General features: G+C 39.2%; 2 protein-coding genes across 3 annotated transcripts; both read right to left on the bottom strand.

The window, feature by feature from the left end:
• Positions 1-32,923: 32,923 nt before the first annotated feature.
• On the bottom strand, positions 32,924-35,233 carry LOC146576447 (uncharacterized). 2 transcript variants are annotated; one of them, XM_085272676.1, is made up of 3 exons: positions 34,366-35,233; positions 33,893-34,200; positions 32,924-33,787 (listed from the first exon to the last, which is right to left on the bottom strand). In XM_085272676.1, the coding sequence occupies exons 1-3, from the start codon at positions 34,693-34,695 to the stop codon at positions 33,532-33,534; spliced, it is 894 nt and encodes a 297-aa protein (XP_085128802.1). In that variant the 5' UTR covers positions 34,696-35,233; the 3' UTR covers positions 32,924-33,531. The 2 variants fall into 2 exon arrangements, with proteins under 2 accessions (XP_085128802.1, XP_085128801.1); XM_085272675.1 differs by having other exon boundaries at positions 32,924-34,200.
• A 27,526-nt stretch (positions 35,234-62,759) lies between these two features.
• On the bottom strand, positions 62,760-64,217 carry LOC146576446 (uncharacterized). The gene is made up of 3 exons (XM_085272674.1): positions 64,017-64,217; positions 63,590-63,872; positions 62,760-63,462 (listed from the first exon to the last, which is right to left on the bottom strand). The coding sequence occupies exons 1-3, from the start codon at positions 64,106-64,108 to the stop codon at positions 63,046-63,048; spliced, it is 792 nt and encodes a 263-aa protein (XP_085128800.1). The 5' UTR covers positions 64,109-64,217; the 3' UTR covers positions 62,760-63,045.
• Between the last annotated feature and the right edge of the window lie 1,250 nt (positions 64,218-65,467).

The following is a 65,467-nucleotide window of genomic DNA, read 5'->3' as shown; positions in this document are numbered from 1 at the left end:
AGACGTTTCGAAAACTTCTCCAATTGTGACAAGACTCGCCTGCCCCTGCGGGATGAGCAATCCTTTTGTTTCCCATTTTATTGTTCTGATTTTGTTTCAGAATTGCTCTATCATCCATTTTCCTCAGCTCGCTGGTAAATGAATGAACCTCTCTTGCTATGTCCTTTGGTTGGGAGAAATGAAAGAGGAAAGAAAGAGCAAGAGTTCAGGAAAAAGAAAGAAAAACCTCCCTCTGGTGTTTTGGGCTTGTTGCTGTGCGCCTCTTTTCCTGGGGGCATCATAGTAGTTTTACTAGGTTTGGCTTAGGTTGCTGAGTTGAGTTGGAATGGAATAAGATTAAACTGGAAAAGAAGAGTATGGGGAAAGGGCAGCTGAGTGACTTTTTTTTTTTTTTTTTTTTTTTAGCTTCTGTGCACATGAGTTTAAGAAGACTGATGCTTAGTTTCAAGTTCATACTAATTCTATTCCCTGTACTTTATGCTCCCTCACAGTGTAGACACTGTTATTGTAGAGACTGATTTTGCACACTTTAACAAAATATCAGTGCTCCTCAGCATTTTTACTGTCAAACTATGTTGAATGTGACTCAAACGCCAACTTTGCAAAGCAACTGAGAATTAAACATCAAAATACTGTCTACAAAACTTCAGTTACTTTTTTGTTTTTGTTTTTGCACGACTTCTTTTTGAGGTGTTTCACCACCACCCACAGTGTTTTATGTCTTCTTCAGTTGGAGCTCTTCCATTCGCTTTGTGTGGGAGAATATTCTGTATCGACTGCACTCAAATCTACTGTATTTAGTAGGCATGATGTCTCTTTTGAATATTCTTTATTTTGTTATTTCTGTGGTAGGGATTCAGTGTCATTATGCAGTATGGATTTTTGGGGCACAACCTTATGCATCATTGCCTGTGTTATACTTTATTGCACACCTGGAGTCTGAGTCATTTGTTCAATCTTCCTACACAGTTAAAGCAATATGTATCAGATGTTATCATTACGAACTTCATCGTTTTAAAGATATTTAGTGTGTGAAAGTCTCAGATCACTCCTAATGTCTTTATATTTTGCTTCCAAGGAGCCAGGTGTTCCTTTTTTTTCTTAATGGTCTTGAGCAGTGGATCTCCAGTCTTTCTTAGGATCTTCAAAGCTCATCAGAATTGTACATACTGCATTCTTGCCTTATATTACTTTATTTCCATTCACGTTTGCACATATTTCAATAAACTCCTATTTCCCATTTTCAAAACAAAATTTGATTGGGTGACTCAATCAAATTTTGTGCTTGTATTTTTTTTCTATATTTCTGTTGTTTGCCAAGAACTAGTACAGCACAAGATAGATGATGTTAATTTGTCTGAACTGGAGGTTTGTAAGGTATAATTCTGAACTCTGGAGAAAACAAGGGAAGATACATCGCCTGCCCTCCATCACCACAATAGAGTTATTATAACTACATATTTATGACTCTTAAAAGGTAATCATGTTAATCATGTTAACATTAAGAGACATATTGAGTTATGTCTGCGTCTTAATCACTTAGCATAACATGAGCAATCAAATGGCTTGTTTTATTCACCCAGTCACACATGTGAAGACATTTCACCTTCACAGATCCTTTGTGGGGAAAACCCCACTAAGGTTTAAATATCTGGGACTCTTCACCGATGTCTTCATGAACAAAAACCCCACAAAACATTCCATTGCCTTCTCTTCTGGCAAATCGGCTTTTTAGTTTATGGTTATTCCAGTGATGAGCTTTGGTTTTGCGTTCTGTACTTTTTTTACTTTGTTTGTTACTTTTCCCCCATCTGTTCCTCCAGTGTTGCCTTCATCTGTTCTCACTTTTGTCTTATTATCTAAAATGTGTCTTTTGGGACGCTTCCTATTTTACTTTGAAGGTTAGTTTTCTTTCATGCCCCCTGTTGGCTTTGCTTCCTGTCTCTATCTCCCCTGACTCCCTGATTGTTCTCACCTGTGTTAATTGTGTTCAGCTGTTGTCATTCCCCACATGTCTCCTGTTGTTTAAGCAGCCCTTTGTGTATAAGTAGTAGAAGTCTTCGTGTTGTGCATTGTCAACGTTTCTGTTGAGCTCCTCAATTTTCTGCTTTCTATGATTCCTCCTGTTTTTTCCTTTTTTTGGTGATACCTATTTTTTGGACTTGTTTGTCAACCTTCTTAGTCTGAATAAAATAATTTCATCTTACTTTTTCAGTCTGTTGCCTGCATCCTGCTTTTTAGTCCTCTCTCCTCTGTTTCCTCACAATAGTGCTATAGATTTGGGAAAATAGCATTAAGTAGCCGTTCCTGTATGTTGAAAGAAATATTTCTATTCGAAACAAATGTGAGTTTTCTTCTTAAATGAATATAGGTGTCTTTTTGTCATATTTATTACCAAGCTTATTGTTAAATTTGACCTCAAGCCTCTATCTCAGAAATATAAAAGGTGTTTCACCCTTAATGTGACTTTTTTTTGCTCTTCCACTGCATAAATCTGTAACAACTCTTGTTGGGGAGGCTGTGTAACTGCCAAACTACAATATCTCATGTGCTGTGATGGAAAATTATCCTGGGTAATTTCCTTGATAAAGTCTTAAACTAAAACTAATGGAACCTAATAGTGAAAAATCACCATTGTCAAAGCAGCCAAAATGATATCTCTCATCAACATAATAACCACACAGGTCACTTTGTCCTTGTCTCTTTTTTGCCATCCTTTTGCCTCCCAAATAAACAGAGGCTCTCAGACGCACAGCAGCAAAACATGCAAGAACCTTTTGTGTTATCAATTGTGATTCATTTATAGGATTTACGTGTGTGTACACACACATATATACATACATGTCTGTCTGTCTGTCTGTCTTAGCAATTTGTAAATGGAGACTTAATATATAGTTTTTTGTTATTTTGTTGCTTTTGTTGTGATTATTCTTTATGATTGTGCTGATTCCTTAGCTTTATATAATGTAATTGTGCTGCAGTTTGGCCAGGACTTCCTTCAAAGTAGATTTCCATCTCATAAATAACCTTGGTTGGATGAAGGTATCCTATCTCTTGCAGAAAATGTTCTCAGTTGGACTGAAAGCATGATGAACAACAAACTCTCTCTGATACAATTTCCTGTTCTTTTATTTGGCTGGTCTGTGCAGTCGGTGTAGAGCTCTGCTCTCACCGCCTTTTCTTGAGTTTTAGTTTATGTACTGCTTTTTAAGAGAGGGATCTGATTAATTATTCATATCAGTGGCCTGCCGTGATACTGTGGCCATTACATGTGTTGCATCAGAATATCTGCATTATATTCATAATCAGTTTATATTTTTTCGGATGAGGTGCTCAGCCATATCTTTGAATATTAAACACAGCCTGTATAAGTTGAAGAAAACACTGTTGCTGCTGGATGAAAATATTTTCCCACCCAATTGTCAAAGCTCTAGAGATGGCAAAATGAGTTTGTCAGTCGATCAACCTCGTTGCATTGCTGACTGGAAAGTTTCCACAGCAAGCTGCAATAAAAAGAATGCACCACAATCTCTTTTAAGTGTATTTTTTAGACTTATTATTAATCAGAAAATACCTAAAAATAAATAAATAAATGAACCTTTTGTGTTATTACCCACAGTTTATTTTCTCAGCACTGTTTTGCCCCTTTAGCATCAATACAAGCTGTTGCTTTTTTGCCAGATGAAATATGAAAACCAACTATTTGCCACCGTCACTTTCTGGTTGGAGATAATAATGGAGGGCTGGCAATGCCATAAATTACAGTGGCCAGAGTTGCACTCTTTCACAACTTTAATCATACAATAGAAGGCAATTTTTTCCTGTGTGCAACATGGGTGTCCAAAGTCTCATGGTGTTTATTTCAAATCAAGAGATTCTAAATGACAAACCTAATCACCATTGCATCACCTGTTAATTAGTCAGCTTATTAGTTATTAGTCATTATAAAACCTCAAGTTGTTTGCCATCTCCATCTTGACATTTTGATTCTTATGTGAGGTGTCCCTAAGGTAAGTGACACACACGTACCTTGCTTGTGACTAGCAAGGTACGTGTACATGTGACTAAAAGAAAATATGACTCATCAGACAGGCCACTTTCTTCCATGGCTTCTTGGTCAAGTTCAGATGCATCAATTGTTGGTGTTTTTGGCACTGGACAGAGGTCAGCGTGGGCACCCTGACTGGTCTGAGGCTATGCAGTCCCATTTTTCGCTTCTAGCACATAACATTTGTTATGTGCTAGAAGCCTGTCCTCTAACAGGTGCCATGATGAAAAGATAATCAATGTTATTTACTCCTTTTTGTCGGTCAAAATGTTATACCTGATCGGTGTATTCTGTGTTGCTTCCTATTGTTTCCAGTGCACACACCCGCCACTCCAGACTATCTTCCACATGTTCTCTACTTTCGCTAAAGATGTAGTCTGCAAACATGATCGATGGCGACCCCTTCCTGACCTTACCTGAGGGAACCATGGTAGAAGACTCAATACAATTCTAGCATGCTAGTCTTTCTTCTGGAGGCATCCCGGATGAAGCATCAATTTTCATCCATTACAGCACATCAGCAACTCAGAGCTTATGAATCAGGCAGTAAAATATATTCAGATACTAACACCACCAGTATTGTTGGACACTGTTGTTTGAGTAAAATCCATACAAAATGCAGCAGCTTAGTTGAAAACCAAGGCAGTATTTTTGGTTGCTTTTCTTTTAAAACATGTTCGTGTTAAATCGACTATGTCATACAAAAAGACAAAAAAAATTGGTGCATTTTGTTGATGTTGAACAATTGGATGTTTTTCTCAACAGGAGATGCAATTTGAATGTGAATTAATGAAAAAAGAATGACTAATGAAGCAAAATTGTAACCTCTGCTGAGAAAGCCCCTGTGTCTGTCTGGCTGGATAAATGATCAGTGCAGGTTTATTGTCAGTTTGCTCCAAAAGACTTGATGGCACACTGCTGGAGACCTCAGCACTGATATTTAAGCTTGTAATATTGCTGAAAAGTCTAATGCATTTGCTCTGCTGGTAAATAAGTCTTATAATAAGTGTGCATACTAATTAATCTTTAAATCTTTGCATGCTTTTAGATGCAGCAATACAATGCATGGAAATTATATATATATATATATATTTTTATATTTTAGTTGTATGAAAATGACAAAATGTTTCTGACCACTAGGCTTCATATCAGCCTCTCAGGATACAGTCATTAACTGACAATCACTACCAATGCAGCAGCTTAACAGTCCTCATGAGATTCGTGGCTCTGCTGCTTGAGCTGTAAGACAGAAGAGTAATCCAAACTCACTCATAAGAACTGGATCATTATGAAGTTAGGTCACTCTGAAAGTCAAGGGAATAGCATGTTTCAATACTGAATTGTAGTGGACTTTCTTTTTAATGAAGAGAGATGACTAAAATAGCTCTGCATTAATTCTTCCTTTTGCAATAAATTGTTCATTGACTGACTAAAATGAAATGCTTGACAATGGTGTTTTTCCATTTTTAAAGCAGGCATGAGAAATTTATCACATAATCCAGATTCAGCATGTCAGCAAAGCAGTAAATGTTTCTGCTGCTAAAAATACGATTCAGGATCATGTGACCATTAACAAAGAGAAAAGACACTGATTGCGGTTGGAAGTGAAACAAGCCCAGAAGTCCTAATATAGTGAGTTAATCATAGCAGCAAGTTGTAGAAAAACATCCATAGTATTGATGGTTCATATAATGGAAGGGTATAATAACTATTAATATTGCCTTTTGACAGGCTTTCTGGTTACTGACCCAGCAGATCCAAACAACATTACAGTAAAATGCTAGTCGTCTTTAAAAATATGACTTTTAATACCAGTGGTTTTTCTTTTTGGCTTGATTTTCTGCGTGTTCAGAGGAACTTGTTTGGTTTTAATTTCACATCTAGTGGCATGGGAGGATGAGGTGCCAAAGAACATGGGCCACAGGCAGTTGAAATGCCTGCCATACTTCCTGCGTCAGAGCAATGTGTAACAGGAAGTCTTGGCCTGAATATCAGCTGGCTAAATTAAAAGCCCCAAGAACGAAGAGGATAAATTGGTATGAAAGTCGATGGTTTTGCAGATTGCCCCCCAAACGTCTGACTCTTTGGGCTCCTAGGTCTGTGTTTGTTAGGCCTGTTGATAATCCAGTTATGGCTAGAGATGATTTTAGATTTAAAAAAAAAAGTTATTATAAGATTTATAACATTTAAAATTAAGTATCATAAGGATGTATTTAAAACATTAATTCATAATAGATAATCTTTTACATAATTTATGTTTCCACAGAGCAAGGACAGTTAAACATTTTAGTTTCACATATTTGTATATTTTCAGGTTTTTTTGTAGACTGATTGTCTGTTTTAGGAACATTTTAGCTCTGATTTTCATCACTTGTGACCAATTGCTGCTGGAATGAAGAAGCTAGAATGCTCTGGAGCCCACAGCCTCAATTTTATGGTACATTGTTGAGAACTCCACTAAAGCCCAATTCAATTCCTCATTCACGATGTGAAAAGAAGAAAAAACTGTTTCCAAAGTGTGGCAGTTCATTCCTGGAAAGGACCAAGTATTGGCTTGCTGTGTGTTGATGAAACACACACAACAACACGATTTGCCTGATTAATCTAAAGCATTATTACTCAAGAGTGAAAGTTTATGTAGCTTGCAGTCATGGTGATAACACAATTCTTCCACTGCTGAGTGTTGAAATGGGACTTCTCAGTCAATAATGCCACAGTTGCTTCACATTTAATTCAGGAAAACACAGCTAATAGCAGCAGACAAAATTGGCAGCTAAATCAGCTTGAGCTCCAGACTTGCTCTTTATAGTTTTAACACCTGAACATTTTCATTTCTGGACTTTTGAAAATCACAACTTGCTATGGAGAAAGTAGCCAAAAGTTATGCATTTTTGCAGCTTCTAATAAATGATGCATCCATCTCCCCTCAGCCTGCTCCCTCTGTTGTGTCAGGATCACCATAAGCAAATGACAATCACATGAACTGACAAGACCCCGGGGGACCACTTTGGTGTTGAAAATGCACCCCGTGAAACTGCAACAGCAGGCAAACATCTTCTGCAGTGGTAATTATATCGTCTCAGCAGAGACTATAAGAGACATGATGAAACAACATAAGGTATTCTATATGGAAATGCTCATTAGATGAGAAGTGGACTTCCTGTTCTTTATAAACCAAGATGATTTCTGAAACTGCCAGAATCATAGTAAGGTCCAGCAGGTCAAAACCAGCCTTCAGTTCTGTAAAGCATACATTTATGGCCTGAGTGTCCTCTCATTGTATGAAATCTGAAATCTAAAATATGTCTGATTTTTTAGAACAATAGAAGCATTGTGAATATTGTTATAGGAAACACAAATGTCAGAAGAGCTGCATGTTTCCAAAGTATTTTGAAACAAACTCATTGCAATAGTAAGTTAAACCAGGACAAAATGTCATGAAATCAAGAGCACAAAAGAGCACCAAAACAATGTAAGTAAGAATTTACCTCAAGAAAACTGTAATTTGTCTAACCAAAGACATCTCTGAATTGCTAAGGAAGAAGCAATCAGACCCGCAACGAACCAGGCCAGCGAATGAGGAAATCGTCATTAACTATGACAGAATGGCAATTAAACCACAAAAGCTTCAGGAGATGACAGAAACCACACAGCATGAGTGAACCTGTGCCAGCAGGACTCCAAAACATAGGGTGACTACTTTGAACAGCTTTTCACTCCAAATGAAACTTTATGACATCATGCTCATCCAAGCATTCTCTGGCAAATTTACTTTAAACTATCAAGGACTTCATCGATTCAGTAAATTCATTATTTTTGTCCCTTCTTCACAGTAACCAGAAAAGTCCTCTTCACACCAGGTTAAAGGGCAAGTCACTTCACCTGCTAGTGTTTTAACCGAAAGTTTTGATGTGCCGACATTTTTGCTTTTGTGCGTGTTGTTGTCGTTGTGTCTTATGACGGATGAATTCATTACACCTTGCAATAGTCTATGGGATGCACCTTTTTCAAGTAAAATGCTAAGCTATTTGCCATTTCTAACATTTTTGATAGATGCATATGACTGCACATATTACACTGCTGTATTCATTTTGTACAACACGCTGCCTGGAGAGTGGCACTATTTAATGCCCTGGAGCGTTTTTAGGCAATTCTTCTTCACATTCCCTGCATAAATAAAGACATAAAACAGAAAACGTGAAAACACAATGTTCATCTTCAATTCAACTTTTTCTCCCCATTTTTTGAGTACATTTACACACATGAACTGTATCACTGTGCTCACCGAACACGGCCCACACGCACATATACATACACACCTGCGCCAGTCCTTTTCTTAAAGGGCAGCTGCCAGCATGAGTCACGGCTCACTGGAACGAAACGACAAACAACAACAGATTGTTTTAACATTGTTGTTTCGAAAAGCCATTACAGTACAGTGCCCTCCATATGAAAGAGTTTTGTTTCATATGGAGGGCATTTCAGCTGCTGTAAGAGGGGTGGCAATCAGTTGTGCGCTGATTAGGGAAAAAAGTGCTCATTACAACTCCAAGTTTGTGATTAAGAACAAGACGGAACCATTTGGTTATGACTGAAGAAAGATAAATACAGAGGGAGATCAAGACAAGGAGTCAATGCCATCGTAAAATAAAGTATGTGGAAAAGTATGTAAGCAGATGGAAAACACCCATGTAAATGGGAGACACATGTTGTTTAAGGTCACTAGTAAACCTTGTGGCTGATTTAGACTTCTGTAGTAAATATTTGTAGAGCCTAAGATCTAAGCTTTGTAAGTGGCTGATGTCATTACCAGCACTCATGCTTTTGCTTGGTGTTTTATGTTTTTTGCTCCACGTTTTTAATGTGGTGCCAGCCACAATAGCCACAAGTAAAGTGATGCACCTTTTTTTTTTTAGAGTTCCCACTCTTTGTTGTGGTGATTTCTTTTTTTTTTGTAAGCAAACAAGTTTGCCCAGTTTTTCCACTTCTTTGTACTTTCCCTCGCATCCATTCTGTTTCAGCAATCTCCTTACAGGTATTAGCTGACAGCTGCGAGTCCTTCTATTGAGGCTATTATTATTTTCCCTTATGTTCAGGCTCTCTTACTGATAAAAATGTAAAAATTGGCACAAAAAAGTAACCAGAAATGCATGGGAGGTATTAAAAGCACAGAACAGGCAAATTGCAGTAGTGGTGAGCAGTGCTGATGTGATGTGTAGTATCACCTCCTGGAAGCTGCACATCAGGGTAGGGGTTTAGGGTAGAGTTTGAGGTTGTGACATACCTACGTATAGATTCAACTCAGAAGTATAAATCCCCTGTTAGTCATACAGGTCTAGAGACCAGTTAATGGGAACCACTGGTTGCTAGTTAAAAATGTGTATTCTGACAAAGAGTGTATTGCACAAATTGGTATCTTCTATGCAAATAATGGGTGACCACAACAACCTGCTAGTGTCCAAATCAAGGAGGTTTTTGGTGCAATATATTAAACCTCTTTATGATTAGTTTCACCTAGTGACTACCACAATCTTCAGAATCTACTTGCCACCCAGTCAGGGAATACGCATATTACATACATAGATTTTTCCCAAATAACCTGTGGTCGTTGGGGGTCATTGACCTATTATTGACTAGCCTTGTTTGACCTATAAGGCAATGAAAAGCGTGGACAATGTTTGTTTTAAGTAATATATTAATGCAACTAAAGAATTTAAAGAAAAAGTACAGTACTCATCGCACTGCAGCAAAAGTTTAGCTTGGTCCAACATTTTTGCTAGAAGACACTCTTTTCTTGATGGAGCCTTATTTTCACAAAATTTCACAGTAATCCCTCCAACAGCTGATGGGACATTTCAGTCTGAAGCACAGCGGTGAACTGAACGACTGATACGCCGCCATCAGGGCTGAAAATGACATAATATCACTGCTGAATATTATGACTATAGAGTCATTTCTCGGGGAGACTGAGTTGGATTGTTGCATTTTGCTCTCAATGACAAAAAAGTTCTATTGTCTTATCGGTTCATTTCCAGTGTTACAGACAAACAACTGCAGCACTAAACATGGAAATAGCTGCTCCTTCTCAACAGGACTATAGGTAGATATTATTGTTATTCGTCGGAGAGAAGAACACCAGCATGTTTCCAGGTCATTCAGTGTGAATTGTGAAAGAAATGGCAGAGCATACTCGCTGATTATTCCTGGCCAATGTTTTGCGTGTTTCCAAGAAGCAGGAAATTTGTCTCTGTGCCAGTGGCGCATCTGAGTTCGATGATATCCTGATTCTGTGTGTTCATCCAAATTGGTGAGTCATGTAGCTGAAAGGTATAACTGATCCAAACTGACTGCCAGGGAAGTTACGCATGCACCATACTGCTGTCCATCTGGTTTTGTATTCTGCTGCTTATTGTTTACATTGTTGCACACAAAGCGATTACAGTTATGAAATAAATAAATAAATAAATAAATAAATAAATAAATAAATAAAATGTCACTATTAATCAATATACTGATAGAAGTAGAAAACAGAGATGCAACTGATGATCTGGTGCCAGATGTGGGTGTGCTGTTGCCAAGCTTACGTCTGCGCACAGCCAAGGCACGGTATGAGTTTGCATTTGAAATTTTAATGTATATTTCTTTTTAAATGCCCTGTCAGTGATGATTTATGTGGATACTTTGATCGCTGTTTTGTTGTGATTCAGCAGCATAAAATCAGGTGACATTGTCCATGACAAAACTGAAATGAGCTTATTCTTTATCATGGAACTGGATGTGCAATCACAGTGACAATGGATGAGTAACTTATCATCGGAGGGTTGTTCTTAAACTGGAGGAGACAAAAACAAATCTACTTTGGCTGAGTAATTTTGTTCATAACTTTAATTGCATTTCTAAACCTTGCGAGAAGGTGGTAATCTGCCCTGAAGGCATTTCTGCTACTGTTTTAGGGAAGACGGTTATTAGTATTTACTGAGAAAATCATTTTTGTATGAAAGTAATAGACAAACAAAAACAAAAAAACAAAATGAAACAGCAATAGTCACTGATATTTTATGGTAGTACGTTTTTGTATGAATTATATGCATTATTCCAGGTTCTTTGGGCTTATTACTTACTTATCTACTGAATATTTACATTCATGTTAATATTTAACAGATGAAATAATAAAGGAAAGATTTTTGTATCATATGTAGCATGAAACATTTAAATGTCATGGACTTTACTCCATTTTTCCTTCATTCACGGTATTCATACGTTTCCCCACCTGATTGCAGAAGTTCTTTGGGCACAGCCCCCGGCATACAACTAATTCAGGCCAACAGTCAGGCACTTTTAAGTATCTTTAGCGCTGACGCTCAGCAAGTGAAACTTGTTTAAAACATCTACATGTGGGTTACATTAGCAGGTGACTGCAGGTCCAGACTGTTGAACTGAAAGCAGTGCGTGTGTCTTTATTGCTTTCATTAACATTTCAATTTCATGCTTAAAAGTGCTCTAATCACAAATGTTTATTAAGCTTCTAGTGGTTTACTAACAATTATTTATGCCCTGACTGACCTTATTGAATTCATTTTCCAAGCTTTTTACCATTTATTTTTATTTTGTTCCTAATTCCATGACCTTTTGGAACCAGTAAACAGTTGTTTTGAACAAAAACACTTCAGAAATCCACTTTCGCTACTTGTCCAGCAAGAAATGTCAGAAAGATAAAGTTTGCAACTAGCTGGTAAACAAAACAGAGCAATTACCTCCTAAAGAGCCGCATATTTCTCTGATGAGTTAATAGAGACCAAAACATGGCCATTGAACTTATATTATTTAGTATTATCACACGTGTAAATGAACCACTGTTTGAACACACTGCTTGCCAGATCTGCTCCATCAGGTGGCACTGTAAATCTTGAGCATCTTAGACTTTGTGACGCTGCTCCTGATTGGATGATAACAGTTAATTGAGGCATTAATCTTGTTCAACTGAATTATTATGTTGGTTCTCTTCAAATTTTGAGGTGTTTGTGAGGTATACTTTCATGCTGCAAGACGTGTCGCAAGACAAAAACACATAGCGAAATTATCAGCCACTGGGGATTGCAGTTTTCCAGCTTGTTCAATAAAGTTATGAAACCTGTAACTCATCTGCAGCGGAATCGTCTTATTATATGACTGTTAACCACATAGTAATTCTCCTGCTCCTTTATATGATATTTGCGAGGGTTTATGACCTGAGGAGGTGGCGATTCTCATATTAGAGAGATAAATTTGAGTGAGCTGCCATGTACAGTCATTACAGTAAGGGTAATAGCCATGTTATCTCTGAATATAAAAACTAGAGTCTGCTGGTCGACTTACTGGCTCCTTTGGTTGTAGCGGACTCTAGAATTTTATGTCTTACACCAAATCCAGCAGTAGTAGAGATTTATGTTTGCAATAAGAAGAAATTTACAAATATGTTTTTGCGCAAAACCTCTGTGCTTTTATTGTTAAACGGTTACTGTATACTTTGTAGTTACTGTATATTCTATGTGAAAATCAAAAAAGATGGGAAAGGACAAACCAAACTTAAACTTTCTTTGAGTTAACACAGAGCAAACTTCAAAAACTGTGAGCTGCATGTGAGCTCTACAGCAGGTTTCTAATACACTACATTGTCTTTTAGAGCTGACATGGCACTCTGCTGCTCAATAAAAAACTTTAAAAGGTTGCTGCTCTTAAGTTGTTTATGATTTTAGGTCTTGCAGCAACCTGCAGATTAATTCTTAAGTGGATTAAAAGGATGCTGTCCTAAAAACCCCATTTGCACATTGGGATCATATAAAGCTACAACTACAAGCCAGCTGACAGCCAACTGCCCAGCGGTTTACAGCCAGTTTCCAGTCACCCCTCCTTCTTCGGGGACATATGTACTTTCTGAGGCGCCCCTTTCAATTACAGAGTGTGACCAAGGTGGCACTTTCTTTATAACAATATCGACTGTTTTGATAGATTTCATACTATTTATTTTGTTTTAATTTAGTGAATAATGTCTAATCATTACAGTCTAATCTGTTTTACATTTCTAAATGAAAATGCAAAATAGATAGATTTTGACCTCTCGCACACTTTTGCACTGCAAATCACCAAAACTATTCCTAGCAAACATTCCTTCATTTATAGATTCATCTTGTATATCAGTGGCTCCAAGCCATAATCATGTGAAATAGAAGGTTTTACATATCAGGACATTATTAAAAAAGATGATCTGGTCCTAAAAGGGTTTTAAAATGATTTCAACTCATCTTCAGAAGAACAACACCACATGACGTATTATACCAGGTCATGATTTCTTTAACAATAACTAAGCCAACATGCAGAAGCACTGTGTGGAAAAACTAAGGACACCCCATGCTTCAATAGCTTGTGGAACCACCTTTGGCAGCAATAACTTAAAGTAATCGTTTTCTGTCTGACAATGATCAGTTTTTTACCCGTGGGTGCAAAACCATCTCATCTGTTCAAAGGACATTATTCAAAAAGTGGTTTGTTCAGATGCAATTTTGCAAACCTAAGTCATGCTGCCATATCATGTTTAGAGAGAAGAGGTTTTCTCCTGGCACCCCTTCCAAATAAGCTATATTTGTTCAGTCTTTTTCTAATTGTACTGTCATGAACTTTAATATTTATCATGCTAACTGAGACCTGTAGAGTTTGAAATGTAGCGCTTAGATTTTTTGCATTGCACGGTTTGATCTTGGGGTGAATTTGCTGGGGATTCCACTCTTGGGAAAATAGAATGTTTTAGACTTGTGAATAATCTTTCTCACGGTAGAAAGATGGGCTTCAAATTGTTTGGACATGGCCTTACAGCGCTTTTCAGATTGACGGGTAGCAACAATAGCCTCTTTAAGATCATTGCTGATGCTTTTCCTCTTCGGCATTGTGCTAACACACACATGAATGTTCCATCTCAGCAAACTGTCAAAACTTGATCACCAGTTAATCAGATTTATTTCATTAGCAGTACCTAGTGCTACTCACCCTCTTGTTTTTCCACACATTGCATCTACATTTTGATGTATTTTTATTAAATAAATATTGGCATAGTGTAACATGTCACATTTTGTTGTTAATCTGAGGTTGCGTTTAATTTTAAGAGCAGTAATGTCCCAGATGATCTTTTAAAATTTTGTCTTGAAACATAAAACGTTAGAATTGACCTTTGACGCTGCAAACATAATATATAGGAAATCTTCTTCATATCACCAGTGTGCTGTGGGTTGTGGCCAGATTCCAAAATGTGTTGGTCAAAAAATAGAGGAACATGTTTGAATACTGCAATAGTGCACTCACTTTTCCATGTTGAACTCAGGGACTGTTGTATCACACCACTTTTTAGTTACTTGACTTGCACATAGACTTCGTGTGCCAAAGACTGTCCAATATACTGTGTAATGCTAAACACTCCACAGACACGAGGCACAAGGCCCATTTCTATGTGTCAGCCCACAAATACTTCGATAATCCTCGAAAAACATACGTGACCAAACATAAGCTAGGCACGCGTAATCCATATACAGCACCTTACACAATAGTTTAATCAATAAAACAGCATAATCCCTTTTGGTGGCATTTTACACATATACTGTGGTTAATCCCTCCTATTATACAGTTGCCAAGATGAATGGGTACAAAAGGACAGATGGTTTTATGTACACACTGGACATGTCTCCAGTTTATTGCAGAACTAACATAGAACAGACAAACAACCATTCACACCTACAGCCAATTTAGAATAACCATTTAACATACTTAGTGAGACTGTGGGAAGAAGACAGAGTACCTTTGTAGAACCTTCTAACCACTGTACCGTTTTGCTGCCTGACATGCTCCGACACGATACTGCTGTATCTTAGCAGAATTCATTTCCAATAAAAAGCGGAGAATATGAAATTTCTTTATTCTTTTTGCCATTCTTTTAATGTTAACAAAATTGTCTTAGCACACACTTAGCATACTCTACTTTTTTAGTGGCAGCTGCAAACACATGTGGTAAATAAATGGCTATTTATAGCTATTTATTTTTGATAACTGTTATAACACTGCACTTAGCAAATTGTGTGAGATACATTAGTGTTTATGTCTACTTAAACAGAGACCACACCCCAACCCTCTCATCCCAGTGTACTGAATGTTTTATCGGAATATTTGATATACAATAAAAAAAAAAAAGCTTATTGCCTGCAGTATATCAGCTTAGACCCTGGAAAATAATTTTTCACCATCCTCTGATAGAGTATAGACCAGGGGTGGGCAACTCCAGGCCTCGAAGGCCGGTGTCCCTGCAGGTTTTAGATGTGTCCTTGAACCAACACAGCTAATTTAAATGGCTAAATTAGCTCCTGCAGTTCTCCAGAGGCCTGGTAACGAACTAATCATGTGATTCTCATGTGTTGACCCAAGGTGAGATCTAAAACCTGCAGGACACCGGCCCTCGGGGCCTGGAATTGCCCACCCCTGGTATAGACCAAAGACTGAATTAATTTATGGAGACAATAATCAGCAGATTAATCTGTAATGACAACGGCTACAATACAGGCCTGCAACTAATTAAATCTTGTAAAGTTTGTACAGAAATAACACAGATGACAATTAATTTACATAACAGCTGTTAATTTATGTCATATAAACAAATAATGAGAAATAAAACTGCTAATACGAGATGTGAAAGTGTTCCTGTAATACCCTGTAGACCTAGAGTCCCTGACTCAGGCCAGCCACTGAGTCAGGGAAGGAAAAAACGTGGTATTATACATTTCCCCAGATCCTCCCATGTAATAAAATAGCAGTACAGAAAGAGATTTAGGTTTCTTTCCAAATAAGGAAGGAGGTTTAGCCATCATAGCTGACTAAACCTCCCCAAGATTCTCAAAAATAAATAAAGGAGAGCAGTGGAGGAAAAGAAGATCTTAAAATATAAAACAAAATGTTCAAATGTACACTCAACAGTCACTTTACTAGGTAAACCTGTTCAGTTGCTTGTATATATAGGAATATCTTATCAGCCAATTACAAGGCAGGAACCCGCTGTAGACATGTATATATCCTTAAAACAACTTGGTGAAGTTAAAGCTGAGCATCAATATGATGAAAGAACGGTGGCATGGTTAGTGTTGCCAGTTGTTCTTGTCTGACTATTTAAGGAGCTAGGGTGTAGGGTTCTAGGGTTTACAGGGAATGGTCTGAAAAAGAGAAAATATCCAGCGAGTGGCAGTTCTGCAGGCAAAAATGCCTCGCTAATGCCAGAGGTGAGAGGAGAATGACCAGACTGAGGCCATTCATTGAGATAATATCACTAAAATATGTACAGCACAGCAGCTGAAGACCAAAAAAAAAAAAAAAAAAAATTAAGGGGAAAACAGGAAACCGAGGCTACAATTTGCAGAAGCTCAACAAAATTAAGCAACAAAAGTTAGGAAAAATGTTGTCGGGTTTAATGGGTCTTGATTTCTATTGTGACATTTGGAAGGTGGGGTCAGAATTTGGTATAAAAAACATGAAAGCATGGGTTCATCCTGCCTTTTACCAACCATTCATGCTTGTAGAGGGAGTATAATGTTGTAGGGATATATTCTTAGCACTCTTCGGCCCCTAAGTACCAAGTGACTCCAGTATTGTTGCTGACCATATCCATCATTTTATGATCATTTTTCTGTTTGCTGCTTCCAGCAGGATAAAAAAGCCGCTTTCTTTAACGTGACAAAAGTTCACTGTACTCAAATGGCCTCCACGGTCACCAGATCTTATACCTTTGGGATGTGTTGCAATGGGAGATTCACATCATCGATATGCAGCTGATAAATCTGCAACAACTGCATGACGCTATCATGTCAGCATGGACCAAAATATGTGAGGCATGTTTTCGACACCTCACTGAATGTATGCCATGAAGAATTAAAAGAAAAAACGGAACTAACCTTGCATTAGTGGCATACACCTAACAAAGTGGGTAGAGGGCGGTTGAATGTTCAGTATGTTAATGCAATTTTGTGAAGTTCTGTTGAATGAAGCCATCTTTATGCTTTCATCATTGGCATCTCACAGCGGAGTCAGCGATGCCAGAAAATTGTTCCATTTGTTGCTTTGTTGCTGTGCCCTGAAATGAATATACACCCCTTCACATTAAATCAGCATTCTTCTGCTGTCATGGTCCTGCAACCATGACTCAGTGACTTTATGTTTATGTACTTTTTGTTATTACTTTCATTATTATTCATGGCTGTTTTGGGATGGTTTGTGTTTGGGATTTTAGACACTGGGTTCTGGGTTTGTGCTCCCTCTGTTGGTCCCTGGTGTTAGTGTTCCCCTGTCTCGTCAGGTTAATCAGGTCCAGCTGTTTCCCCCATCTGTGTGTGATTTCCCAGTGTCTCTTTGTGTATTTATAGCATGTGATTTCCTCTGCTCCTCGTCGCGTCGTCTGTGTTCCTACCTGGTGTAATCCTCTGCGTGTTCTCCCTGCTGTTCTCCCTTCATGTTCAGGTTTGCCACTCCTCTGTGTAGTTTATCCCAGTTTAGTTTCGTCCTTAGTTCTGTTTGCCATCTCCACTTTGTGTTTGTTATTAACAATAAATCACCCTCACATCTGAATAAGTGCTGCATTTTGGGTCCTCCTTCCACTTTCCACACGGCCGCTGCCCCGGACCGTGACAGTACGACGCGACCACAAGATGGACCCAGCAGCGCTTAACCCGTCCAAGGAGCTACGGGAGAATCTAATCAATGCCACACAGGAGCTGATCGACCTGTGGCTGGAAAGCCCGGGTGGCACGTCCCAGCGCGCTATAGAGAGGCGGCTACAGCGTCTGGTGACCGGTCTCCCATGGCTTCTGGGCTCGCTTTGTTCGTGGGAGCGGGAGTTCCTCCTTTTGGACCTCGGACTTCAACCCCCGTCTGCTTTTACTTTCGAGCAGCCCGAGGCGGTGAGCGAGCGACATGTTCTGGCTTCCCCAGTTTCCGGGACTTTGTTTTCTGGGGCTATTCAGAGCGGGATGGGAGACTGTATGGATCGCTTACCCACCTTCGTGGTGACTGATCCTTCCCAAGTGGGCGTGTACAGACCCTCTGCAAGACTAACAGACTGTGTCTCTGCCACCCCTTCTGAGCCAGGACTTTATCGCCATTCTCCGGCTCAGTTCAGTGCTCGGCCACAAGCTCCCCAGTCAGTAGCTCAGCCGTTAGCCTCCCTGGGGGCGCAATTGCCTGTTCTGCCGCCGCTCCAGTTAGCCACTCAGCCACCACCATCACCGCTAGCATCGCTACAACCCACGGTTCCGGTAATAGCTGAATCAAAGTTTTCACACTGTTTTTCCACCGCTGTTTCTAGGCAGGGAGATGAACTGTTACATTACGGACCTGTTCCTCAACAGCTGGCAACATTAGTGACTGTTACTCACTCCGGGGCTTCCCCAGAGGCGGGGTTACTACCCTCAGCTTACTCTGGACCCCTGGTGGCCAAGATGCCAGCTGTGAACTGCACCGGGCTGTCACTGCCTGAGCAGGGTCAGTGCTCTGCGCAGCTGCAGCCCTCCTTATGTGTGCCAGAGGCCCACGTGCCTACTGGTTTTGTTTCACATGTGCCAGAGGCCCGCGTGCCTACTGGTTTTGTTTCATGTGTGCCGGAGGCCCGCGTGCCTACTGGTTTTGTTTCATGTGTGCCGGAGGCCCGCGTGCCTACTGGTCTTGTTTCGTGTGTGCCGGGGGCTGCGGTGCCCACTGGTTCTGCGGCTGTTTTCGCTGGGGGGCCCGAGGAGCCTGTCCAGCCTCCTGTTTCGCCTGCTGGGGGGCCCGAGGAGCCCGTCCAGCCTCCTGCTTCGCCTGCTGGGGGGCCCAAGGAGCCCGTCCAGCCTCCTGCTTCGCCTGCTGGGGGGCCCGAGGAGCCCGTCCAGCCTCATGCCACACTGACTGCCACGTCGGCTGGGGGGCCCGAGGAGCCCGTCCGGCCTCCTGCTTCTTCGGCTGGGGGGCCCGAGGAGCTCGTCCAGCCTCATGCCACACCTGCTGCCACGTCGGCTGGGGGGCCCGAGGATCCCGTCCGGCCACCTGTGGCTGCTTCTCCACCTGCGGCTGCTTCTCCACCTGTGGCTGCAGCGCCGCCTCCTGCAGTACCATCACCTGCAGCGCTACCACCTGCTACTGCCACGCCTCAGCCTGACGCTTCAGCCTCGCCTGATTCTGGTCCAGCTTCATCCTCACCTGGCCCAGCTTCAGTTACAGCTTCATCATCGCCTGGCCCGGCTTCATCCTCGCCTGATTCTGGTCCAGCTTCATCCACGCCTGGCCCGGTTTCATCCACGCCTGGCCCGGCTTCATCCTCGCCTGATTCTGGTCCAGCTTCATCCTCACCTGGCCCAGCTTCAGCTACAGTGTCAGCTTCGCCTGGCCCAGCTTCAGCTGCAGCTTCTTCATCGCCTGGCCCGGTTTCATCCACGCCTGGCCCGTTTTCATCCACGCCTGGCCCGTTTTCATCCACGCCTGGCCCGGTTTCATCTTCGCCTGGCCCGGCTTCATCTTCGTCTGGTCCGGCTTCATCTTCGTCTGGTCCGGCTTCATCTTCGTCTGGTCCGGCTTCAGCTTCATCTTCGTCTGGTCCGGCTTCAGCTTCAGCTTCATCTTCGTCTGGTCCATCATCAGCTTCATCAGCATCGTCTGGTCCAGCCTCCGTGTCTGCATCCTCGCCTGGTCCAGCCTTCGTGTCTGCATCCTCGCCTGGTCCAGCCTTCGTGTCTGCATCCTCGTCTGGTCCAGCCTTCGTGTCTGCATCCTCGTCTGGTCCAGCCTTTGTGTCTGCATCATCATCTCCGCCTGCTGCGGTCCCGGCTTCCGTGCCCTCAGCCTCGCCTGGCCCAGCCTCGTTTGGGTCTGGAGCTAAACGGCCGTTTTCTGGACCGCTGGCTAGGCTACTGGCCGAGCGCCGTCGCCTGACTGGCCGCCGTTGCCTTCCGCACGGCCGGCCCCCGGACCGCCATCGCCTGACTGGCCGCCGTTGCCTTCCGCACGGCCGGCCCCCGGACCGCCATCGCCTGTGTGGCCGCCGTTGCCTTCCGCACGGCCGGCCTCCTGAACTCTTTACGCGCCGCCGCTGCCTTCTTCGTGGACGGCCTCCTGAACTGTGCTTTGGACTCTGCTCCCCTGTGGGTTTTGTGTTCATCTTTGTTTTGGGACTCTGGGGCCTCCGTCCGTGGTCGTGGTCCGGTCCCTCCGTCCTGGGCCCCCTGCCGCCCGCCCGGATCTGGTGGTGTGTTTCTGTGGCTGTCGGGGGCCAGCCCTTGAGGGGGGGGTACTGTCATGGTCCTGCGACCATGACTCAGTGACTTTATGTTTATGTACTTTTTGTTATTACTTTCATTATTATTCATGGCTGTTTTGGGATGGTTTGTGTTTGGGATTTTAGACACTGGGTTCTGGGTTTGTGCTCCCTCTGTTGGTCCCTGGTGTTAGTGTTCCCCTGTCTCGTCAGGTTAATCAGGTCCAGCTGTTTCCCCCATCTGTGTGTGATTTCCCAGTGTCTCTTTGTGTATTTATAGCATGTGATTTCCTCTGCTCCTCGTCGCGTCGTCTGTGTTCCTACCTGGTGTAATCCTCTGCGTGTTCTCCCTGCTGTTCTCCCTTCATGTTCAGGTTTGCCACTCCTCTGTGTAGTTTATCCCAGTTTAGTTTCGTCCTTAGTTCTGTTTGCCATCTCCACTTTGTGTTTGTTATTAACAATAAATCACCCTCACATCTGAATAAGTGCTGCATTTTGGGTCCTCCTTCCACTTTCCACACGGCCGCTACCCCGGACCGTGACATCTGCGGTGAAAATAACCCAGAGAGAGTCTCAGAATTGAGACTAATGTGTAAAGATTATTTTCCTCTCATCTTAAAGTTGGTTATGGCTGGATTTCCCTGAGATATTTTAGAATTGAATGCTTTCATCCATAAAATTTGAAATGCAAAAACAATGATAACAGTCATCTGACACACAACAGTTGATTAATTTCGATTTTTTTCTTGTTTCACTGTTAGAATAGTCTGTCTTGTGGTTTCTCACAAGTGTTTTTAAAAAAATGTAAATATGTACAATGTGATGAAATTTAGCAAATGTAAGAAATAAAATGTGTACGACTAAATAATATTAAAGAGCTTTTTTTTTCTTTCTTTTTTACAGTTGGAGAATACAGAGAACACAGCCCGTAGGATTTGTTTTCATAATTACCACAAAATTAATGAGCTAACTGAAACTGTGTGACCTGCAGCAGTTTTGTGTGCATTTTGTATCAAATTTGAGAAAGATTATGTGGTTAAATTTAAGCAACACATGTCCTGTGGAAGATAAACATTCCCTTTATTCATTTACGCTACTGGCCCAGTAATTCATGCTTGTTGGGGTGTGAAACATTCCCCAGTGTATTATCCAACCATATCAGACACACACTATTTCATATTCTAAAATGAAAAATATAAAAAGGTCCTTTTAATAAAACATTTGCTGTTTAACAAAAAGCTTTAAAACTTCCCTTTCCAAATTTATTGGAGAATCACAGTTGGGAAATACACGTTATACCATTTATTATCAACAACAAACAGTATTCTGTACAGAATTACTATGATACCATAGTAATTCATAACTGACTGATAGTATTCAAGCGTCTTTAAAAACACTTAATAACGCAGTTACATTGTAATGGCACTAAAGCTTTAGTAACATCCACCACTTATGTTGTTTTTTAAGACGTTGTATTATTAATTAAGGCTCCTTAATTAGGGCCATTAACAGGGGAGCCAAATTCTCTGCTACACTAAAGCTGGTAAAATTGTTTTTATTTAATACCTTACCTGGGGTTCAAACTTTGCTCTATGAGCTAAATAAATACATAAATTAAAATAAGTTCTAGGAAATAGAAGTAGCAGGTTCCTTATACTGTAGATTAATGGCAATTCATGAACGATAAAACTGTTCATTAATTTTTCTTCCACCCTTCCATTCTCTTCCGCTTATTCTTATTATGGTCACAGACAGACAACCATTCACACCTATGGAAAATTTAGAATCACCAATTAACTAATTGGTCCCACCCACAGTGGGAGGAAGCCAGAGTACCCCAGGAAGATCCCACACAAACACAGTGAGAACATGCAAACTTCACACAGACACACACCTGGCCAGGTGAGTGAGTCAACAGTGCTAACCACTGCACCACCATTCATTTGGCTTCATGAATGCAATTGTAATGCTTCTAGTTTGATTGAATATCAGGAGAATATATTTTGACTTTCTGTGATATTTTCCACTTAACTTCCATTTAGAAAACAAATTGGTTAAAGTTGCGTGGTCAATATATGCTGTCAGAAGAGCTTTAAAAATGTACTAACAAAAAACAGGGTGGCACAGTGGTGATTAGCCATGTCTTCACAGCATGAAGAACCACCATCTGGCTGGATGTTCTCCCCGTGTCTGCGTCGGTTCTCTCCCTGTACTCTGGTTTCCTCCCATAATCCAAAGACAAGCATGGAGATAGGTTAATTGGCAATCCTGAATAAGTCTGAATGTGAGTGTGAATAGTTGTCTGTCTCTCTGTGCTAGCCCTGTGACAGATTGACAACCTGTTCAACTGACCTGTCTCTTGTCCTGTGACAGTTGGAATAGGCTCCAGCCCACCCCATGACCCTATCTATTTTCTCCGTTAAGCGGCAAAAAATAGATGTATTACATATTGTTTAATAAGGAAGATCTAAATCACTCATCTGCCTGCTTTTCTGGGTGTCAGGCTGCTAGTTTGTTCATCACTACTACTTTCCCACACTGTCAATCTCAAAACTGACACTATTTCTTTAGTCAAATCATCTTCTCACCCACTTTCTATGAGACAATCTTTGAGCCCATCAGTCACCTCCTCCCCATTTGCACCTAACCCAAATCATTCAGTGTTCCACCAAGGCCTCAATCATCTTCACCACCACCAGCATCTAGACTCTGTAGGGTCCTGTCCTTTCAAATGATCTCACCTTATTGAACTTCTTATTGAACGTATTTCTTTTACAGTCATGCTTACCATCACAAATAAAGGGCATTTAATTTTACTTTATTGGGATTCAAATGAATCGTAGTTCTTTTCTATGTTGGGGTTTGTTCTTGAGCCTTTTTAATTTTTTTCAAAACTGATAGATAATCTGAAAACTTTGACCTGTGATTTTAGCCCATTATTAAGTGGTTGCTAAATATCACAATGACATCATAAAATATCATGCATGTATGCATTCAAGTCTTGCAGACACAAATTGCATGTTATTGCTTGGGAATTAAAATGATAGGTAATTTTTATAAAGGTATTGTAGGTTCATAAACCCCAAAACACCTTGAGTTATTTTTACCCCATTCATAGGTGGTTGCTAGGCAACATGATGACGGCATAATATAACCTGCATAAATTAGATGCTGTTGTCGATAATATTCGATTTGGATGAGAACCTTCAGGTGCTAATTTTGATTTCTTTACTCCTGTTGGTGTAGTAGGACCTCAAGGCAAACAATTATAGATTTGTGTATTATAGTAACACATAAACGTATTTGTACTGGGTTGAATTGCTTTAAATGTTAAGTGAATATCACCTTATTGTTACATTGCAGCTTAGTGTGGGAATATGGTGATGAAACCACCTTGACTTTGAAAATGGGGGGTAGTTAGTGAGATGGATCACAACTTAGAAGTGTCTGCATTATGCAGGAATAGCTTCCAATGTACAGTTTCTAAAAGGTAATAATTGCTGGCTTCATGCTTTCAGTACATGTGACATGGAGCAGTTAGTTGAAACCAAGCACATCTCTTATATGCACCTCTGAAGACATGCATGACATCTGCATGAATAAAAGTAGGTTGTGCAAATGTGTTAAGAAAGGCTCGTCGCCTTTTAATCAGATCGGAGATTCAAATGGTCAAGCAAGGATGTAAGCATCACAAGTATTGCAAATTATTGTTTTGATATAGTGTTCATCCTGTTACTGGGAGCAGTAATTCCTGAGTTTGCTGCACTTTACAGAACAGGAAAAAACTAAAGGGCAGGGATAAAGCCTACAGTCTTAAAGAAGTATAAGAAGAAATGTGTCTTATATTCGGTAGTGAAATGAATATATGTTCTGTTGTTTTGTTTAGTGTTATTGTGGGTGGGGTAGTGCTTTCACAGTCCTTTGGACGTTTTGCTAAAAGGCATAATTATTCAACATCATTGTTTTGCACTGAATCAATGACAAACACAGGTGGAGCTGGATGAAAAAGGAACCACCTGTTGTGTGACATTTAACTGTTAATCTACATTTTACCTTTGCTTCTCTAAAGAAATGCTTAATTTCAAAATTCCTTTTAGTTTACATGAAAGCGGAACAACTCCACGCTCTGTGAGCAGAAAAAATGTATTTCAGGCATTCTCGACTGGACTGAAAATCTACAGTAATCTCTTGAGGCTGCTTTCTGTCATGTTTCCGTAATTTTTGATGGGATTCATGCACCGCAAACTATTCAGACTGAGTGCGGCAGTTCTGTAAAACTGCAACATCAAAGTTAGACGCTTGCTTGAAAATATCATATCAGAATTGGAGTCTGTTCCATCCCTCTGAGAATAAGTAACAACACATCTATGTCACTTTTTCCTCAAGATTTTTGCAATTGTGGATGAATCTGTGACGATGACAAAACATCAGATAGCCTGAGATGTCTTTTACAGACGAAAACGCGCTTAAATACACACAAATACATTTCCTCACTTTTTATGACTCTTTAACATGCAATTCAGAAATACAAATGTATTCAGACAAGAGAAGTCTTGCCTGCTAAAGAGCCCTAGGGTGTAAATGACTTCATCTAATTGCTGCATTTAGGCAAGCAGTGCAGTTGAGAAAAAAAGATAAGATAAGATAAGATAAGATAAGATAAGATAAGATAGAACTTTATTAATCCCTCGGGTGGGTTCCTCTGGGAAATTCGACTTCCAAAAAGCACAGCAACGACCGAAGTTACAGTTACAGAATTGTTATATATATATATATATATACACACACACACACACACACACACACACACACACACATATAAATACAGAGACAAATATAAATAAAATATACAAAGGGGATAAATAGAATAAATAGGAATAAAAAAAAAAAAAAAAAAAAAAAGAGCTATTGGAAGGAAAGCATCAGCTGCAGGTGCAAAGGAAACTGTGACGTCTGTTTCTTTTGTGAGAAAAATGCACTACTGAATTAAGTTTGTATCATACAAGTATCTGTTATGCAGGTAGAACTACCAGAGTTCATGCTGTTTGCTAAAATGGCAGAACCCCCCCCCCCAAAAAAATGCCATCTTCTTCCTGAAATTGCACATGATTTGTCAGAGATGTTACAGAGTCTTTGACAGGCTTATCAAAGGATAATGCGACATCAGAGGAAATTCCTTCAGCTGGCTTTAGTGCTTACTGTTTGTATACAGTGTAACATCTGTGAGTGCTACACTGTACGTCTGTATATTCTCTGAACACTATTCTAGTCATTATATTGCAGATTTCACTGTTTTCAGCTCAGTGCAACAAAATTAGTGCTATCAGTAAGCTGTTGAACCATTTACTTGACTGAATGGTATACTGGCAGACCCCAGAGGTTCAATTACGTAAATCCATTCATTGTCCAAATGGAAAGTATTGATTGAATTGAATGTACAGATGTTAAGATGTCCAGAAAAGATTACTTGCGGAGAGAAATTCCTGTGGAGACCAGAGGAGGGGAAAAAGAGTGCTTTGTAAAAATCTAAACTCAAGAATGTATTTTGTCACAGAAAATGCTTGAAAGTACAAAAGTAGTTACTCAAAAAAAAACAAAAAATCCCGATAACATAGTTAGTAATATGTCTTACAGCGGTCCACAGTAAAGTGACAGCACTTGAGGGATACTGATTAGTTCTACATAATGTAATTAGGTAATCAGTCATTAACGTGACTTATTCTGTGTAAATAGATTTTATGTTATAGTTTGTCTTTGTTCTACTGACATTCACATTTTTTACCTGAATATGGCACTGCAAATTAGACCATAGCACAGCAGTGTAATACATCAATGCAGATTTCAAATGAGGGGTATGACAATTTATAAAAAGACTTTATCGCGTTTTCTTGCAATACTTTTTCGAAACACTGGCACTAAAAACAAGCAGGTTCTATAAATAAAATCGTCTCATTAGTTTGACTCCCCACGGTGGCCCTTCTTAAGGGAATAAGGTTAAAGTGAATGAGGTTAACTATTTGCAGTGAGGAACAGAGATGGGCAGTAACGCGTTACTTGTAATCAACATAGTTAGTAATATGATTACAGTAACGCGTTACTTGTAACGCGTTACTGTAATCTGATTACTTTTTCAGGTAACGAGTAAAGTAAGGGATTACTATTGCAAAAACGGTAATTAGATTACAGTTACTTTCCCGTAGGAACGCTGCGTTACTGCGTTACTAAAACCGTGATTTTTTTGCCAGAATGTCTCATGACAGTGACGTAAGCAAGTGCGACGTTCGTGACAACAGCTGTGTGCAGATCAACAATGGATCATATATGGAATGCAGGAGAGAGTATGAGCGTGCAGCGTTTAAAGCGTGGAAGTACTGACCTTATTTTGAGTTTAATTCCATAAAAAGTGACAAAAACATTAGCGTCCGTTGTGCGTGGGAAGAAAACTTCTCTTTACCATGAAAAAAACCCCTAAACTTCCAAGCAAGCACCGAGTGCGCTGAGAAACTCGTGGATTCTTCAACTGACCGCCGCGGCACACCTGCACCAAGGCAAACCTCCGCCTACGCCAGTCCTGCTTTACAGGTGAAAATAGAGCAACAGGACCGGTAGTCTTTGATGTTATTTATTTTCTGCTGTGTTTTACTTGCATCTATTTGAAAGAGTGAGTGTAAACACAAAAAAAAAAAAAAAAAATTTTATGTGCTGGAATGTGCAGAAGATAAGTTTAAATGTTAAGCAAATTTCTTCCAGTCAGAGAATGTTGCATATAATTATTGATGTATAAAGTTAAAAGATTAAAACTAAAAAAACAAGTTTTAAAAAGGGACTTTTCCATTTGATTACATTTTGTATGATGGATTATGTAGAAAAAGTAGAATTGGGCTGAAAGATCTATCGCTTTATCACCTCTTCAGGTTGTAAATTGTGTTTTTAAAAAGTAACTAAGTAATTAATTACTTTTGAAAATAAGTAATCAGTAAAGTAATGGGATTACTTTTTTGGGGAAGTAATCGGTAATTAGTTACTGATTACTTTTTTCAAGTAACTTGACCAACACTGGTAAGGAAGCAGAAACTCATGGGGAAAATGGGGAATTGGTGAAAGCCACCCAGGCAGCCAGTCAAATTAACACATTAATGAAGTTGAATAATAATGATAATGAACACACACACACACACACACACACACACACACACACACACAAAGGATGTTACTTGTTTCTAATTGTTGTCCTCAGTTACACCAAAGCAAAAACATCAGTCAAAAAGTGAAAATTTTTATTTTATTTTATTCTTTTTATTTACAAACATCCAAATCAAATCCTTAATTCTTAATCAAATTCTTCAATAATTGTATTTTTACTTTGGCGTGAATTGTGTAGTGGATTATATTGCGTACGCACATTAGTTTGTTGAATCTGGCAAGTGTTGGCAACGGTTGTGACAAAAGCCTTCTTTCTTCCACTCTGTGCCGTGTGTGGTTGTATGGTTATATGCCAGACTTCCTGTTGCAGAGGAAGAGAGAGATGCTGCCATTGAGTGTAGGGTGGATGTGTTACTTTGTGGACAAAAATTAACCGGTGTTGTACATTAATTAAATTGTACTAATTAGTTTTAAATCACTAGATTTTCTGTGCCATCTAAGTTCAACCTAGCTGCTTTTTAATGTTTCACGTGACATAGAAAGTGGAGTTGCTTAAACAGGAAAAAAAAAAGCGGCTTATAAGACTGTAAAAATATGTCTCTCAGGAGTGCATAATATCAAACTGTTGTTTAATGAACACTAACTTTATCAGGATAAAAACGAAGATGCTGGCATTGCGAGACATAAAAAACAAGGAACAAAAAGCCCACCAAAAAAAGGCTTCAGAGTATTAGGACCCCTTAAAATGTAATGGGATAAACATTGGAATACAAGTCTGTCATCTCATTTCCTTTAATCTGAATAAAGTTCACTGCTTTGTGAGTGTCTTCTGATGTTTACATAATTGGGATGAACTTGGCTCATTAAAGATAGAAGCAGCAACTTTGAGCTTTAAGACAAAGTGGTTCTTGGCTTGGTAAATCTAAAGATTAAAATTTACAAGGTTGAAATCTCAGCAGTTTGGAGCTATAAATAGGCAGAGAGAAAACTGAAGGTAAATCAAAGAGAGCCATTTGAAATATCTAGTTTCACTGACATCAATGTAAGTCTGAAAGGAGCAAGAATTTACCAAAATGTCAACACCAATGCATTTAAGCTCAACAAACCAAAATGCCAGCCTTGCACTTTCCATGAATTGTCAGTTTGGATGCCATTTTGATGTGAAGCTCATATTTTTTGGTTTCATTGGCATCTCATTTTTTTTAATGCAACCGAAAGAAAAGGTGAAGTGCTATAATTTAATATAATCTAAAACCAAAATGTAAGATTAAAAGTATCCAGTTCCAATTAAGGCAATCACATTAATACTAAATCTGGCCACGTTTTATAATGATAAAATTATATATGTATCACTGCTGTTCTTTCACCGGGAAAGAGCAGTAACATTTTCTGCCACATTGAAAAGAACAAGGCCCTGTTCCTGGAAGCATCTTCAATAAACTGTGGCTTTAAAAATAAGTCCAATCAACTCTGAGTATGTTCACCATGAGTTAAACATACGCATGGCTGTAGAAAGAAAGCAATCACCAATAAAGCTTTGATAGCATAATTCACCAATGGCTAAATAAAAAGCAGACTTCCATTTTAATCTAGTGGACTGAACGATATGTATGTGTGTCAGTGTGGGTTTATCTTAAAAAAAAAAAAAAACAGGATGGGAGAAAATATTGATTTTAATTACCTTGGACCACTCTATTGTCATTTGTGGTTATAATTTATCCACACATACTTTTTAGAATTTTATTTAAGTTTTAAATCAAATTATTCAGGTGTAACCTGACAGGACCAAAATTTAGGTGCACTGTTCCAAAAAATAGTAATGTCAAAGTATTTTACTGTGTAGTTTACAGTTGTGTACTGTTTTTCTAGAATATCATTACATTTACATAAGTAGACTGTGATCTGACACGGCAAATGTAAAATAACATAATGTAATGTAATGTAATTTACCGTATTTTTATGGGACAGTTATTTTCTGTTATTTCACGGTCGTTTTACGATGTTTTTTTGTAACAGTGTGACTGAAAATAAAAATGTGGAGAAACAGATCGGCCACAGTTCACTGATGGACCAGTGATGCAGTAACTCAGACATGAATAAACTCTGGGCAGATCTGCTCTCAAGTCTGTTTTTTATTACATAAAATGAAAAACCAAAACAATTTTTGCACCAGTTTTCGAAAAAATTCAGTAAAGACATAAAACACTTATGAGCTGTAAAAATCTTTTTTTTTTGGAAGATTTTATTATTTCTGCCATTAAAGTTTGATAAGATTCATAGAAAAACTATTCTTATATTTTTCTCACTTTATAATCTATTACAGCAATTACACAGAGTTACTGCATAATGTTATTGTATAACATTATATAATAAATTCCCCATATTGGCTTCTTTTCATTGGACACCTGTTAAATTCACAGTTTAAATTTAAAATCATTCTCCTGACACACGACATCTTAAAAATTCAGGCCCCATCTTAACCTCATAGAACTGCATCAGCCCAATAGTATAAGTAGAATTGGAGCGCCTTCAGTTTTCCCTCCTCTGTGAAACCAGCTCCCAGTTTGGATTTAGAAGACACACACCTTCTCTACTTTTAAGATATGACTTAAAACTTTGATTTTTGATAAAGCTTATAGTTAGGGCTGGATCAGGTGACCCTGAATCCTCCCTCAGTTATGTCAGATATGGTTTGCTTATGGAGCCATGATAAACTACCTTTGGGTTGGTCTGGTTCGTTTTAGACCCACTGAGGCTGATTTAGGTGATTTTCAGTGAAAAATGAGCTAGTGAGGTTCATACTTTAAATTTTAGGTTCTAAACCTTGGAAAAGGTTGTTTGACATGGTTATTTCTTTTGACTGAAATTTAACCAGAGATGTTCAGAACACAGTCAGACTGTCTGCAGGCTGTATTTTAAAAAACACTTTAAAGCACATTTAACCCAGGTCTTACAATCTTAAAGTCATTTTTACTTTGATTCACAACATCTCCAAGATTCCAACTGTGACTGACATTTTTCCACCACTGCCACTGATTGCAACACAGTAAATGAGATATCACAGATGAGTTCGTTATGTGTCTAAAGCTTGATACGGAGAAGTGTGATTTAAACATTTATTGCTACAGTAACATAAATGTGTCCAGTTCAAGGAAACTGGCAGGCAGCCTGACAGCTTCCCTACTGCCCAGACTCACAGAGTTAATAGAGTTTATTCTTCGCTTATAATAAATCTGATTTAATTGCTGTTTGTAACCTTACACTAACTACTGATTGAATATAAAGCAATCACGTTAAGTACAAAACACACCAAACTAATGTTTAACTGGGATTTCAGTGTTTGTAAGAAGAAAACAGATTAATTCACTCTGCTCTGAGGTTTGACAGCGACTTCAAGAATGATGAAATTAATCAAAGCGTCTGTCAGCTGGTTCAGGTGGAGTGGGACGAGACTGTCAAACTCAAAATTAGTTGCAGAAAACCTGGTTTTCGTCCGGCTTTACTTTGATTCTTGCTTTTTGCTTTGTGTGTTGCCTTTCATATTTACTTCCTGTTTTTGCCTTCTAACTGATTTCCTGATGCTCTCACGTGTGAGTTCTTTTAATGTGATTTGCTGCTGTGGCTTGACTGTTTTCACCTGTGTCTTGCTCACCTGTGTCTCACTCTTTAACGTTGTGTTTATTTTAACCTCCGTGTACAGCACTTTGTGATTGCCTGTCCACGAAAAGTGCTTAATGAATAAACTTTACTTTCTTACTTACATCTATGTCATGTTGGTTAAAACGCGTCTTGTATATGTATCATGCGCTCTTCTTCTTTGTACCTTTTCAGACTGTTTGCTATCCATGTATTTTTCTATAGCTGAGACTTTTTTGGATTCCTGTCATGTGGATTTTGTATTTAGACCTCTGCTAATGTTTGCTTTTGTTATTACTTCCCTTTCACGTATGCATTTTGTGACAGATCACAAAATGTAACATCCATAAATAGTTTGCCGTTTTGTTTAGCTAAACTAAAAATGATGCACACCATAGTGGTTGTGTCTAGGCAAGTATTAAACATGTACGTGAAGTGGCACTTTTCACTGGACACTGAACTTGTGATATCAAGCTGGTGATGTCACAAGTCAGTGCAGGTAGTTTGCAAGTAGTTCATCAGAGCAGCTATCTGTTCTTGCTTGTCAAATTTGGTGACTATGTTAAGAATTAAACCAATACATAAATAAATAACAACAGAACAAAATACTTAAACTACTCTGCATTGTAATTTTGTGATTTTTCTCTTTGAGATTCAACCGAATCTCTTGTTCACACATAGTTATCAGATTCCTTATTATAAAATATTGACCACTTAATGCCATAACAGCTCAAATGGTGATGATATGTCAATATTTTGGTCACTGGTTCAGTTTTCTTAGGCTTCAAGCATAGTAACATCACCAGCGGAAAATTAAATAAAATCACATACTAAGCTCCATAAACCAAACACATTATCTAGGTGATAATTTGACTGTGTGTTTCTTGAGAATAGTACCCTAAAGGCAAACAAACAGCTGCACAATACGCAACCATAATTGTCCTTCTGTTCCATGGGTGTGTAGGAAGAGTTAATTGCTATTCTAAAATGTGTATAAAATGGTATCTACTGTAACTAACTCTGGTGTTAGTAAACACATCAATGTTAAACATGTACAACATACATTACATGTGTCTTGTTGTTCTTAAGTAAAATATGTAGCTGGATTCATGGACTCATGATTCAGGAACTGAAAAGTAAAATTTCAGACTACCAGATGGTGTACTTTTCAGTGTCTGTAAACCTTTCATACACAGAATCACAAGTGTATCATTAACTGGCAGGTCCCTCGAACATATTATCATACTGGTAGAGTGCTCTGAATATATTATTCATAGAGCCTGATAACTGTGTGGGATGTCTGTGGAGGAGTGGGGATAGAAGCAGGATCTACTGAATTACAACTAATATGACTAACAACAGCTAATGTCTCATTTGCAACAAGCTTTTATTTGAACAATCATGCTACACGTTCATACAGTAAATTCTGATTTGGAACAGCATTAGTAAAAAAGAAAAAAACAATTTCAGTGATATAAAATGGAGGAGAAAACAGTGAATCCTCTGTAGAGGAATTTTTATTCTGTTAACAACTTCAAAGAGTTCTTGATTAGAACCTTACTGGTATTGAAGGTTTCAAGGCTGACATAAATATTGATGTGAGGAGCTACAGGGGAACGTCTCTCACATGGTAGCACAGCTTCTATCTATCTATCTATCTGTCTGTCTGTCTTTTCTTATTTTCATCAGTGATTTTATCTTAACACTACATAAATATGCCATGTAGTATTGTAATGAAATATCTGTATAAAAACAAAGGTAAAAAAAGAAACTGTATTCCCAGATTTGCTGGTGAATAGTTGTTGGAGGTTATTGGCTGTTTCTAGTTACAGTTTTTCTCAGTCGCTTTGGTGCATTTCTCACAACAGAATTGAACTCTCCACCACTACTAAGGCACTTCTCAAAACAATTAGTGCAAACTGCAAAACATGGTGGATAACTTGCAAAAGTGAGTCACTCCATCAAAAAGAAAAGTCAGGTGTCCAAAATAAGTTGTCAATGCATCAACAACAAATCCCTTGAGCAAAACAGACAATACATTCATCAAAAGCAAGTACTGATACCAAACAAAGTGTCAGGGCTGTCACAATTACAAGTCATTAGACCAGCACCTTTGGTCACAAAATCACATGGTCTGAACATGTTCCCATTGTGACGGATGTCTTTGTAGGTGCTTCCCAATGACATGTCAAGTCCGGACCGCATGCATGGCATGTTGAAAACCATAAATTGTAAAGGACAATCAAGACACTCCATATGCACTCTTGATAATATTTAATTGAAACTGTTCACAGCATTGTGCAAACTGGGGAAATACAGTAAATCAAACATTTTACAGCAAACAAACTCACCTAGACAGTAAACCTCACTGCAGTAGTTACGACTCAAAAAAAACAAACTGAAAAACAGACACTGCTGCATATCAATCATTGATATCTAGACGCTCCCGTCTGTCTGCCCACATATTTGCATCAACATCACAGCGTATGTCAGCTCTATCGATGCATCGGGGAAAGTATCTTCTGGAGTGTCGAATCCACCCTCTGCAGGACTCTGCTGTGATGTCATCACAAGCTGCATCCATAGCTGCTAGCAGGGTCATTTGGGTATGTGGATGCCTGTCATATACCTTCCACCTCCAGGAAGAGAAAAACTCCTCAATTGGATTCAGGAATGGACTGTAAGGAGGAAGAAACTCCATAAGCATCCTGTCGTGTGCTGCAAACCACTGCCTGACTACAGCAGAGTGATGGAAGCTTACATTATCCCAAACCACTACATACATTGTCCGATTGTCACCAGGATCATCCCTTCCATTTTGTGGGATCAGGTCCCTATGAAGAGCATCCAGAAAAGCCAACAGGTGTTGTGAATTGTATGCACCAATACGAGGAATATGGGTGTGAACACCATTCTCTGAGATTGCGGCACACATTGTAATATTCCCTCCTCGTTGGCCTGGGACATCAATGGTGGCTCTTTCTCCAATGTGATTCCGTCCACGCCGTCTGCCTTTTGCGAGATTGAATCCCGCTTCGTCAAGATATACAAACATGTGCAGGGGTTCCCTGGCCTCCAACTCCAGGATATGCTTTACAAAGGATGAGAATCAGACAGGTCTGTAATGGTGCATTTGGCAGAACAGATTGTACAGTTGGAATTGTACATAGGATTACAGTAACATGCATAAATGTAGGTTGAGTACATGGCCTAAACTGTTACAGTGAACAGAGGTACATATGCGAACATGTGTTACCTGTACATACTGGTGACGGAGCTCCTTCACTCGATCACTGTTCCGTTCAAATGGCACTCTGTACAATTGCTTCATGGACATTTCATTCCGTCTGAGGACTCTGTCTATGGTGGAAATTGATATTGACTGAATATTTCCGAAGATGGTGTCATCGTTTACGACAGTTCTTTGTATTTCTCTCAGTCTCAAAGCGTTGTTTGCAGCCACCATTGCACAAATTCTTTCCTCTTGCTGCGGAGTCATAAGTCGACCTCTTCCACCTCCTCTAGGTTGTCTGGCAGTCCTTTTTGAGATGCAGATGGGAAAACACACACATGTAAGCGCAAACATGCTTACAGTGATTGTCACAGGACTATCATTCAAAACTCCTTTCTTTACAGCATTACTGTATTGTACCACAGCACACTATGCCACACCTGGGCCAAGTCTGCGCTTCAGTTACAGTACGTCTATGTGTAAGGATCTGTAAGGTCATGTCCTAATGCAAGTCTCCTGTATGACTATGAAAGTGCAGAGCAAATTAGTTTGTGCTGCATACTGTAACTAGATTACGGTGTGCTCACCTGTTTTCCCGACGAAATGTCTGGATGATAGAACTTACAGTAGTTCTCCCAACATTTGGCTGCACCCTTCGACCAGCCTCGGCCATTGTGAGGCCATGGTTTATCACATGATCCACAAGTGTTGCCCTGATTTCGTCAGGAACGTGTCTATGTGGTTGGCCTCTTCTCACCCGGTTTTGTCCTCGTCCTCCACCGATCCTCACTCCTCTTCCACGAGGCTGACGTTCCATGTTCTGCTGTTTTGTAGATTCAGTATGCACCTCATGCCAATCCTGTCTGTTGGTTTACATTGCAGTATATATGTACTTGTGGAGTGGGGGATGCTGTGCCGCGGTTCACCTGTGACTGGGTAGGAGAGGCTTTTCATTGGTTGCAAGTAGGAGTGACACACACCAATTTTCATTAGTGTGAGATAAGGTTCACCTGAGACATGTAGTTTATGGAGATTTTCATGGGAACTCCTCCAAAATAGGGTTTTCAAAATGGGTGTATGAATCGTTTGACAAGCTGTTCAGCAATTTTGAGTGCACTGACACAAGCAATGCAATGAAGACTATTAGTTGTAAGGACAATGACTATTCAGCCGGTACAAGTATGAATAATTGTGACATTCATGATGAAAGAAAGGAGATAGTGATGAATAGGAAGTCAAACGTGACCATTCTTTAGATATTTGTACTCACTCAACTGCTTCATGTCCAAAGGCATTTGCCTTTGGACGCAGTGAACGTGAAACCGCCACAGGGTTGTGCCAAAACGACTACATGTTGTGGTGGTTGAACTAACTGTTGTGCAATGCTTAATTCTGTTGTGAGAAATGCACCAAAGCGACTGAGAAAAACTGTAAAACTGATCACAAAGGCTACAGTTGGTTGGTTGCTAGCAGAATGTGATGGTTGCCTGTGATTTACTTTATTAACCGTAGCGAAATCTGAAAAAGTGCAATGCAAATTGGAAATTAAGAATGTTCAAGGAAGCCCTAAGGAAAGTCAAAGTTGTTCCTTAGGGTTGTAACCAACATTTCAAAAGTTGCAACTTTTACATTGAAGGTCAACTGTTTCCGGTTAAGGCTGAGCATACAGTTGCATTACCACTTGGTGAGTATTTGCTGGGTGACTAAGACTAAATATTAATGACCAAAGCAAGTGGGTTTGCAGTGCAGCATCAACAATTTGTGGTTACTGGATGTTGCTGATTGACAGCAAGCATCCTCCAGCAAACACTGTTCAGCTGGTCACAGAATACACTTTTCTCTAGTGACTGGTGATTACTGACACTTCATGGTCTTCCAGTCTCCTGTGGATCTTTGGCTTCTTTTTCTCCTCTCTCTGAATATGAGTGTGTGGATGTTTGTGTGTGTTTATGTGTGTGTGTTGCCTCGAAGGGGTGGGATTCTTCTGAGATTCCCACCCTCCTCTCCAGTACACCTGAAGCAATCAAGCTCACATGTTTGTCATTTGCCGATCAGTTTACCACTACTTATGCTGGGAGCAAACCTTCAGTTGTCTCCTGGGTGTTGAACTAAACATGTTAGTGCAACTGTTTTACTTGCCACAATCATTTTACCCGTTTCTGTCTTTTGTGGAGAAACCCTTGTAGCGCTAATTCTATGATCGTGGCTCAAGAGTTGACAGTTCGTCTTGTAATCGGAAGGTTGCCAGTTCGAGCCCCGGCTTGGACAGTCTCGGTCGTTGTGTCCTTGGGCGAGACACTTCACCTACCGCCTACTGGTGGCCCCAGGGCAGCTGTGGTTACAATTGTAGCTTGCCTCCACCAGTGTGTGAATGTGAGAGTGAATGAATAGTGGAATTGTAAAACGCTTTGAGGGTCTCAAATAGCGCTATATAAATGCAATCCATTATTATTAATGGACCAATGGGCCTTTCTTGTCAAGGGCTTTGTAAATAGAGACTGTGGATTTGTCCCTTCATGACGATTTTGTAAATAGCTACTTTTTCACTAGCACTGTAAATAAACTCACTAAATCTGATCTCCCGAGTCCTGCGTATTCAGTCTCATTGGTTATGACACCAACTGTCCACTTCACCTTCATGAATGGGCCGTTAACAATCAAGTTCAGAGTCACTGCCAGGAACCACTTGCATTCATCTAGTTTCCCCCCAAACTGGTGGTTGACAACTGGTTGCTGCCAACCAGTTTTGAGGTCTGTGTGACAGGGGATTGTCATAGTTTAGTAAACACTTATTTAATTTGAGGCTTATAGCAGTATCATAATGGTCAGCAGGATTATGCAGTGGTAAGCTCTCTCCCTCCTTGGCTTTATCTGGGTGCTTCAGTTTCCTCCAGTAAAAAGAGATACATGTTAGATTAAGTTAAGGCATTGGTGTGGATGTGAGAGTGCGTAAAGTGCACAGAATAAAGCACTGCATTAATGTGTGTGGGGATGGATGAAAATGGCTTGTAGTGCCTTAACAAGGGGGAATCCTTTAGAAAAGTTCATGAATTAGACCACAAGAACTACAGCGGACTGCCATGGCTGACAAAGTTGACAGTTTTCTCCAGTGAACTGTAGGATAGTTTCTAAATATCAAATTTTTAACTTATCAGAAATGAGTTTATCTAATCTTTTCCTCATTCTTTTTACTTTTTGATAGATAAGCACTGTGCTGGGTTTGAATCCACTGGCTGTCTTTCAGTGTGGAGTTTGCATGTGGTCCTTGTGCTTGTGTGGGTGTCCCACAATCCATTGAGCTGCTTTCTTAGGTTAACTAATGATTCAAATTTGGCTTTACACGTGAATGTGATGACTGTCGGTCTTTCTGTATTAGACAGGTGACCTGTCCAGGGTGCACCCTAGCACTTGCTTTATGACATCTGCAATGGGCACCCACTTGCTGATGCCTTGAAATGGATAAGTGAAAGAAAATGAATGGATGGATGGAGCTCTAATTAACTTTGTTTTACAAGACCGCATGATGTGTTTTTATGTTTAAAAATGTTAGTAATACTTTTTTTCCCCCAGACCTTTTTGTTTTTGTACTAAAACTGTGCCTTGAATTAGCCTGCTTAGTAAAAGTCAAATTACAGTAGCATCTTCTTCAATTTTTCCACGTACAGTATTGTATTTTAGAATTAGAATGCGCTTGGAAGGGCTAGGGGCTTTGTTTGAGATGCAATCACTCAAATTAACACAATAAAGGGGTTAAGAATGATACTCATCTGAGGTCAGATAAATACACCTCCAGAGGATGAAATAGCCAGGTAAAGGATGTGGGTGACACCTTAGAGCACCGTGTAGCTGCATTAAGCTGTATATCAAGAATACTAATGCTAAACAGGAGCCTGAAATTCTAATTGTGTTCCTGTTAATCAACAAGACTGACAACAGGCAGGGTGAGCTCTAGAGGACTGGGAGGAAATCTATTAGCATACAATATGTTGTTGTGCTTGTTAAAATAATGGAAAGGCTTTGGGGCGGGGGTGGCTGGGTAGGTGCATTGTTCTCCTCGCTGTTGCTTTAGTTAATTGCAAATCCGAACCCTTTAAAGCTGTATGGAAGTTTGTGCAGTTTGACAAGCTCCACAAAGACTTGAACTACACACTCTCAATGAATTGTGTCTCTGGGTAATCCTAATTGAACCTATATTTGCCATGCGGCTTACGTTGTTTTGGCACTTATTAATAGCGTGCCAAGAAGAATTCTAATGTGGTTTCTACAATTGAAATAAGAGATAAACAAGAGTCCAGATCTCTCTGGCTGGCTCAGGCCAGTAATGCTTCACTTGTCACTACAACTCCTCTAATTGGGCCCTAGGTGAAGACAGGATGGGGCTCCAGGGACTGACTGGCTTTATTTTTCAGATCTATTCTTATAGAGCAATTTTGTAGTAGATTTGAATGACTTTGCTCTTTAATAAAAGTGCAACAGGTTGCAGTTTGGGTTTTTCTCACTACATGTGCAGATCATGAAATGCATTTTTCTCGCTTTCTGTTGCTGTCACGATAAGTTATTCATGAACCTGGCAGCCCAGTCCTCTTTAATTCAGGCCTATTGGAAACACTGCTCTGTCCTCTAGTCAAACTCTAGTCAAACCTGCTAAAAAGTAAATGATTCTTAATACAAGGGAAGCCGTTTTGAACCAAAAGTTAAAATTAGCTATTTTTGGGGGTTAATGCTACTATTTGAGCTCCAGATCAAGATAATCAATTACATTGATAAGAATTAGTGTTGAAAAGTACTGAAAACCTCTTACAAACAAATAGTATATTTGATTAATATAAACCTCGTTCCTTTGACAAAGATGAAATAACACTGGCATTAAAAATGTGGTAATAAAAATATTTATTTGGTAAACACTGCAGAAACTCATATCGCAGGAATATATGCTAGACATTCAGGTTTTGTCAACCTTTCAAACTGGTTGAAAGGATTTATTTCCTGGTTTCTTTGAAATGGCAGGAGGAAGACTGTTGAAAGGAAAATTCATTTCTTTGTGCCTGATAAAACTGAAACTCATTAGAGCCTCTGTTGGAATATATCTAAAAGAGTAAACCAAACCTGCTCACATGACACCCATGCACTCAGGTCCCAGGGGTGCTGCTGTGTAGAGAGACCTCAACAGTGTGCCTCATCCTCTTGGCAGGCAGAGAGTGGCAGCCCCGAGGGAGGACCACTCAGTCCTGTCTGCACACTGGCCAAGGCGCAGACATATACTGCCAGATATGTCCTTCCACTGGGCAGCCAAACTTTTTGCGGTTACATGAAACTACATGACCTCTTTACCCTTTATCCCTTTAGATATTTTGGCAGGTTTGAACATTTTACCATTTCTGTACCCCCAGGTTCATGCTAGGAGAGAGAAAGTGTGAAAACCATGACAAAGGTGGACCTGAGGTCAAGATAAAAAGTGTGACGATATCCTCTGTTGGCAAGCACAACCTCCCGTAGTGGGCATTCAAACCAGAAATAGCAATATGGAAGAAAACAAAAAAAAAGAAATAAAGCATAAAACAAAAGAGGCTGTTGGTGTGGGTGTGTAGCTACAGGTGCTGCTGAAAAGATGAATATGAATCCAGAGAGAGTTCAGTTTTTAACTATTTATCCATTGTAAGAAAACAAAACACTGTTTAAAAGACTATAATTACAACTGCAGATTAAATGTTATTCAGAGAACACTGCACTGCACCCAGAAGGATGTGTTTTTCTTTTACTTTCTGCTGGGTTGGTCCGTTTCATATGCATAGTAAGCATGGTACTAATGGAGCCACAGCTTAACAAATGATGAATGTCAAAAACATGCAGGTCACACTAAGAGGCTCATTTAGCTAGCAGTGTCTGTTTTTATTAAAATTACTTTACATCAACTGGAACTAGCACTTCTCTTACTGGTGTATTGCAGCTTTTATCTGTTCGAAATATATATACGTACCCTGATGAAATCAATCAGCTCTGAACAGAAATGATCTGTGGGTTCATTAATCAGAATTTTAGAAATAATACTCAGTCAAAAAAAAAAATAAATGTATGCAGATTGTCACAAACAAACAGCACTGCTGCATTAAAACAATAAGGAGAAAAGAAGAACACCCCCCAACAAAACCCAAAAGAAGACCATAACAGTGTAAACGTAACTGTATGACACCTCCTGCTAAAACATAAAACATTGATATTTTGTTCAAAACACAAGGATAGGATATTGAGGATATTTACAACCACATAATAAGCCTGTATTTCTTGGAAACATTATTGCATATAAACCTTGTGCTAGTGCAAGCTAGCATACATCCATCAATGCGCCTGCACTATTCCCTAAACCTCTTTGCAGTTATAGGTGATGCAATTAAAAAGCAAAACATGAAGCAAACAAACACCTTTCGTACTTACCTATCTCAGTAGTTCAGGACAGGTTGCCAGTTCTTCTCTACTTGAGCACTCTAAACAGCATGCCTTATTAACCCATTCACATGCACACATGCTACTTGGAGTTCAGTATCTTGCCCAGGATGCTTATGCATGCAGACTGGAGCAGCCAGGGAACAATTCACTAACCATCAAACTAGTAGAAGACCTACTCTACCTCCTAAACTACATCACCCAAGACCAGTCCAAAGCCAAAGATAACTAGTGTTATTTTAATGTTATCAACTCAATTTATTTACATTCATTTTATTTCACATTTGGCAGAAGAGAAATCTCCCATGTTGCAATAAAGAACACAGAAAATTAGCAAAACAGCAGTATAGAGTCTCACTATGATGTCTTACTGAAACATAATAATGTGTTTATTTGTATAGCATTTTATGATGGGCTACACTAATGCTTGTGGATGTATTTTGGTTCTTACATTCTTTTTGGTTGTAAATATAAAATTTATAGGGAATGCGGTGGGGGGTGTGACTGATGTGCAGCAGGCAATTATTATCTCCTTACTACATTGCTAAGCGTTGTGGGTTAAAGCATTGTTTATTTACTTTCTTTAGTGAAATGTAACATGAATGGCAGGTTCACAAACCATATGGGGCAATGTCATGGAGTGTGCTACTTCAGCATGTTTCGTCTTTCAAAAAAAACCTGTTTCTTTACGTAAGTTAAAAAAAAAAATCTATGTAATCTTGCCAAAACCAATTAGGCTACAGTAAATCTGCATCAAGAATTCCCACATCAGAATGGAAACACTCTTCCGAGACACATGCAGCGATTGCAGAGTTAATTAATCCCTGCAATCAGAGGCCTGATGAAATACGAGCTGAATGTTGCCCCTCCCAAGACTACTGTTAACAAAGCTGTTCCGCTCTTATTAGTTCTGCAAACTGCTTATCAAACAGCTTTAAATCTAAGCCTAACACAAAGTCATCAGGTAAGTGTTTGTCTTTGGAGTTGAACTGAAAGTATGATTGTGACCCAAAGTGTTCACTTCAGGGCCACTGATCTGCAGCCCTGTGGGGATGGCGTCAGGCTAAAACATGTAGAATCTGTGTTTGACTGGTGCAAAAGTGTTGGTGTAAAAAATAAACATAAAGCAATAATTTTGCATGAAATGCAACTGAAATATATATATTTAAATATTGAATCATTAGATATAATGTAAATGCGTACTAATCAAGTAAATTTCATTTTATACATAGTTTATCATAGTTTTCTGTGGTACCTACACTAGAATTGATAAGTTGTGACATCACTTTTAGAAAGATGCATAATAAAGCTATCAGAAAACTTATGAAATAATCCGTGAAAATGTTAAGATTGTTTAAATCTCTGTACGATGAATCATTTTTAAATGTTAGTGTTTAAATAATTTGGAAGTTAATGTGATAGTTACTGCAAGCAGTTTAGTTGTGATGCAGCTACATAACCCTTTGGGAGTAAGCATTTCATGACTTGGTGTCATCCACTGATTCAGGTGGTGGGTGTTACACTGCAGCTAATGAGGACTGCTTTATCACTCAGACAACAAAAACGCTGATTAGATTATCTTTACACAATTTCTAGAGAAGCAGAGGAAATGACATCTACACTTGAATGTAAAAGTCACTTTTTAATTTTCATTCATTCATAAATTCCTCAATAAACATGAGCATTAGAATTTTCAAAGGCAATTAACAGCATTTATCAACTGTAAAGCATGCCGATTAGCTCTTTGATATGAGTCTTCAAAGCACGATGAGCCAACTAACCATGCTTCAAGGAGACCAAATCCTTTGTGTCAGTTGCAGATGCATCTATTAATATCCTGCTAAATTGTTTATTACACAAAGGAAGAAATCCTGAATAAGCTTTCACAAAGAGGAAGAGACAGTTTGAAATACCTGTCAGAATGTGATGGACATGCACAGGGCAAACCGCGCCTTATAGCTGAGTTGGTTTCTTTTCGTTTGAAGCCTGGTGTTTCCCTGAGTGAAGTGATGCTGTTTGAATTCACTCTGATGTTCACAGCTGATATAAATGGGAGGTACAGTACCACCCACATCCTTGATGACAAGCACATATCTTTAACTTCAGAAGTAGAGGTGCAAGGAAGTCCGAGTATCTTTGTAGGTAGGTTCTCAGGCTACATCCACACGTACACGGGTATTTTCGAAAACAAAGATTTTCCTATGCATTTGCACCTTTCGTCCGCACGCAAACGACGTTTTCGGTCACTGAAAGCGGAGATTTTTAAAAACTCCTGCTAGGGTGGAGATTTTCAAAAACTCAGTTCTTGCATTTACGCGGACCAGGAAAAGGAGAAAACTCAGCGTCAAAGGTGTGCGCCTTTTTTGACGTCACAATTTCTACATTGCGGACTTAAACAAAATATTGTTACTGTTAATTTTACTCTCTGCAGTGTTTAAATGCTTACATATGCACACACAGTTACTGTTCCTCCACACATAGGACTCAGTTATGCTTCTATTGGCCATCTTTGTTTAGTCTTTCCCACCCAGGCTTCTAGACTTCTGATTGGCCAACATTTCTACAGTTAGGAATATATCGCCACCTGTTGCTTTAGCATGTTCCTAGCAGCCTTTTCCTTCGTTTTTGGCGTTTACGTGTGGACAGGATTTAAAAAAAAAAAAAGAAAACTGAAAATCTCCATTTTTAAAAATACCTGTGTACGTGGCTGATAGGTTTGTAGCTTGAACCTATTCGCTGAAACGTTGAAGACAATATAATTACACAGCAAAGCAAGACACAAGGCACCAAAGTTCTCTGGTTTACTCATGCATGAGGGAGACCTGCCTAGAGCCAAGTGTCGTCCCACCACCTGACCTCCATCAGACTCTCAGCCAGGCTCCCCATAGCACTCCTTTTATTGTGGTTACATGAATATGCATAGGGTCATTAACATATAGCATCTTACATAGGTATACATGTGAACAAAGAATACTGTGTGTGTGTGTGTGTGTGTGTGTGTGTGTGTGGTACTGCTGATCAAAGGGTCATACATCCTTGGTCAGGAAGAGGGTAGCCTCCCCCTCACCCTAGATAACATGGTGAGGAAGTCCTGCAGCTCATCTAAACAAAAAGCACTTAGACTAGAACAGATGCAACTACGTTAATCCTACCATAAAACAATAAGAGAAGGTACGACCTCCCTCTCTCTAGTGTGGAATACACACCAAGCCTTTGCAGCCTGTTAAAGATCACACAACCTATCACTACACAATTGATTATACACCTCTAAGAATATATGGTTAAATATTTCTAAGCATAAATGACAATCAACAATACAAATCTAACAGTGGCCTCAATCATCCAGTCATGAAAGTCTTTAGAGCTTGAAAAGAAGTTGACTGGGCAGGTGGACAGTTCCATGTATTTAAACCCTAGTGGGGGTTATCCTTTAGGAAGTGGTTGCTGACCCGTTATTAATCATGTGACCCATGAAATGAGCCAAGTAGTGAAAAAAAAGCACGTGTTCTTACCACCAGAGGTTTCAAATGAATGAGACCTTGCTATACCCTATCATGTGACCTATTGAGGTCACCTCATGGAAGATGTGAGTGGGAGTTGAGAAGCCTGGGAAGGGATCTCATGTTGTTGTTGCATGCCACCACCTCTGTTCAATGATGGTCATTCACAGTTGACTTAGAAGAGCTCTTTTAATGCTCGTTCCAAAATGTGAACACTGTCATCCTTGAAAGTTCAAACTTTATCCTTTAGGTGCAGATGTATTGCTGAGTTTTGTTCTATCAAGGTGGCTCTTTTGTGTTGTGCCATGCATTTATGGAGTGGCTGTTTGGTTCCTCAGGTGTAGAGGATAGAGCACTCCTCGCTGTATTGCTCAGCATAAACTTTGCTGCTTAGCTTGTGTTTGGAAGTTTTGTCCTTGGGATGAACTAGTTTTTTGTCTGAGGGTGTAGCAGGGTCAGAAGTACACTTGGATGTCGCGTTTTGAGAAAATTTGTCCGCAAACCTGTTACATAAGGGATGACTTTGTTGTTCCGTTTGTCATCCTGTTTCTCCCTAGTTGGCATCTGACCTTCTTTCCAGTGCATATTCCCTGACTTGATGAAGATCCAGTTGGGATAACCCATATATTAAGACCTTTCCTTACATGTATGTGTTCCTTTTCTGTCCCTTCTGCCTTGTGAGTGAATGTTTTCTACCAGTGTCCAACAAATTTCTGAGTTGAAAATGTATGCAATTTAATTCAAACTTACTGCATCTTTTTCATATTTATAAACAGTATTTCAGGAATCTTGTAATGTAATCTTGTTTTAATGTAAGCTGTTAACTGTGGAAATCCCATAGTGATATCTTTTAGTTCAGATAAAGTGCAACTGTGCAACCATTGAGACACCAGACCTAAAAAAGTCACAAAATATTGCTAAAATTAGCTGAAAGCCTCACTTATCTGGAGTTTGCGCAGATGTACCAGACTATTTATTGGTCTGTTAGTCAAAAGTGAAGCCGGAAATCTGGGGGAGAAACCAAATACACATTCTCCTTGTGCTAAAGCAGACTTGGCATAAAAGTAACGTACTCTAAATGTCAAGTAGCAGTATTTTTAGTGGTGATTTAGGTAGTATTTAGATTGATTTGTCTACACTCAGCTTGAGATAAGCATGTGTATGTATGAGTATGTTGCTTAAAATCACCTTGATAGCGCTTATTACGAGACTAAATTGACGCTCCTTTCAGTTTTACCAAACGTTTTCCCATTTGGGATTTGTTGCTAAGGTGCAAAGCAAATAAAAAATATTGCAAAAGCAAATCACTGTCAGTGGTACATGTAAAAAAAGCCTATGGTTTGTAAATGACTGTGAACTCCTATCTCCTTGAACAGCAAAACAGATTTTAGTGGTAAATTATAGGCCCCTAGAACATCATAATGAAAGCTTCTGAAGACTATGCTTAGTATCCTGCTCCCATAAGGCCATGCTTTTCACATGTCAGCAAGCTATTATTCTGAGCATAATTAGGATCAAGGTAGATAGAGATATCAATATTGGGCGTGCACGCTGAGCAGCGACAGGAAAGCTCAATGAGAAACATGACAGCGATAATTGCTTATTTTATCACTTTGCTTCTGTAACATGTTTTGATGTATTAAACCACATTCTTCCCTCTATTGTTGTCTTAGTGTGATTATGTAGTCAGCATGCACAGATGAGAAAAATGTAGCTTAAAAAGAAGCTACAATTAAGTATTCCCATTTAAGTAATGCAGGAAAATTCTAGAAAAAGGGATGGGGAAAAAACAAACTATAAATCAAAAGCAGTCTGGTATGTGGCCAGATTGTCTCAAGTGCATTCGTGTGTTGTACTTCTCAGATTTCTCTCCTTTTTCCAAAAGACTTTCATTGTTCATGACATGGAGCACCTGAGGGTAAAGGCAGATATTTGTATTCTCAGTGATGTTCAATAAGGGAATAGTTTCCAAGCTGTGTTTCATTTTGTAGAACAGGTAAAGTTGTACTGAACAACTTCAGATAAAACACCTAGCAAAGGGAAGAATGTCATTCCTGAAGCACATTTATATAATTAAAGAGATACAATACACGCCATACTATTTAGAAGTGTTTGTGTTGCTGTGGATCAAACATACACCCCCTAAATGCACTTTATCTTAGAAAACAAAACAAAGACAAACAAGCAAAAATGTCAGTATCATAGCAAAGCTAGAAGAAGAGTCAGAGGGTAACTAATGTCCTTATAATCAACCCATGACTGCATACATAAGATCACAAAAGCCATCGTGGTCAACATACACCCCACTTTGATCTCTAGTGGGCCAGACGGGTGAAGCTCCCCTTTCTGTCTAAAGAAAGTTAACTACCCATTTAACCTCTCGCTATTTAAATTTAAAGACAAGATTTTTTTTAATTATTATTTTTTTTATTTAACCTTTATTTAACCAGGAAGATCCCATTGAGATTAAAAACCTCTTTTTCAAGGGAGACCTGGAAATTCACAGTGAATCTCAATTTTTGTACATGATAAAGAAATGCTGCTGCGGCAAATGAAGAAATTTGTCAGCACAACTCTTTGAGACTTAAATTGCGAGAAATGTGTAAAATTACAGAAAAAAGTGCTGGCAGCTTATTGGCCAGACTGTGCTGTAATTATGAAATGGAAAGCTTCTGTTAATTCACATAAAATGTGTTCACTGTGGCTAAATTTTGAAAAACAGATAATTTAATTTTGGATTGTAAAAAATAAAATAAAAACAAACAAACAAACAAACAAACAAACAAACAAACAAAAAACCACAATTCTGGCCCCCGGGCCACATATTTGACACCCAAAAAACAAAAAGAAGTGGGCCACTGGTCTCACAGTGTCATTGTAACCCAAAAACTCACTGCTAAAAGCTTTCAGGTCTTATATTATGTTCAAAGTTTAAAGACACATGGCCTTCTTTGGTCATAGTAAGAATGCATTATTAGAAAAAAACAGAAAACCCCCCAGAACAAAAAAGAAAACAAAAAACAAAGAGATGAGAAAAAATACTGGTCTTGTCAGACCAACACAGTATTTATATATGTCCTGGTATACAAGTAGTGATAATTTTTTGTTCAACTTGAATAAATGCACAGCCATGATGACATTCTTTCCCTCTTTATTTATTACTGGAAAACAAAGATATCGACTGGTGGCTTTCAAAGCTGTAGGTCATGTATCACGAGTGATAGTTTCTCATGTCTCTGGTGGTCGTGTCAGCTACTCTGACAACTTTATAACACTATGAGCTAGACTTCTTGCTTGCGGTCGCAATTCAGAAAAGCACTGAGTGGAAAGTTTTCTGCCAACAATCTGCAGATTTATGAATGCAAACGCAGCAAGTTTTTTTCAGTGATGACCAACTCACTCTTGCAAGAGCACCTGAAATGAAACTGGTTGCAAACAAGCAGATCTGACTAGGATGTGAATAACCTGCTAACAACGAAGGTGCATCTTTTTAAAGTGGGTTTATGCATTCATGTATTCACCTCATGAAACAAGATAATCTATATGTGGTCTTATATAAACACTTGTGCCAAGCATGGCACTAGTGCATTTTTTATTCACTTACTTTTATACAGTACATTTATTTTGCTGATAATTCAATCACTGACTCAGTAGTTCAATCATTTTGGCAGGATTCTGTCATATAGGTGGTGCTTGGACCCTCATTCATTCAAGTGTTATTTGTGCATTAAATTATCTCCACACTGGAAGCATTCATTTGTCATGTCTATTTACATTTAACATTGTATTGTTTGTTGAGTAAACTTGAAGACAGTGCTTTTCAATCACTAACACTTTAAGGTACAGATCTTCATTCAGGATCTTTATGTCACGAATGACATCAAAATGTGTACGTTGGGTTTTTTTTTTGGTTTTTTTTTGTTTTTGTTTGTTTTTTTGTGTGTATTGCTAAATTAAAGTACCTTTTTATAAAAGAGCTTATGAGGTTCTCAGTGGCAGAATATAATCTGCAATAAGACGTTATATTTTAGCAAAGCCAAAGGAAAATAAGAAGGTACAATCTGTACAGAAATGAACATTTGTGAGATATAGAATGAATTTTGATTTTACAAACTTTCCCCTTCCTATTTTTTTCTGTTTCCATATCAAAGCTGAATGATACAGGGCTGGCGGTCCATAAAGATGACTGAGGCTCAAATTTTGTATCTCTATATGTAATCATGGGAAAACAGGGATTTGTGTTTGGTCTAAACATACCATGAGAGTGAAGCGATGACCATGAGTTGTTTGTTTGGTTTTTTTAATGTTTTTGTTTTTTTTCATGTGGATGTCTGTCATAATTACAAAACTTTCAATAAAAAAAAAATGTGTACGTTTCCTGGCGAAAAATCAGAACATGGTTAAATTGTTACCCTGACAACTGTTTGTGAAGGGTTTTCATGCTTATACTGATGTTCAGCTCAGTATAGCCTTTTTTCTTTCTTTTTCTTCTTCTTCTTTTTTTAAAATTACCTTCATCCAGCACTTAAATTTCAAGCCTGTCACATTGCTGTTCATTCTTACTTGGATTTCCTTGCTTCTGGCAGTGTGGCACCAGAGCATAAGAGAAGAATCAAATTCAGGAGTCCTACCTACGCTTCAAGAAGGATGAAAATCAGACACTATAGGCTGCCTCATATGCTTGTCGTATTTATTCAATAATCAATCATTTACAGCACAATCTGTCTTAAGTCTTAGGCTTGCTGTTTGATTCCATTAAGTTATTCCAGGCTTTTTGTTTGTGTTCCTGCACTGATTTATACCTATATTTGCAAAAAGTATAAGGCTCTTGCTGTGTTCATGTACAAGAATGTGTACGCTCCTATGACACAGTGATTAAACCAGTAGAGCACAAAGACATATGTTAAACTTTAAAATGAATTTAATTCTACAAAGCTTGACACACCATATAATTGTGCCTGCTTTTGAAAGATATCAGTGCATTTCACTATGTAACTGACTGTATGCCAATGGCTAAGTTTAGATGCCACATTCAGGTCACATCTTGTCTTAAAAAATCTGCACAGGAGGTCAGCCTCTAGTTGTAATTCAAAGCTGCTGCTTTGATAGAAGAGAATGTCTGATTTAAAAAGAAAGATGTGGAATTAATATACTTTAAGTGTGCAGAAATGTGTGGGAAATTTGCAAAACACCATCTGGGTAATAGAGATTTAATCAAAGTGAAAGGAGGACAGGACATCACAAAAGATGTGTAGGATGTTTAAGGGTATGTTTTGCTTTGCTCTCTTAGGGTATAAACCTGTGTTTGTTTTCAAATGACCCAAACATACCTTCCCTTCTAATCTGTTCATTATTTATGAATTAAAAGAAATAGAGTCACAGGTTAAGATGTTCACAGCCTATGAAAGTGTTGTGAGTCATGAATTTTAGACTGACTTAATAACAAGCCAAACTGATTGAGTGGGATGACCTTCACAAATGCTTATCCAAGGCTGGTGCCCAGGGCAACCTGATATTGGCGTACTCCTAATTAGTGAGCTTGGGCTTCAGATGAAGCAACTTCGAACAAGAAGCATCCAGCTTTTAAATTTATTGCAAATCTAAATCTAAGAAACTGATGGATGAAAAGATCATTTGTTAACAAAGAATTTGGAAATGGCACTGATGTTCTTGATTAAACTCTTGGAAGCAGAGAATCCGCTTGAACTGAAATATTATTTGGTTTCTGACTCGGACTCAGAGTTTAAAACCATTCAGTTCTATGCTGACCAGACTTTTGAACCCTGCTTAGTGCTCAGCATGGTGGTAAATCTGTGAAGGATCTTTTCAGTGCATCAAATGTCACTATTGATGGCTACTTCACTGTTTGAGTGAAGAGTGGTCAGTTTGCGAAACACTTCACCAGCCAATGGTGTGACTTCATCACTTAGTCACTTAGCCAGCCAGAGAGGGACAGACATTCAGGTTCACCAGTGTGACTGACCCTGTTATAGACTATAAGAAATGTTCAATAATTCAGAATTTGTTTGAGCTTCTTGCAAGATTTCACGGCGTTTCAGCAGCCATTGAAACGACAGGCCTATCATTGTCTACAAGAATTAGAGCACCCTCTTCTATTAATAGAAAGTTCAGCTGTCCATTCAAGTCATTTAGTTGACTTTTTCCAGTTTAGTAAAATAATTTGTTGGAAGATAGAAATGGCAGTGCTGTAATAGTATGTATAGTTTTTTTGTTGGTCACTGACCATTTTCACACTGACTACACAAGTTGCCTGACAAGGACTAACATCTACAAATAGTACTTGGACAAGGAAACAGGTTTGTAATCTTACCTCTGTGCATCACCACATTGGACTTTAAATCAAATCAAGATGTGAGTGAAGTTCATACTTTCAGCTTTAATTCAAGGGGTTTAACCAAAGTGGTGTGTTAACTGATTAGGAATTGAAGTCTTTTTCATTAATATGCCATCATTTTCAGAGGCTTAAATGTAATTGTAAAAACCAACATAATATCTGATGTAAGGATTGGTTTCGATACTTTGATGAAAATCTTTTGCAGTTTTGACTGCCTGGAGTCTAGAACCCACAGACATTACCAAGTGCTGTGTTTCTTTCCCTTGAGATGCTCTGCTAGGCCTTTACTACAAGGACCTTAAGTTATTGCTTGGTTGTGTGTCTATCCTGACTGAACAGCATCCTCTGTTGGATTGCAATTAGCTGCCTGACTTAGTCATGGAAGAATACTTCCTTTCTGTCTTCAGCTTACTGCATTTTGAAGGACAGTTCAGTCAGATTTGTAAGGTTGGGCTCGAATCTGAGCAAAGAGTATAATCCTGCACACGCCAGAATTCTTACTTCTCTATATTTTTCTCATCTCATCATTTTGGTGCAAGTTACGATTTGTGTGACTTGTCCAAATGTTTTTTCCCCCTTCAGAACTGTGCAGGCTGTTTTAGATACTTGCTGGCAAAGTCTAATCTGACCCTCCTGTTCTTGAGCTTAACCAGTGGTTTATATTTGTTGTAAACCAGAGATGTCAAACTCATTATAGACCGTGGCCACATACTGCCCACTTCAATTTAAGTGGGCTGGACTGGTAAAAATCCCGAGTATAAAGAAATTTAACTGCATATTTAATCCCTCTGATATCCCCTGACTTCTTGAAAAGAAGTGCAATTTTAACAGTACTCAGTTTTTCTACATGATAAAGTATTACTACTGTAGTTAATGAATTAAATCTGTAAGCACAAATCTTTGGGCTTAGATTATAGAAATAAATCTATAAAATTAAAGAAAAAGTTCTGGTAGCTCATTGCTCAGTCTTATAATGATAAAGTTGTACGGGCATTGTAAAAACATAATTCTATTGTAGATATTCGGGAAAAAATGGGAATTTATTGTTTCCTCACTTTGATGTAGACACATTGTGTTAGGAATTGGCATCACTTTAATAATCGTGTTAGTATTAACACATCTGTTTTAAGAGTGTACTTCAAAATTGGCTTTAGTTACTTTTTGCCCATAAACATAGTATGGTGTTAAGTATAATGACATTCAAGAGATGGTGCAGAAAGCTGCATCAATATTGGAAGAGTTGGCCAGATTTGTGAAAAATAGCTGACAATGGACAGGTGCAAGGGTACCAATGGTTAAATCCTCATGCAATAAAGAGGTTACATGCTCGCAAAACACAAAAAGTGTCAGAGGGGACTGGAGGCCAGTACATGGGAGAGGACCAAGCGCAGAGACCAAGCAGAAACAACACTAAGATTTATTGCAAACACAAGGACAACAATTACAAGGCGTGGGTACGACACGTGGGGTCTCTGACATGAGGCACTACAACAGAGGTAGAGAGTGTAGTTAGACTTGGGAGTGAGGAATGAGTACCAGAAGGTGACAAGAATACTGATCTTAGCGCTTACTTGCAGGTGGAGGTTGTGAAGCTTTAAGGGAAGGCAGTCGAGTGAGCATCCGGAAGGTGATTGAGTGAGTGAGGTTCCAACTTTATGTTTCTGACGATCCAGAGGAGGCGGGCAGGAGGACAAGTAGGTGAACACGACGAGTAGTTTAGATTCCAAGGATTAGATTAGATTAGATGCAGAGAGGTGTGGTGAATCTTGCCGATATGACCGGTGTCCAGATAATTAACTGCAGGTGAGCAAGGTGATGACTTGATGAGGAGACCTGTAGACAGGGGGAAATCATGGTAAGTACAAAGCATGAGCAAAATCACAAGAAGCATTGAGGCCAAGTTACCACCATGAGGTAGCTGACAGACTGGTGGAGCAATGATGGCAGGGCTGGTCTTTTAAACAGCCTCACTGATTGCCATTAGCAGAAGAGAATAGATGGATGGATGGATGTCAGGTAAGCAGGGTAAGTTTCAGAACAATGACTCCACCCAGAAAGCGGATACAGGTAAACACAGGCAGGCAGTGGAAAACACCAGATGCTCACTCGGAAAAAAAACCCAGCTGATTAAGTCATTTCAATAACTTGTACGCACAGGCATTTTGTACAGGGTGGTTTTTAGCAGCTGTGTTAGTTGTATGACTTCAAACAAGAACTGTAATCTGTACTTTTCAATTTTATTCTCAAAATATTTTTTCAGTTTTATCTCTAAATTAACACCAATTTAAATATTTTTTTATGTGGCTCTAATATCCCGATGTACAACGTCGCTTGATGTGTTTTTTTTCCACAGTGTATTTTTCGAGAGTGAATTTTTCACAAAAACGCATCGCTTTTGGTGTGAAATGAGCCTGCACCTTAGGAAGCAAGAGTAAATACATTAGCCACAATCAGCTACACATGAGTGAAAACTGAAAATATTTACGTTCTATTTGTTGGATCATGAAATATGTAAAATAAAAAAGCATGTCTGAGCGATGAGTGGCAGTGTGAGATATCAATTTATCATGGACTGTTACTCGAATGATTGAAACAGGATTTGCTTAAAAGCTATTTTAATGCCATATGTATACGGAGACAGCTGTCATTAAGTACTCTCAATAAGTTGGTGAGCCAAACCTTCCCTGTGGGTAAGAAGTGTAATGAGAAAGACCTAACTCATATAGAGAACAGAGCAGAATCACATACACTTGACCTTGCAGGGCCACTGTAATGAGGAAAACCTTTGAAGGAGTGGACCACCACTTCAGTATTTCATTAAATGTAATGATTTCCTTTAATTGCACTTTAATTGCACAACAAGTTTGAGCAATAACAGACAGACCTGTTTAATCATGCGATTCTTTCAGTTCACAGTAAGACGTGGTAGAACATGAATCTAGTTCTTTACAAGACAGAATTGTCAGTGGGTGATGGGGATCGTAAATGTAAAAGTACGTAAAAATTCTCTGCCACACCATGAGATAAGGGCTTAATTAAAAATTTAAATGGCTGCATTTACTCCAAACTTAGATTCTTGGGATGTCCGTTAATAATGTCTGTACTTAAATATGATGAAATTTAGCAGATCGGGATTCTCCTGCCTTAAGCTCACATAATAATTATGTAATTGGCGCTCAGAACACCGGATTGCAAAATATGCTACCTCTATTATTTGTGTCACTGCAGAGCATGAAATGGTATGTCTGGTTTAAAATTGCAGTGCATTTTTAGTGTTCACTAGTTTCTCTCTTACAGTTAAACCTGTGACCGATAACCTACACAGAAGCAGTGTTGTATGGGATCCCTGAGCCAGTTTGCCTTTGATCAATGTTTGTCAGATTGACTGAGTTAACAGCAGCCTGGAGTGTGCACCTGTGACTTGGCTGCAGAGATTATTTATGTCACTGTTCATTAAGCCAGGACCGTTGAAACTAGCAGGACCTGCTTTGTCCCTGCTCAGCGACACCCTCCCAACTTAATGTTATGTGCGTGCATTTAGCCCGCCTTCCACAATTTCCACAGCACAACTGGAACGTCGCATTAAAGTTTTATTGTTGACTGCTTTCACTAAGTACTTCAGACGAGAGGTGTTAATTTACATGGACACATTTTGCTGTCCTTACATTTCCAAGAATTTCTGGTGTTTCCCTTCCGTGGGTGTAATCTCTTCTTCAGTTAAAGGGAGCTGCTGCTCACTGCTTAGTCAGTGTAGGTCAAGTGAAGAGGATGAATTTCCCCATGAGGGTTTATCAAATAATATAATGCAGGTAGTGCTTTTAATTTCTGAGGAATAATCATGAGTCAGCTCATTATTGTTTCAACATTTAATAGACCTGGAACTAACATTTCTTTGTTTTTCCTTTTCCCTTTTTTAAAGCTCATTTCTATCACTAGATAAACAGCTAATTAGAATTATGAATAGTCTTTATCTTTAGCTCTATGGAGCTCTCAAGATGTCTCAAGGTTTAGCTACATACCACAATTCATACAGAAACAGGCATTGAGCATGTTTTATATCCTAAGTAACTGTGTTCATAAAAGCGTTTATAAATTATGATGACAGAAACTGAATGATTGTTGATTGTTATTGTCCTATTATCAAATAAGATGACATGCACTGAAAGCAGAGGTCTATTTTGTAGCTGTTGTTTCAGATTAGTTTACTATGAAATATCTGTCTGTCTATCTGTCTGTCTATCTATCTAGTAAACTGAATATGAATGCACCACACTCCTGCTCTCTGATGATGTATCTACTGTTGCTTTTTGGTTCACTTTGCCCAAAGACTAGAATCTATCTGTCCATCTGCTATAGCATTTGTTATTTCACTTGAGGACCATGGCCTCCCTTTAATTTGTAGAACTCCAACAAACTGTCAAGCACATATCAGTGTTATCTCTTCCACTTCAGAGAGCTCCTGTTTTGCCTGTTGCAGTAAACATCTCTAAGCTGTAACTTTAAGACTCTGCTCTTGTAATGCTCAACTTGGGAGCAACTTGAAATTACAAAGCAGGCTGTTCTTTCGACGGTTTTAATGCGATTTTGAGACATTCTTCAATAAAGATTAACACAACCAATAAAAGAAATGTCAATAAGAGTAACAGTGTAGTTGAAAGCTTATAAATATATAAAGAGATCGTTTCCTTTGATTCATTCCAATAATTGTCTCAAGCAGATCCGTTTAACTTTAGACTGCATATGAGGAAATAAAAGCTAAGCCACACATATGGCCCTCAGAGGACTCTTACTGTTGGCCTGTTGTTTGTTTGAATGTACCACAGAGGATTTCATTATTACTGGTGCTTTTAGAGCAAAAAATTTCAACATATACCTGCTGTTAGAAGACCCATAGAGCATATGTTGCCTGTTGATGCAACAGAGATTATACAATTAAGAGACACAGGTTAGCTGCTAAGCATATGTTGTTTGCTCATTCTCTGGTACTGAATGTCCAGAAGCCTCATTCCAAGAGATGCAAGAACCAGGGAGCCATGGCTCCTCTGGCTGTGTTTGCTTTTAGATCTAACTCATGTGAAATTGATGTGCACCAGACACTGATCCGTGCTAAATTGGGACAACCGCCGAAACAAATGTCAAAATCATTCTTATCTGTGTCTCTTTCAGTGTGCTACTATTTTTCTTGTCCACAGCAATGGCAGCAGTGGATTTCAGGCTTTCACTTTAAAGGGGCACAGGAAGAGCAAAGGGTGACTTTTTAAGCATCTCCACATGCCTAATGAATCAAAGTCAAGCCAACACATAATGAAGGGGTTTACTTCCTCCTCTTCAGGGACATCTGGCAAGGATAGGAATGTGCATCCATATCATTCTTCCCGTAAGTGTGACAGCAGTGCTAAAAGACAGCATGGATATTTTATGTCATATAATTGATGAAGCCATTTGTCCTCAAAATATAGAACTTTGTAAGCATACTGCCTCTTTTTAATACTTTTGAAATTATTGTAAGGTATCATTAACAGCATCTAAGTATTTATATTCATAAGTTTATTTTTATGCTTTTTGATTTGCTGTGTAAATGTACAGTGCTGCACAGTGTTTTTAAATGCTGGTTATTGAAACCTTTTAATGTTCTGTGTTTTTTAAAATTTCAGCTCAATCTATCTTCTGGTTAACTTAATTATTATATTGTATTTATGTGCTCTAATGGCAAACGAAGCACATGCGAGGCAAACTGGTTGAAAAACATAAAGCAAGCATCAGTGAGAGACTGGTAACGATTTACAGAAGTTTGGTAAGAAGTTTGGTGAGCACACACAAATAAATCCAAACGCCTAAGCAGACATGGGGAACATGAAAATAAAATATGGTGACAAATACAAGGAGAGAAGGGAGGAAAACAGGCAGGTGAACAGGTGGGTAAACAGACAGAGTGACAAAGACTGAGAGAAAGACAAAACTGTATAAATACACACAGGGCTGCTTGTATGACAAGAAACAGGTGGAATCAATTACGGCAGGCAAGACAATCTCAAAGGTGGGAAATGAGTTAAAAATAGAAGACAACACTGGAGAGAAGTAAGGTAAGATATTTTTAAAGTATGAAATAATTAAAAGCGAGACAGAAAACACATATAAACAAACCACTGACAAAGAAGTGCAGGAGACATACAGCGTTAGTGAGACATATGAAATAAAATCCAAACCATGACAGTGACAAGATTCAAATGGCAATTTGCTTTATTGATGCTTCCAGGATACTTCTGTGAGATACAGATGAAGATCAAAATAAGACGATCAGTTTGTTATTTGATGTGCTCTTCTGAGAGTGTCTATGTGCTTTATTGCCAAGTTTCAATCTTCACATGCAGCATTTCAATAATGCATTCAGGCCCCTTCATATTTGCATTTGAACTGATTCGTTCCCACTTTTGTTCGACTCCCTCTTAATTTCATCTTTTTCATCAGAAAAACAAATAAGTGACATCTAGGGGGCCAGGTTGTGGGGGGCAGCAGCCTAACCAGGGAAGCCCAGGCCTTTCTCTCCCTAGCCATCTGCTTCAGCCTATCCAAGGGGATAGCTGAGAAAAATAATCTCTGGGTCCTGGGTCTTCCCTGGGACCTTCTCCCAGCAGCACATGCCTGGAACACCTCACACAGGAGGCATTCTTGCAGATCCCTGAACCACCTACTTTCGGTGCGGAGGGGTAGCGGTTCTACTCTGAGCCCATAAACTCCTCACCCGATCTCTAAGAGCTAGTCACCTCTCAGAGATGGCTCATTTCTGCTGTTTGTAGCCGCGACCTCATTCTTGTAGGGATGTAGATCAACTAGTAAACTGATAGCTTTTCTTTCAAGCTCAGCTCTCTCTTCATCATGAAAGATTGGTGCAGCATTCCCATCCTTTCAGATGCAGCCCCAGTCTGTCTGTTACCTCCTGTTACCCTCTCCCTTCATTCTTGAACAAGACCTCAAGATACTGAAACTCCTCCACTTGGGGTAACAACTCCCTGACCGGGAGTGGGCACGCCACCCTGTTCTGACTATAAACCATGGCCTCAGGCTTGGAGGTGCAAATTCCATGTCACACTTACCTGTGAACCATTCCAGTGTGAGCTGGAGGCCACCACTCGATGAAGGCAACAGAACCACATCATCGGAAGAAAGCAGACATGAGATTCTGATGCCATCAAAGTGGAAAACGATGTCCATAAAAATTACAAACAGAGTTGATGATGAAAAGCAGCACTGGTGGAGTCAACATCCAATGGGAAACAAGATCTCACAATGGTTATCCAGAGATCGACATACCTTGTAGCAACGGGACAGATACCTCATACTCCTGAAGCATCTTTTACTACACTGAGGGACGTGGTCAAACAACTTGTCCTAGTCGGAAAAAGATGTAGACTTGGCGGTGTAACTCTTAAGCACACTTGAATATCTTTGAGAGGATAAAGAGCTGCTCCAGTTTTCCACGGTTCTTCCTGAATCCAACTGTGTCAAACATTTTTTAGGTCAAACTTTGCAGTCGGATTGATGAACAGACTTAATGTACCGCATACCTATACAGCTCTTTTTAAATGTTTCTGTAAGAATCATGCAACGTACAACGTTAGTAATCAATGTATCAGTGTAACCCACTTCATCTACGGTTTGTATGAATTTTTTATAATATGTAAATGAAAATAATGACATTAATATTTAAGAAAGGCTGTAAAAGGCAGGTCCACTAGTCAGCAGTTCAGAGTGGGAGGGAGAAGGCGGTGTATGTAGCCTGCTGTGTTGAAGCATTATCACTAGCTATCACAGTACATGTCTGGATTTTCTGATGAAGCTGTCATTGCCTGAGAGCAATGATGCATTTTGCTGGAAAGCCAGTTTTTAGTTGATGGCCGTGGTATCAGTGGGCATCAGATGATAATGTTGCAAAGAAGGCGCTGAAAAGGATAATCAAGTAGCTTGCGGCCATCATGAGAGGGAACAATGCAAAAAAAGAGATGCCGAGCCGCTTTAATTATTAATACTCTGGCAGCAGCCTCGTGGGCATCGTTAACCTGCTGCTCGGCCATTCACAGGCAGAAAGGAACCATAGGAGGTTCTCATGTGCTAATGTGCTCTGCAAAGTGTCACTGCTCAGAGTACAGAGAAAAACCCACTTTCATTATCACTGTGACAGGACTAGATGGGAAAAATTCTCCTAAACACTTCTAAACTGCCATCTGGCCTAGCTGTCATCAGAACAAAGCAAAAATAAGAAATTCATTCGATTTTCTGTTTTATTTGTTGTACTTTCTTTGTTGCATTTTGTTTGAAGTGTTTGACATGCCATCTTAGCAAGTATACATATTTACATAATAATCACAATATTTATACAAGTTTGTGATGTCCCTGTTTATTTAATCTAAAAAAATGCACTAAAGGAACAGCAAATACGGGTTTTGATAAAACATTACAATAATTACATTTTGAATAGGGAACTATTCAAAATGCTATAACTCAGCAAAAGGAATAAGGAGAGTGTCAATCCTAGAGCATTAAATGCATTTTTCTTTCTTTCCTTCAAAAAAAAAAGTAGTAGCTTAGAGAGAGTAAGAGTAATAGCTTAAAAGAATTGTTCTAGCAGTAAAAATGGTGTGCAGCACATATTGATTCAATAAGTACAGACAACAAAAGAGGTAAGAAAGTACCATTTTGCTGCGTATGCATTCTTGCTCTAAAGTAAGAAGCTGTTGCTGTGGTATTGCTATCTTAAAAAAAGCTTACACACAGGCTTTCTGCTTTGAGAACAATGTGTCATTTGGGCTGATGCCATTCAGTCAAAATACTGAAGCAGAATTTTCATTTGACAGGTTAGTGTTAAGGGGTTCGAGGCCTAAAAATAGGCTGTAAAAGCCCCACAAAGCTGGCGTAAAGTCTATTCAGTACTGATAAAACACACATGCAAACCCAAAGTTGAACTACAGAATAGAGATAGAGCAAAGTACACACACACAGTAAAAATGGTTGTCATTGTGAAAGAATAAAAGTCCAATCTCATGTAGGGCTCCATCTAAGGACAAAAAGAGAAGAGACAGGTTTACCAGATGGCTAGGTCCAAACATAAAACACAACATCAGCAAAACCACTAAAACCTCTGAATGATAAAAAATGATCAGTGAATATAAAAGCCAGTGCTCTAAAGGAAAAGAGCAGGGTGCTGAAGGACACCTGCCTTTCAGTTTAATTTAAGATCTTTAAAGTTGTTATGTATTTATTTATTTTTTAGTTATAAGATAATTTACAGAATTATCCAGTGCATAAAAAAACAGAAACAGTGATGCTGCTATTTTGACTCAAACGATCACTTAGATAGGCCGTCCTCTTTTTTCTCTCTTTTAGTGTGCACAGCCTCTGCATGACAAACCACAAGAACAACACTCAGCATGTGCTCTTTCATGTTTGCTACTACTGTCTCTCCACATTCATTCACTGAACAGAGTAGATACAGAGAGAAGTGTGTTAGTAGTAGGGCAAGCCCATATAAAAAGAAATAGAAAAGCCTTCCCATTCTCAATTTCCATTTGCTTCCAAAAGTAAATGTTTGCACAACTTTAATAAGGTGTACATACATTTATTATGCTAATTTACTTGTGACTTTGTAATATTTAGCACGTAGTATATTTTTTCTTGATTCGTACTTAGTTCTTACAATCATATTGAATTAGGGAAATGTGATATTCGTTAATAAATTGTAATACATGAAAAAAGTCTTTGTGCTTTATTAGACCTGTTATATGGAATGAACTGACAGACTGACTGACCAAACTGGAAACTTACTGACCAGTCAAAAGATTATTTTTATTATTAGTATTTGGCCCCAACTTTACCAGTTAACAAAATGTATCTGGTTTGTTTTTTAAGTGTCTGAGACAAAGGACAATGTTTAGTACAGTGTGGTGATAAGATAGTCAGAATTGACTTACTGATGAAGCAGCTGCCAAACAGACTGACCCTGATGGGTTGCCGGAGTCCTGGCCCCTGAGGTTAATTAGCCTGGACAGGCTAGTAGTCTATCATGCTTGATGCACGAGTTAGCATCTCTCTGTCTCCCTGACAGGCATCTGGCAGAATATTGACATACGTACACGTCAGGATGTCCTTTGTTGTAAATGGACTTAAAGTAAAATACAATACAATTTCTAAAGTCAGGAGCAAACTAGAGGAGAAACATGGAAACCCTGGTTACAGCTCAATTATCCACACATCAATCAGCAGGGGATGTGATTGGTTGTGTAAATGGAGCTGGAGTGATGTGTTGTGTTAGATCAATGGCCCAGCAGTCTCTTTCTCAGACAAGTCCAGCACCACTATCATCACGTTCACCCCCCCCACAGAGTTGTTTGCATCCTGTTTCTTATCATGCTGATGACTTAAATGATGCAAAGTTATCTGGAGTAAAACGATTAGTTGTTTTTTTTTTTAAAATCTATTGTTCAATTTGAAGACACGTTTACAGATTTGACTATGTGGGAGATCCCCTGATCGTGCTGTACAACACATAAATGGGGAACAATCCTCAAATTCAAATTCAAATTTATTTGTCACGTACACAGTCATACACAGTACGATATGTAGTGAAATGCTTGGACAACTGCTCGTGACCTAAAGAAAACAAAAAAAGGAAAAGGCTATGAATAAGATAGGAAATAAATATGAAAAATTAAAAAGGGTAAATTTAACTAGGAAGGAATAAATATAAATTAAGGTTAAAAATGAAACAACTGTACAACACAAATTAGAATGAAATCCTAATACCATCATGATTACCACAGGTCTTGCAGCAATTATGATTAGGCCTCAACTGCATGTATGTGTTTTCAAACATTAGATTTTTCTTTGGAGACCCAGCACTTACATAAAAGAAATACTGTGTGTTATTAGCAATAGCAAAAAGACATTATTACAGTATACTGATACATTTTTACAATAATTCAAAGACGTCTGAGCATCTCTTACATTACATTCTGATGTGTGGTATCTTTCACAGTTATCACTGGTCAGTTGCTTGTGGTTTTTTACGATTGTGCACACTGCGTATTTACATATGCCCCACATAAGAGGCTTTTTAGTGGAAGCTTTTTAAGATCTGGTCAAAGTAAAGACTTGTTTAATTCAATAGGAACTTGTTGCACCTCTTCTGCTAGCTCTTTCTCTCTCTCTCTCTCTCTCTCTCACACACACACACACATACACACACACACACAAAGCAATAACATGTATGTTATCCAGCATCCAACCCTGCAATTACAGAACAGCCCAGTGTACCACCTGAGCCATGTGTGGCGACAGTAATTAAACACCAACGTTTTTCGACGGAGAGCAGCGCTTGGGAGATATTCCAGCTTCCCAAGTTGAAAGTTAGGCCCAGAAAACTAGTTAGACACTCTATCATCTATGCTGAGTCAACTCAATTAACTACAAAGTGTAAGGTTCCTTCATCACTTATAACTTCTTTTGGGACTGCTATTTGCATACTGGTCGTTGTCAGATTTGAGCTCATATTGTCTGAGGTTATCATTATAAATGATCTGATTCATATATGCTGCAAATCTAATTTCTTATCAACAGTAACCTTACGTACATCTTTATTTCCAGAGCTGCTGTCAAAATACCTCCAGTATCAAAGAAAAGGCTGCTCTTCATTAAACCTGACAAGCCAGTGCTATGCCATCATGTAAATGTGACTGCAAGATACTAATATTAATTTCTTGACTGTGTCTCTATTACAGTTTTTCTCGATTGCTAAAACACATTTCTTGAAACTACGCCTCATATTCTCACAACAGTAAACACAAATCCATAACATCTCACTCAATTTCCCAAACATCCTATTTCCAGGTCAAAATGAAGCTCTACACTCAAAACTATTCACTCTTGCTGAAAAACCAAACTTTGCCCTCAGACATCAAACACAAGCCCTCAAAAACACACACACTACAACAGAGTTTTGCACACTGGTACAATTAATTCAAAACAATAGTTCCAAAACAATTAGGTTGCTTATGGTTCTCCCCTTCAAAAACCTTTTCACATGATAAACACAAAAGACGCAACCAATGTATGTACAGTGGCACATTTTTATTCATGTACTATACAGTACAACACACACCAAAAAACATTATTCCACCTCAGCATCTTGTCTTTGGTCTGGGTCAGGCCAGAGAATCTCATCCACATCACAGGCTATATTGGCCCTAGCCAGGCAGCGGGGGTAAAATCCTCTTGCATGCCTGATCCACCCCTGGCATGCATCTACTGATATGTCTAGGCAGGCCTCTTCCATGGCCTGAAGGAGGTGAACACGGACATAAGGTTCTCGGTCATACACTTTCCACCGCCATGCCGAAAATAACTCCTCTATCGGGTTTAGAAAGGGAGAGTATGCAGGCAGAAAGATATTAGAAAACCTTGGGTAAACCAGTCACGAACCAGAGCAGCGCGATGGAAGCTGACGTTATCCCACACAACAACGTAGTGAGGCTGCTCTGGCTGTGCTGGTTCCCTGTAGTCCAGCTGGAACATATGTTGTCTTAAACCATCAAGAAAAGCAAGGAGAAGCATAGTGTTATAGGGTCCTAGTACGGCATGGCGGTGGAGTACCCCTCGTTGGCTGATGGCTGCGCACATAGTGACATTCCCCCCACGCTGACCAGGGACATTTACAATAGCCCGATGGCCAATTATGTTCCTCCCCCTTTTCCTTCTTTTGGTCAGGTTAAAACCTGCCTCATCCACAAAGATTATTTCATGGGGAACAGGCCGTCCTTCAATCTCAAAGATTCTCTGCAAAACACATAACACAGTAGAGTCAATCGGTACCCTGAACCACAGTTCAAGAGTGCTGAAATGGCAGCATAAACTGCCATGCTGTGATGGTACACAATACTTTATACAGTATCAAAACTCATACCTGAACATATTCCACACGTTGGTTTTTCACTCTGTCAGAGTTTCGTTCGAAAGGGACTCGGTATGCCTGTTTCATCCGGAATTGATTCTTTCGGAGGATGCGGTCAATTGTGGAGAGGCTGATGGCATTTATGCCTCGAAAAAGATGATCATCCTCAATCACTCTCCTTTGAATCTCTCGCAGGCGGATTACATTATTTGCAATTACCATGTTTACAAGTTCCCTCTCTTGCTCCTCCGACAAAAGCCTTAACCTGCCTCCACCAGGTGGTCGTCTCTGTGTCCTACAAAAATAGAAGCACTCATTACTGTAACTGTCACACATTCATTTTACAGGCAAATAATGGAAACATACTGAAACTCAAGACACATAAGTTCAGTAACTTAAACGTTACTGTACAAAGCAGTCTTACTGCAAGTACACCTACCTGTTTTCCTCCCTGAAGGTTCTGATGATGGAGGCAACAGTGAAGCGACTCAAATTTGGTTGTACTCGTTGCCCAGCCTCCCTCATAGTCATCCCATGGACAAGGACATGGTCAACTAAAGTGGCTCGAATTTCATCCGAGACTGACTGTCTTCTTGCCCTTGCTCTTCCCCTTCCTTGTCGCCGTCGTTCTCCACCTCCACCTCCTTCACCACGTCCTCCTCCTCCTCCACCTCTCCCTCCTCCTCCACCACCTTCCTGTTGTCCTAGACCACCTCCTCCTCCTCTTCCACCACGTCCTCCTCTTTCACCACGTCCTCCTCCTCCACCACGTCCTCCTCCTCCACCACGTCCTCCTCCTCCACCACGTCCTCCTCTTTCACCACGTCCTCTTCCTTTGCATCTCTTTGGATCCATTGTTTCAAACCTGAATGAGCTGACTTTGGCCCTTTTATCTATCCATCGCAGGTTCTGATTGGTGTGTGCTAAATTTTGACTCCTAGTGTTTCCACCTGGTTAATTGTGTGCTAATTGAGCTCAAGCTGTGCTGACTTAAGTTAACATTATTGCATGCTAGTGCTTTCTAAATGACTACATGGTGTAAGCACTGTAAAATGTAGGGATTTGTGTGTAGAGTTTTGCAGTAACAGTTCACCAAATTTGAGTCATGTGTCAAAGCAGGGAATAGTGTTTATAGTTCAGGGAAATGGGTGAGCTTTTTGAACAATAGCGTTACGGTTTTGAAATTTTAGTTTAGAGGCCTGGTTACAGTGTTTAAGCAATCGAGAAAAACTGTAATTTATTGCAACACTGAGAACTCTGGGTTAAACAGGAAAGCACATTTCAACATACTGATAAAAAAGTATTCAATAATTGTTATTGAATTGTAAAAATTGTTACAGAAAAATATGAAATTTTTTTTTTAATTTTGACCCTTTTGACTCTTGAACCTTGTTAAATATAAATAGTGTGAGCAATACCATGCAATTTGGTGCATAACTCGACTCTACTTTAACAAGTTTCACAGTGTGGAGTCACGCTAGAGCCCTTCACTGATTTCAGAAGGAAAATATTGTGGATTTTCCAGCATTTAAGGCACTCTTGTCCAGCAACATGGCATCATCCTCGTAATGGTCAGCTGGTCATTGGTTTGGCAGACTTATGATGCTTAGAGCAGTGTGCAAAAAGACCAATCAAAAACACACTCCCTGCCAAATGAATGGAGCCTGACTTGACATAAAGACAGCTTGTTATAAGACAGTACTCAGAATTATCTCATTATTGCAGAATGTTGCAAAAGGTTCTGCCACAAAAAATAAAAGTTTATTGTAACTTTGGATTGTTATATAAGTTGTTTTTTTTTGTGCATATTCAGTGTGTGTATTTTCACATCAAAGATACTTATTTATGTTAAATTATGTAATAATTTTTCTTTGGCAACTTATATTATAT

The sequence above is a fragment of the Mchenga conophoros genome, linkage group LG4 (genome assembly GCF_057382185.1).
Source record: "Mchenga conophoros isolate Kocher_MC1m ecotype Shallow Benthic linkage group LG4, M_conophoros_male_GT1.1, whole genome shotgun sequence".
Taxonomy (NCBI): Eukaryota; Metazoa; Chordata; class Actinopteri; order Cichliformes; family Cichlidae; genus Mchenga; species Mchenga conophoros.
Note: the sequence above shows the minus strand (reverse complement) of the source record. Positions and strands in the feature narration are given on the sequence as shown.

Excerpts from the sequence above, each read along its gene's own strand:
- LOC146576447 (XM_085272675.1), bottom strand. The coding sequence starts at position 34,695 with ATGTTTGCGCTTACATGTGTGTGTTTTCCCATCTGCATCTCAAAAAGG. Across the intron at positions 34,201-34,365 it reads TCCGTCACCAGTATGTACAG|CATATCCTGGAGTTGGAGGC; the intron begins GTAACACATGTT and ends TCCTTTGTAAAG.
- LOC146576446 (XM_085272674.1), bottom strand. The coding sequence starts at position 64,108 with ATGACTATGAGGGAGGCTGGGCAACGAGTACAACCAAATTTGAGTCGC. Across the intron at positions 63,873-64,016 it reads ACCTTCAGGGAGGAAAACAG|GACACAGAGACGACCACCTG; the intron begins GTAGGTGTACTT and ends CTATTTTTGTAG. Across the intron at positions 63,463-63,589 it reads AACGTGTGGAATATGTTCAG|AGAATCTTTGAGATTGAAGG; the intron begins GTATGAGTTTTG and ends TGTGTTTTGCAG.